This window comes from Crassostrea angulata, chromosome 1 (assembly GCF_025612915.1).
Source record: "Crassostrea angulata isolate pt1a10 chromosome 1, ASM2561291v2, whole genome shotgun sequence".
In the NCBI taxonomy this organism is placed as follows: Eukaryota; Metazoa; Mollusca; class Bivalvia; order Ostreida; family Ostreidae; genus Magallana; species Magallana angulata.
Genome location: NC_069111.1, coordinates 34,807,176 through 34,879,264, shown reverse-complemented (window position 1 = coordinate 34,879,264; position 72,089 = coordinate 34,807,176). Strand labels below are relative to the sequence as shown.

At 31.8% G+C, this 72,089-nt stretch overlaps 6 protein-coding genes and 2 pseudogenes across 7 annotated transcripts in view; 4 read left to right on the top strand and 4 right to left on the bottom strand.

Annotated features, from left to right (window-relative positions):
• Positions 1-8,615, top strand: part of LOC128166626 (atrial natriuretic peptide receptor 1-like) — a 22,786-nt gene extending 14,171 nt beyond the window's left edge. Inside the window, exons 20-25 of one of the 2 annotated variants that reach the window (XM_052831926.1) lie at positions 420-488; positions 593-767; positions 3,077-3,175; positions 7,183-7,191; positions 7,369-7,537; positions 8,430-8,615. In XM_052831926.1, the coding sequence (XP_052687886.1) occupies positions 420-488; positions 593-767; positions 3,077-3,175; positions 7,183-7,191; positions 7,369-7,537; positions 8,430-8,580 (672 nt within the window). In that variant the 3' untranslated portion in view covers positions 8,581-8,615. Of the gene's footprint in view, positions 1-419; positions 489-592; positions 768-3,076; positions 3,176-3,576; positions 3,669-3,778; positions 3,889-7,182; positions 7,192-7,368; positions 7,538-8,429 lie in introns of those variants that run through there. The other variant, XM_052831917.1, reaches the window with a different exon arrangement.
• An 11,094-nt stretch (positions 8,616-19,709) lies between these two features.
• On the top strand, positions 19,710-24,659 carry LOC128166173 (uncharacterized). The gene is made up of 3 exons (XM_052831175.1): positions 19,710-19,858; positions 20,996-21,164; positions 24,488-24,659. Exons 1-3 carry the CDS (start codon positions 19,795-19,797, stop codon positions 24,639-24,641), a joined length of 387 nt encoding a protein of 128 aa, XP_052687135.1. The 5' UTR covers positions 19,710-19,794; the 3' UTR covers positions 24,642-24,659.
• Positions 24,660-26,685: 2,026 nt separating this feature from the next.
• On the bottom strand, positions 26,686-31,362 carry LOC128192238 (uncharacterized; annotated as a pseudogene).
• Positions 31,363-36,264: 4,902 nt separating this feature from the next.
• LOC128166183 (solute carrier organic anion transporter family member 5A1-like) lies at positions 36,265-37,526 on the top strand. The gene is made up of 3 exons (XM_052831186.1): positions 36,265-36,416; positions 36,788-36,968; positions 37,309-37,526. The coding sequence occupies exons 1-3, from the start codon at positions 36,265-36,267 to the stop codon at positions 37,498-37,500; spliced, it is 525 nt and encodes a 174-aa protein (XP_052687146.1). The 3' UTR covers positions 37,501-37,526.
• Positions 37,527-37,717: 191 nt separating this feature from the next.
• LOC128192231 (C1q-related factor-like) lies at positions 37,718-39,993 on the bottom strand (annotated as a pseudogene).
• Positions 39,994-42,058: 2,065 nt separating this feature from the next.
• LOC128192224 (uncharacterized) lies at positions 42,059-44,562 on the top strand. The gene is made up of 4 exons (XM_052864771.1): positions 42,059-42,100; positions 43,202-43,301; positions 43,483-43,651; positions 44,387-44,562. The coding sequence occupies exons 1-4, from the start codon at positions 42,059-42,061 to the stop codon at positions 44,538-44,540; spliced, it is 465 nt and encodes a 154-aa protein (XP_052720731.1). The 3' UTR covers positions 44,541-44,562.
• Positions 44,563-52,277: 7,715 nt separating this feature from the next.
• LOC128157871 (uncharacterized) lies at positions 52,278-53,615 on the bottom strand. Its single transcript, XM_052820534.1, has 2 exons — positions 53,183-53,615; positions 52,278-52,789 (listed from the first exon to the last, which is right to left on the bottom strand). The coding sequence occupies exons 1-2, from the start codon at positions 53,526-53,528 to the stop codon at positions 52,332-52,334; spliced, it is 804 nt and encodes a 267-aa protein (XP_052676494.1). The 5' UTR covers positions 53,529-53,615; the 3' UTR covers positions 52,278-52,331.
• A 7,414-nt stretch (positions 53,616-61,029) lies between these two features.
• Positions 61,030-65,500, bottom strand: LOC128164660 (protein PFC0760c-like). Its single transcript, XM_052828621.1, has 5 exons — positions 64,875-65,500; positions 64,314-64,355; positions 62,758-62,787; positions 62,602-62,634; positions 61,030-62,282 (listed from the first exon to the last, which is right to left on the bottom strand). The coding sequence occupies exons 1-5, from the start codon at positions 65,473-65,475 to the stop codon at positions 61,861-61,863; spliced, it is 1,128 nt and encodes a 375-aa protein (XP_052684581.1). The 5' UTR covers positions 65,476-65,500; the 3' UTR covers positions 61,030-61,860.
• Positions 65,501-72,089: the final 6,589 nt, after the last annotated feature.

Here is a 72,089-nt window from a genome sequence, read left to right as displayed (position 1 = left end):
TTAGTTTACTATGAATAAAGCTTTTGTGACAATGTTTACGATTGTACGAGTTATCGTATGCTATTTTTACAGGTAGTAATAATTGGTAATATTAAACGTGCTTTAGCGAAACACTATCTATACGTTAGAATTTTGAAGAAAAAAAACATTGTAGTGTGACATGTTTACCGGGATACTGTTAAATCACACATCAAACACACTTGAGTCCAATCAAATCATTTAATTCAAAATAAAAATGCTTGTGAAAATTCTGACTATAACACAAAATGAGAGAAGAAAATTTGGGGGAAAAGTCTTGGTCGAAGCATTAGTTTTTTATGAAAACGTATTGTCCACGATAATTGTTATTTACACATTTTCTTGAAAATATCCAAATAAGTAAGTAAGAAAAATATTTCCGAATTTTCTCTATGTTTAAGATTGTGGATTTGCTGAATGACCTTTACACCTGCTTTGACAAGATTATAGAAAACTTTGATGTTTATAAGGTATGTTTAATATATTTTATTTTAAAGTACACCATTTTTTAAGAAGATGTAAATTTTTATGTTCTATCGAATTAAGTGTGGTTTTCATATTTTAAAATCTTCAGGTCGAGACGATAGGGGATGCGTACATGGTCGTATCGGGACTACCTGTGCGTAATGGCAACAAACATGTGGAGGAAATAGCCAAAATGTCGACGATAATTTTAGATAACGTCAAAATTTTTAAAATCCGTCATAAACCGAACGTACAACTACGTGCTCGCATCGGTTTACATTCAGGTATTTATCAAACTTGAATTAACTCTTTCAAAAAAAAAATTATTATATACATCGATTATAAATTTTCCGACTACCGTTAATGATCACTTTTTGTCCGTCATTGTGTCTTTCTGTCTGTCAAGGCCCTCTTTCAAGGGGAGATCATTAGAATTCATTGAAAATTTGTTGGTATTTTTTCAAAAATCCTCTTCTCAGAAATCATTTAGCAAGAAAAGCTGAAACTTGTGTGTATGTAGTGTGTAGGTAGTGTATATTCAAGTTTGTTCAAATTTTGATCTCCGGTGGTAGGGTGGGGCTACAATAGGGGAGTTGAATTTTTACATTGGAATATTTAGAGAAACATCTTAAAAATCTTCTCGAAAACCGATCAGCCAGGAAAGGTGTAACTTGTGTGGAACCTTCCTAAGGTAGTGTATCCCAGGGTTAGGGTGGGGAAACAATGGGGAAGCTGGGTTGAATTTTTACGTAGGAAAATATAGAGAGATATCTTTAAAAATATTCTGCTCAGAAACCGATCACCTAGAAAAGCTGAAACGTGTATGAATGCATCCAAGGTTTGGGTAGATTCAAGTTTGATAAAAACTATCCAACAAAGGTAGGATAAGGCCACAGTGGTGGTTTTAATTTTCACATCGGAAAATAAATAAAGAATCTTTAAAATCTTCTCAGCAACCAATCGCCAAGAAAAGCTGACACTTGGAAGGGAAGATTAAAGTTTATTCAAATCATGATCCCCAAGGGTAGGGTTAGGTCATAATTTGGGGGGGGGGTCAAATTTTTAACATATGAATATAGAGTAAATCTTTAAAAATCATTTTCTAAAACACAATTTGCCTAGAAAAGCTGTGACTTTACTTTAGTCAGTTCAGATAATGTACATTAAAATTTGTCACGATCATAATCTTCAGAAGTAGGGTTGTGCCACATGGGGGGGGGGGGGGGGGGGGCAGTTTTACGAAAGAAAACATTTAAATTTTTGACACAAACTCAAATGTTATTCTGTATGGTTTTACTTATATGCAAGAATTTTGACATATTGTTGATTCTTTAAAATTGTTTCGACTCTGGTCTTTTGGACAATTCTTGGGCCTCATAAGGGATTCAAATTTTGATGTAGGTTTATAATCCACATATAAATGGTAGTTTAGGATCTCGAGAGATGCAAAGCTCAATATGTGATATGACTGTTAAATCACATTGTTACGAAGGTTTAACATAAGAATATGCAGGGGATTTTTTTTATACAGGATCTATTATATGACATTGTTTAGATATTTTGTATATGACTCCATGAAGCTGATTTTATTATGTCTTGTTTCTCGGTTGAGCGATGTGGCTTATGGGCCTCTTGTTTTCTAAAAGTTTTGTATATAATTTGTTTAAACAATTTTATAATGGCATTTTATGCTTGATTTTAATTGTCAAAGATGCAATGTTTAAAGTAAAAGTTTACAGCTTTTAAAGGGAAGGATGGTCAACAAAGTAACCATCATATATACCTACAATTTTGTTTGTTTTTTTTAACTTCAAACAATTATTCAGAAAAGAAAAATCCATATATTTTACCTATAAGGTACTTTTCTTCACATATTTAAGTAGAGCTCTTCTTCCATCAATTAAGTCTAAAAATGGCAACAACCATCGGCCTTTTATTTTGGTAATATTTATTTTTAAAATCATGTATTTATGATTTGTTTTCAAAAGGATGTCAAGCTGGGTCGATTTTTTTAGACTGCATTTTGCATCAGTGCATACATCTTTGTGTAAGTTAAAGGGACTTAGACACGAGTTGAGATCAAAAATAAGATTTTTATTTTTCATGCATAAAATGGTTTACTGGTTTTAAATGATTGACCAAAATATTGAATATTAAAGTCAAGTTATAAGCGAGATACAGAGGTAAGAGTTGATTGTTATGTAAACAAAGCTCGAGTCTTATAGTTGTTTACAAAAAATGTATTGTAGAGAATTACCATTTTTTAGACAAAATGACATTTAAAAAACAATTTAAACTTATTCAATATCTTTATAAATACTATTATCAATAAAAGAAAGTTAAATTTGATTGAAACTTACACCAATACAACACATATGTATAAAATGACAATATTCAAGCTATGTTTACAAAACAAAGAATTATGAACTCTGTATCTTGCTTATCACTTGATATTTGACTTCTAAATTTTGACATAGCATTATAAACATCTATATCTATCATTATAAACATTGAAAATGGAAAAATAAAATTTGAAAATTTAAGTCAAATCGTGTCTAAGTCCCTTTAATGTCCAACTTTTTGTTGATTTTAGGTCCTGTGTGTGCTGGAGTTGTTGGGCGAAAAATGCCTAGATACTGTCTTTTTGGGGACACGGTAAACACTGCTTCACGAATGGAATCTACTGGAGAAGGTTAATATTATTTTATAGAAAGCACTGCAATGCTTATTCTTTATTTTCCGATTCAGAGAATTTGTTGAAAACCAAGTTGCAAAATGACAATTTTCTTTTCATCAGACGAAAGAAGACAGCAAAGAGCAATTTTAAAAATCCTAAGATCAATAATCATAGAATGTTGAAATAGAAAATGCATAATCATTTAATTACTTTTTCTGCCTTATATAAAATTGCGGTTTATCTGACCAAATTATGTTAATTACGGGCTAATGACTAGTTTAAAAGTTAAGAACTGTAAGTTCAAGTAAGTCCAGATCTCCATTTTGTTTTAATTTGTCAGAAACATAGGTTTAAATGTTTCACCATTTTACATCTATGTATGCGGGGAAAATAATGATGTCTTATCTCATTTTAAGCCCTGAAAATCCATGTAAGCGAGTCGACCAGAAATCTTCTCTCTGAAAACCAAGATTTCAAATTGGAAATAAGAGGAGAAATTCCAGTAAAGGTATTTTTTAAAGACTGTTTTGCTGATCTGTAGAAACAAGATTTACACAACAACAAAAATCATGGAAAATATTGGTTTTTTTAACAATTTATGATGAATTTCATTTATAGGGTAAAGGCTTCATGAACACTTATTGGTTGACACGGAATGAAGCAGTGAACTAAATCATTTGAAGACCTTGAACCGAGTTGTGTACATTTTGGAAAAACTTATTCTGGAAAAAAATCTTAAATATATATATATAAATATATATATATATATATATATATATATATATATATATATATATATATATATATTGATATCATAAATTTTGATACATAAAAAATGGAAACTAGTTGATGTTTTGTTTTTAAAACTGAGAGGATTAGTATGTCCAGCCGCTTTTGCAGGTATATTCTGCAGACCCTTTTACTGTGCAATGCAATATACCGGTATAATACATCATATTGCAAATAATTGACAAGCGTAATTAAATTCGATTCCCAGCTAAAGGAACTAGGGCTATAATACATCATGTATTAAATATGTTTATGGTTTTTCGTTCGTGGCAATGACCCATTTAATTATAATTTTATTGAATTACACAAGTACAAAACTTTTTTTCAATTTTTTTCCCACATTTTTTCATTCTTTTCAAACTGCAAACGTAATGAAACTTTCCATTTTTTCTGGTTAATTTTTATCATAACAATTGTAATTATAAATTTGCATTGTCAAATCTTAAATCAATATAAAAGCTTAAACATGAGCATAAAATTTATCACTTTACAATATTGTATACAGGGAAATACTATAAACATAGAAATATTCACCCCGTTTTATTTTCGCCCTTTCGCTCTCGTTGTTAGCTGGCCAATTGAAAACTGGGCGAGTTCATATATCCCAATTTTTCTTTAATAAAAAAACAACTGTGTCTTGATGAATTCAAGCAGGGCAAAACTGTTTCAAAGTGGAGAAGGGCAAAAACTACATGAGGCGAAAATTTCCATGTAAACAGTAATCGCAGCCTTTTCATTCTCGCCCCTAAGGTTTTCGTGTAAGACGTTGCTTAAAACTCTTGTTTAAAGTTATACAATCCAATAAATAAATTAAATGTTCTATTTTTTGAGATCCTTTTTAACTCAATTTGAATTTCTTGATTCGGCGCATTACCATAATGCGTGATATTGATGTGCAAGTTTTCTTCTTAACTTTTCCCTTTCATTTATCATTATAGAAAGACTGAAGTAAAACAATTGCTTTAGTTCCCCGTTCAAATATTTTGAAATTAGTATCCTTTGCATAGTACAAAAAAAATACAGCTAATGGTAAGTTTGTCCGGTCATTATTTAAGACAACTTATGAGCTCCTGTAGGTTATATATAATAAGTATGCTTGTGTTTATGAACAATGGATATTCATTGTACAATAAGAAAATATCTTGAATGTGTGTCTTTTGCATTTCTCATTAAACCATCGAAATAGATAAAATCATGATAAATAACAAGTGAGTGCCACAATTTTGTTGTTAATACATGTGTAATAGCTAGTACATGTATAACGGTAATGTTTTACAGTTAATAATTCTACAAATCAAAATCATCATAGTTCATAACATCACTACAAAGTCTTTAACAGGTTCATTAACTTTAGGTATTACATTTAACTAATCTTCTAATTAATACAGTTGTTTTCTGTTTAGCATGGTCACTTTATATGTCAGAATCAATAGTTGAAAGACAACTTTGAAATTTAAAATCATTATTTTTACGTCTGGTTGATAGGTTTTTTTTTTAACTTCTCTGAACCCAAGGTTCAAGTGAGCTCTTCTGATCACCAGTTGTTCATCGTCCGTTTGTCCGTCTGTAAACATTTTCCTCATTTTTGATTTCTTTTTTAAAACCACTGAGTCTAAATCAACAAAACTTGGTACAAAGCATAGTAATGGAGAGATATTTCTAAATTTTAAAAATAAAAAGGGCCAACCCTTTTTAAAGGGGAGATAATTGCAAAACAGTGAAAAGGGTGCATGTTTTTAAGAATATTCTTCTCAAGAACCACTGCATCAGAAATGCCAATATTTACACAAAATCTTGTATATATAGTGAATATTTCAAATTGTTAAAATCGTGACCGCCGTATAAAAACCCCGAGAGGGGTTCAAAGTTAAACATTGAAATATATAGTGAAGAATTTTAAACATCTTCTCAAAAACTGCAATGCTTCAATTTGTGAGATAACTATGAAAGCGTCCCAATGTAATGTATATTCTAAATTGTTAGAATAGTGACCCCCAGACTCACATTGATCACAAAGAAGAGTTCAAATCTTATCAGAGAAATATATTGGGAACATGTTTAAAAATCTTCTCAAGAACTGCAAGCCACAATTTGTGAGATTACTACGCATGCATCCTCGTAAAATGTTGATTCATAATTGTTCAAATCGTGACCCCTGCACTAATTCTGGGGCCCCAAGAGGTACTGGGAAAAAATAGATACAATGTTTAAAAATATTATCAAGAACAACTATGCTACAATTTTAAAGATTACAATGCATCATCGTTAAATAATGTGGATTCTAATAGTTGAAATTATAAGACCCTGATTAATCCTTAGGGTCCCAAGAGGGGTTAAAAGTTTTATAGAAAAATAAAGTAAAAATGTTTTAAAATCTTATTCTAAAAAATTACAATGCTATAATTACTATGCAAGCATTCTTAGAAAGGGTAGATTCTAAATTGTTTGAATTGTAATCCAAGAAAAATACTAGGGCTTTTAGAGCGGTTCAATGTCTAACTTTGAAATACATTGGGGAAAATATTTAAAAGCTAATATAAAATGATATAATGAACTGTTGCTCACTTGAGCGATGTGGCCAATGTGCCTCTTTTTTCTTTCATTGATTACAATGAAGGGTTTATCAAAAACCAAACTTTAACAAAAAATTGGAATCGGCCAACTAACAAAATAGTACTAAACTTGGAATGTTTTACCTTAAAGAGGTCCTTGGGTAAATAACAGTGGTTAATTTGTTAAATAAAGCCATCGACAGTCAGAGACCGTTCTTCTTGTGAACATACCATATATAACGCCTTGGTTTCAAAAAGAACCATAATGAATACTGATTTACAATCACTGTATTCGATAAAGGAAAGTTGATGACCGTTATAATTATACATGGTCACTAAAATGGAAAAGGAAATTCGTCGTTTCTCGTTTGATATTGCTTTAGTCAACAGACCCTATTTTCTATGATTAATAATTGATGTCACTTGTTCCAATTATCGGTGATTGTGATATAAAAACATCAGGCTTAATTTATTAGTGTATTTTTCATGTTTCTGACATAATCATTATTTTGCAAACAGGTTTATGTGACAACGAATGGAAAACAAATTTTATCTTTCGCTATAAAAGGAAGCAGTTTAATTATATTGCATTACAGTGAATTGCTTTATACATTATAGCAATAAACATGAAACCAGCCTTTATGTCCAGACTTATCATTTTAAGTTTGGTATTTGCTGTAGGAGCACACGGTATGTATGACTGAATCATCTTCTGTGTTTTGTTATAGTTGCCTTTGATGAACGAAATCAATATCATATTTTCTTGGTAAGTCGTACCTTTTATGATTAAAGATTATTAATATCTATCTTTTTTTTAAGAATGACTCTTTAAAGCAGTCTTTTAAGTAAAAGTATTTTTTTAAAAAGCGTTTGACGCAGATGCTATTGCACAAGCAGCCTGTGCAGCTAGTTCCCCTGGTGGGTTTGTATCTGCCATTCGGAGGACATGCAGCGGGACACAGGCTTCGTGTAATACGATTTGTAGCAATGCCATCAGTGGTATGAGAGCAATCTATGGAAATCAGGGATCTACTACGTATGTATCAATTAACTTATTTGCAATAAACAGAGAGGTATTATATTTTATAGAATATTTTGACATATCATAAACTAATACTGAAGTGGGGGAATGGTCAATATAGGTCAAAGTGACAATCTGTAAAAATATTCCTAAAACATATTTAAAATAAACCAAAGTAATATTAAAGTGTCCTCTTACCCTGTTCGTTCGTTTTTAAATTTATCTCGCATATGTAATTCCGCAATATTTTAACAGATACCAGTTTTGTTTTTAAATCACAATAATAACTTTTTAAGAAAAAAAATACATTTTTCCGATTTTTTTTTTATCCAAAACTGTTCCGATTAGTTTTTATCAACTGTAGACGCTTTGTTGTGATAGAAACATTTTCAGTACCTAATTTTTTTCCATTATGCATGTTTAGTTTATATGCATTATACTAGTATTTAATTTTGGTAGTCGAAAAAAATGAAATTGACAACAAAACGTACACGGTCGTTAGTCAGCCTTATATATGATATTGACTTAATCATATATATATTTAATTTGCATTGTTTAAGCGTGAAGCGTTTGCTGTATTTTAGAACCCAATCTTGCACGAAACCTACATTTTATATTCTGTTCACATAAAGTTATGAAGACGTACATATTAATAGAACAAAAAAAAAATAAAAATTAGGAAACGAAAATATGCTTTTAAAATATGCTTTCAAGTGTAAAAGGCTAGAAATACGAAGCAGAATTTATTATAAGAAACAGAAGACATAAACACTAATAAATATTCCGTATTTATTCTACCTTTAACGTTTTTTTTGGGTTAAGTCAATAGCTAGCTTGAATATATTTGTGATTGGAAATCAAATAGAGCTCTAGATGATTATTTCCAAGATATGTTGTCTCTATACAGGGGAACTTGTTTCCAAGCATTCCATTTCTACTACAAGCATGCTACTTTGAAACCGGAAGAGAAGGGGAAGGCATTGCTTGCCATGCATAGATACCGAGATGGCTGTAACTCCACTAGCTGTGGCCCAAACTTCTGCTGTTGTAAAGCGTGATCTGATAACTAAGTAAAACGAGACTATCACATCTGTTTCTTTTGTATATTTATTTTTCTTTCTTATTTTATTGGAGATGACTGGGTTTAAAAAATGAATGAAAATGAAACACAATGTGATAAGCGGTCTACTTGTACATGCAAATACCTCAAGGAAATTTATTATGTGGTTTTAATGGCATAAAAACATGGAATTGAAAGGTTTCTATATAGGTATTGAGATTTTTTGTGAAAAAAGTATTTTAAGAATATTATTGGACTTGCAACTTTAAACAGTATGCAAAACGGTTATAAATAATTATCACTGCTGCCAATGGAAAGTTTTGAATTATCTTAGATTATGAGAAACATTTATATTTTTTCGTCCTTGTATATTTATTTACATCTTTACTGGCATAAATACCGGTAGTTTTTTTATAAGTTGAGTGCTTAGCGATAATAGTTCATTAAATCGTTTGAAAGAACGCGTATGGGCTTTGACAATCGAAAGAGTGGTTATGCAGAATCATAATATTTCACTTTCTGGGCCTTGATTCCTATAGCATACCTCTATTTGAAGGAAAGTGTTATCGTAACGGCCTTCAGAATTTCCCTGCATTAATAGAAGCGACAATCTCTATACAGCACGTAGTGTATATGATATACGGTAGTACGCAACATATGCATAGCACAGATATACAAATAACCAATGCCTACTAAGCATATGTCGTTAAGTTAGTTGTATGTACTGATATACAGTCAAGCACAATGCGAAGTGTCAGTGTCTTCAGTCATATGTCAATTCACTGAAAATAAACTGTATAATGGAAAAAATATGTTAATTATGACTCAATTCCTTTCATGAACATTTTTATTATTCTTTGATCGTACGCTCATTAACGATACATAACAATGCCTGAGGCAGATATGCGTCTTTTTGGGGTATATTGTGTCGTGTCTTCTTAAGGTGGCTCTATACACCACTTTTTGATGACGCAGTACGCAAAAAAGTAAATCTGGAAACATGCATTTCCGGTACTGGCTGATTTAAACTGAGGTGAATTGTATGGGAACCGCTATTTTGAAAAATTTGTTAAATGGATAGATTTAATTTGATAATTGGAAAATTCATTACTTACAAGTAATGTGGTATGTGACACCTTCACGTTGTGTGGTATTATTTTTCGAAACAAACAATAAAATCAATTATAAATTTTTAAAGAGTTTCTTTAGCATCATCGGTATGTTACACCGTAGCGCAGTGGGTTAGTGGGTGCACTACAAACCAGTGGGTCATGAGTTCGATTCCCGTTGAGAACAATACATTTTTTAACTTTCCAAAAATTTCTAAAACGTATTTTTTGGTTGAATACCGTGAAAGAAAATTCTAAACAGGTGAACATATTTCAATTATACTTTAATGCACATTAATATCGACACCTTACGGGGATGAGAGGGTTGCTTTGAATTTCTCTCAGGTTGGGATACATAAATCCTATTAGCCTAGTCAATGTTCCCCTTTATTTATTTGACTTAGTTTTGCATTAAAGCGAATATATTCACTTATACAGGGCAAAGTATATAATGAAATATGTATGTATTTATCATTCCAACATTATATTCAGGAAATTTTCTTCAACTCAGAAATGAAAAGTCCCCAAGGTGTTTGGGCCTTGGGACTTAGGAACGATAACCCTTACATGAGGAACTTTCATACCAAATAAAATTTAAGATCTTTTTTGTGTTTATTTGCAATGGTTTTCATTCAATTTTTTTTATGTCAAATTCATTAAAATACATTTTCTTATAACATCAAGCAACTTTTTCAGATGATTTGTCAACAGAGTAAGAAAATATGAAAAAATATGTTTTGGGGAAATACAAAAAAATTTGCAATAATAACATTTCTGAATGTCAAGAATTGTTATATTTTTTTTATGTGTCCGAAGGAGATATCCATCATATGACAAAATAATTTCTCTCAATTTGTTAATAGCTGTCTTTTTAAAAAATATTTTACAAAAACACGAAAAAACATTAAAAAATTCTTTAAAAATACCTATAGTATCTCTATCGTCATTTTAATATTTGATAAGTATATGTTTTGTGGTCCTCTATTGAAAATTGGAATAAACTGTGGGTGTATAGAGCCACCTTAAACATCCGTAATGCGGATACATTTTTAGTAGTGTTTCTAGTAAATGACGACTTTTGTAACTTGAATAATGCTTTTCATAATTCTAATTCTCGGGCAAAACTGTCTGATATTGACTTTTTTTTCAAAAAGGTCATAAACAGTTATTGATGATCATCAGGAATAATGGGAGACAGGGCGTTGATCACCTGGCGTTTGTTGATCACATGACAGTATTATAGAATATATTATAGTAATAGGTCATAGGATTGCGGGAGTTAAGTTATTTAATCGTTTCAGTTAATTTATTGATTAGATTAAGACGATATCTCTAATTTGATGTGTGCCCACAAAAACCAATTTTTTAGTTCATTTTAAACGCGCTAAGCATAGCACAGCGCTTCATTGTCGTTAAACTTCTACTTTCGGTGCAAGGAATAACTGTCCCCTATGAGCAGAAATAATACATCATTCAAATTGGTTAGGGAACCAGTTTAAGGGGTTTACGCACATAATTGCACGGAGTTTTCTGAATGTAATGTGCAGGGCTTATACGTACATCAGTGCAGGAGCTGTTACGCAGTGATGAGGAAATATAATGTGTACACAGAAGCTGAAATGTAGAAAATTCAAATCGGTTCTCTGCAAAAAAATGTCAAAAACTATGATAATTTTTTATTCACCTACCGTCGGTGATTTTTATTACATATGTTTTTAAGAACTGTTTTATTTTAACAAAATAGTCTTGTTAAAAGTTTATCTATGTTAAGTAGCCATTTAGCGATGCTGCACAATTACCAGTGCAAGAAGTTGCATAATTAAACCAAAAAGATCTAGAGTAGTTCAAATTTAGGTAAATAACACAACTGAAAAAAGTCACTCAAATTGGCAGTAAACTATTTGAATGTGAAAGATACCATGATAAATATGTCGTATGCCAAATAAGCAAAAACAAAATTGCCAATTGGGAATAAAAAACTAATATCCAAGTACGTAACAACAAACGCCCCAAAGGGATTCGAACTCGGGATGAATGAATCATAAGCCCGACACTCTAACCATTCGGCTTTGGAGTTAATTGCATGTTATTGTCGAATGTTTACATGTTCCATTGTCTTTGTCTGTGATAACACTACAAATCGATTTTGTACTATACAGTCCAAAAAATTCAAATTATGTATAGTTGGGGCTCCAGCGGGGTTTGCATACTTCATATTTTGATTTTTAATCGTACAATTGCTGAAAATTATATAAATATAAGTAATAAGGAATCAATCTTTGAATATCATGAGATGATAATTTCGGTCGGGGCATGATCAAGTCTATCATAAAGCCATTCGGGCTTTTTTGGATTTGATCTCGCCCCGACCAAAAGTATTACTCCATGATACTCAAAGATTGATTCCTTATTCCTTAATAAACTCCGTTTTTAAAAAAAACGAAATGGCGTTACGATCAGAGGTCAACAATTTTGTGATGATGTGTTATTCCACCTTAAAGTGCTGAAGACGACTTGTAAATAGCCATAGTTCTTGATGCTCGCCGCTCTCCCCACAGCACGTTTATGTATATAAAGCCCCTTTCACAATTGGCGCACCATCAGCAGCGACAAAATATTCGTGCAATCGAAAAATTTAGATATGAATCGTAAACTGTTGCCAAAATAATCGCATTTGAAAAAGTATTCGTACGAAATTCGCACGATCTAAGCGAGCGTTGCGCGATGTAAACGCATTAAATCTTGCGATATATCTTGCGTCTATATGCGACTGTAGTACAATTAAAGCGACTGTTGAAAAGAAAATGCGATAGGATCGCGCGAGAGACTAGGTGATCGGACGATTGAACGTGCGCCGATGCGATTGGACGTACGTTCATGCGTTCCATGGTACGAATGATCGTGCGAGTTAGAGGGGGTAAATACCGCCCATTTCCGACGCTCTTCATTAGACATAGTTGAAAGCGAGAAACCAAATTAACTATCTATGATTCGAAATTATGAAAGAAAAGTGAGACAGTAACATAGGAAATCAAACAATCAAGAAGTTATTGCTATTGAAAAGTCAGACAATTTTTATAAAACAACGTATTTTGTTTAAACATACATGTATGTTGTTCGATTTAATAAAACGTTCATTGCATTATGGCGAAGCCCTCGGTAAATATGATTTTTCTTGTAGAAATAAATCTTCATATTTCCCTCACCATCATGCTATAAATGTATATTGTCAATTGAAACGGAGATGCTTATATACTAGTGGCCTAATGAGGCTGGTCAGTCGTGCAATGATAGTAAAACGTTGCAAGATAACATGAGACATGTTGAGTAACAGTCTCATGGTCGCAAAACATACGCATCTACAGCAGCGATTCATCTTACGACCTTTAAAAATCGTGCATCACTCTTGCGAGTACCCAAAACGTTGTAAAACGTTCGTACTATTGTTCGTGCGTTGCACTGCGATGATTTGGATCGCATTCGGTCGCGTCTGAATAGTGTGCATGTCCACTATTTTCAGGAGACTTGATGCGAGCACTAAAACGCATGCAACGAATGCGAGACCTCGTGCAACGTAAGCGAGAGCTCGTGCAACGTAGGAGAAAGCTCGTGCGAATCTAAAAAATTCCGATCGCAAAGTGTTGTCAAGTGCTCGTGCGCCAATTGTGAAAGGGGCTTAAGGAACTTTACAAAACACTTAAGATTGCATTTTAGATCTCACCTGTGTGGACTTACATTTTACCTCGCTTACACTGTTATCTAGAAAAGCAATTTACCAGTTAAATGCAGTACATATGCACAAGAAAATTCAGAACATCAACTTTAATGGCCAATGCAATACATTTATAAAGAAAATGCATTAATAACAACAATATGAAAGAGCAAACATTAGACAAATAAATGTATTTAACACGTCGTACACAAGGTTCAGGTGTAAAATCAAGTATAACAACATCAAAGGCTTTTGTATACCATGTTTCAGGCAAGTGTTTATTTGTAAGTCGTGTTCAGCTTTAATTTACATTAACTTTATTGTATATGATAAATCATAATATATATTAAAAGAGGACGTATTTTCGACCAAATTTTCTTCACCAAAATCAAATTGAATGAGGATAGATATAAATGAGTACAACTTCAACGCCATTGTGATTCTTCTGGCATAGGATAGTTTCAATTAATATAAATTAAACATATGCCCAAATTTTTAATCAGTCTCATTTATTATTATGTTTTCACAAAGTACATTGTAAAGAACGTGGGGGAATAAGCCGAGGCATGGAACCACTGAAGTCCATTTCAAAAACCAACATTTTTTTCCCTTTTAAATATCACTTTTGTTACATTTATTAAACATAAGTAATTATTTGCATTCAGTTTTGCCAAAACATTGACTTCAAATTTAATTGATATTAAGACAATAAAATCTATGTATATGCTAGTTGAGCAACAAAATGCTAATGAAATCGGATGTTCAGACTTTAATTTTTTATTAAATGGGCCATCCTAACATTTTTTAAAGAACGTATACTGATAAAACATGTAAATATCTATCTTTTTCAATTTTCAAAATAATAGTATCAAAACCCACTTTATGATAAAAAGCAAGTTTTCTTCCTTCAATTTCAAGATGATCATCAAATGGCCAAGACCGATTATGTTAGCGCAATACTTAATTGAGTTCGTTATTTAAAAACAGAAGATTCCGTGGTGTAGGGGTTAGCGAGGAGTTCTTGGAACATAAGTATATTGATGTAGATGTTCGATTCTTATGAATCGTGTATTTAATATTTTATATCTTTGTTTAAGTTCAAAAAACTCATTTTACGTAAAGAAAATAAAAATTGTATTATTATTAATCAACACATGCACTTAATCATTTTATAGTTTTTAAGTTAACTGGTAAGTAGGTTATCTTTAGTATAATTTTTTTAAATAAACATATTGCTTTGTTGAGGGGTACAAATTAGGGACTTTAAGACAAAAGATTGGAATTCTGTATTCTATGTACGCGCAGATCATACATTCTCTGGAAATATGTAAGCAATAAATAAAAATATTTGAAGTTTATACACATATTAATACTAAATGATTGATTGTCATTTGAAACATACTAGTGATAGGGTTGTGGCCACGTGTGGGCATATACCTCGGTTTTCCCCCAGGTTCTTTCCTCTATAACCAATATATGTTAGTGGTTTCAGTACTTCCAGTACTTTGATTTACATAGGCTTTCATATTCTGATCTATTGTATTACTAGTATGTAAATAGACTATTTATGATATGGGCCTAGAATGGCCTCTTAAATGAACGTCATCATTTTACTATAATTCTTCGTTTTCTTCAAACAGAGAAATACGTGAAGTTTCACTTTTTTTTCATAATTTTAATTTTAATCCACCACACAATTGCCCACAATTTAGACATGTGACATCGTAAACATAACATTTTCCCTCCATTTTCATATTTTTTAGCATAAAACGGCTTGTTTTCAAGCAGTTTTTCTGTTAGAAAACATAGAGCGCATGCCTGAACAAACAAACTATTTTAATCAGAGATGTATCTTGCCAAGACTAATAAATGACAAAAAAAAATTCTTGTTCGAAGCGTCGCTTTGAGAAAAGAGAATCAAATTGACGTCTTCATTTTTTTATTCTTAGAATAAAACCATTCTTCTTTACTTGTGAGGCAGTTGCAGGAACTTCGTATATGTATCAATACGCTAATGTGAAGACTTTCATCATCAGGAAACTGTTACTTCATTTCATACCGAACACGCAGATTACAGCTGTATGGTTTATAAACAGTCAAACGAAGTCTTCAATTGCACAAGCTCTTGACGACATATATTTTTCTCATTATAAAAAATACGTATATACCCTTTAAATCATGATTGTTAGTAATTAATATGAGATACATGTAGATATTCAGAAGTTGTGGTACTATTCGCTGTTTACTTTTACAATAGCGTGCAGTATTCAAAAAATATATTTTTTATTTTAGAAAAATATACACAGTAACATCAGGTGCCTGTGTCTAAATGCTGTATTACTTCATAAAGAACAGGACCTTGATATATATATATATATATATATATATATATATATATATATATATATATATATATATATATATATATATATATATATATATATATATGAGGTTTTTTTTAAAAAAACATACTTGTTTATTACTATTAGAATCCGGGACATTAGAGGAAAAAAAGGAGACACGGATCTAATCTAATGCGATGAAATAAAGATAACATACCATCTGTTTCATATGAGTCATTTTGACATGAACGAACCACAATAATGAAATTCACAATATTCAGCCCACATACCACCACCCCCATACCACCACCCCCCCCCCCCCCCGATTATCATTACTACCCCCGAACCAGTTCATCAACTTAAGAAGACATACAGTAGCCTTTTTGCTAATCATAACTATATACAAAATATTCCTACTAGATGCCCAGTAGCAGAGAAGAAAATCTTAAAGAGATTTTAAAGAGTTCTTACATTTAATATTTTCTGCACTTATGTCCAATAGTTTACCCCCTAAAACAGACAACATGACCATTTGGCCATATTTTTTTTAATTTTAGTGAAGATTGGCTTGGTTACCCTAACCATGCACTAGTAAGTTTATTTTTAATATTACTTCATAACAATATTCATTTTTTTTGGACAGCCAAACTGACGGACAGACGGACAATATGATGGTCTTTTTAATTATTGCATTAAAACATGCATTAACATGACTGGCGTTTCAACCACCTTCATCAATTTTTATGTCAAAAGTAAATTAGTAATGTATTAAATTTCCAGAAGAATAAAACATTATTGGTGCATGTATTGTATGCACAGGAGTGTTTCAGTGTATTTAGATGCATACAGACATCCTTATCTTAAATAATCTATAACAACAAACAACATCGCACACTAATGCCAAAACCTTATGACTAGAAAAATATAATATATGCGGGCTGCCACCTGATCGTGTCTGCAGACGATATCCAATAAAGGTTCACTAAAAAGGACGATACGCACATTTGACAGAAACTGACCAGTTATTTGTTTGTTATAAAATATAAAACTTAAAATGCGCCTGAAAAGATTGGACTTTCAAGAAATTAAACAGTCCGTGTTAGAAAAATTCCAATACGTTAAAGCTGACATGAATTCATAAAAGCATTTGGTCGCCATATTAGTTTTGATCGCTCCTCTACTGTCACTGGGGTATATATAACGGTTGAGAAAGTTACGGTCGGTTGCTTTCTGATCGAGGCATTCAGGTTGCACCGACTTCTGAATGTATGAACTACACAATGTAGTAAAATGTTTGTAATAAAACAAAATATATTTATTCTTTGAAATAATTTCCAAGGTATCCGTAATATTTTGCACATAGAGTGCTACCTTACTTCGCATGCACATCGAACACGTGTGTCGTTAATACAAAATGCATAACGTCTGCATCATTTTTAAAACCCGGCGGCAGTACATCCAACACTGTAGCTAAATGATAGTCAATCCAAGGAAGTAACAACGTAACATCGTTTCCATTCGTTCCTACAAAAACGCTCCGTTTCTAAAAATCCATGCGATCATTGACATTGCTCGATCTGCCACAGTGTGTAGTTTGCGCATGTGCGATGTTATACATGTATTATACACAGGAAAACGATCTACACTTATCGAGGATTTTTGAAGTATCTGTGGCTGGATTTCAGTCTGCTTGTTTCATCATTCATTGGATATGCCTTGCCAGTGAAGTGGTTGTCATATTATTTTTGTTCCAAACGTGTTTCTACACGTCTTTTTGTCCAAGGTAACGTGTTCGGGTGAATGAAATACGTGAATGCGGTGAAGCATGAATAGTGCTCTCGGCCTTATATAGGGGGTGTGTAGCGATGAGCAGAACAATCGAAATCGACAACTAATATGGCGGTAGTCGGAGATAAAAGGGAAATAATGCGTATTTATGAATTCATGTCAGCTTTAATATGAAAATTGGTCACTTTATAAGGCAAACTGCACAGCGTCTCTCGCTGTGTAGCCATGATACGGAGCTTTGCTAGCCAAATAGAAGACGATATATTGGCAGTAAACATATCAATGCAAAGTTACAATTTAAGATACCATATTTCTATGCAGTAAATTATTTTTAGACAAAGATAATCGGCTTGAAATCATGCATTGTGTGTAAGCCGTTATATACTCAAACATTTCACATACGATGAACGGAATAAGTGTGTAAACTAAATGAGCACTGCCATACTCTTATTTTTATGGCCACTATTGTATTTCATAAGCTTTTTTCCTAAAATTTTATATTTTTTGACTGACTTTCTTAGCTTTATAAAAAGTTAACCTTGTTCAAATTTCTCTTAAACGGATTGACTAACTTAAAGTCCAATCTACTAGAGCGCATTTGAAGTGTCACCCAAAGTAAATAGTCAGCCCATTGACTGACTAAAAATCTGTTAACAAATAGATTAGCATGCTTATGTATTTGTCAAGCAATAAATTATCTTACAAAGACCAAACCCCTTAAGATTGCTTTGTGTTTGTGCCTAAGTGGCTCTAGTTTTTAGCTCATATTCTCCAGAACAACAGGGCCAATTTCAACCAAACTTGGCACAAAGCACCCTTAGGCAAAGGGGACTCAAAGTTGTGAAAAATAAGGACCATGCCTTTTTACAAGGGGGGATATTTAGGAATTATTGAATTTTTTAAAAGAAATTTTTAAAAATCATCCCTTGAACCATTTGACCAGGAAAGCTGACACTTGTGTGGAAGCATTCACAGGTTCTGTAGATTCAAAGTTTTGAAAGTCATGTCCCTCAGGTGTAGGGTAGGGCCACAATGGGGCGGGGGGGGGGGGGTGGGGGTCGAATTTTTACATTGGAATATAGAAATTAAATTTTTAAATATCTTATGATGAAATACAATTTGATCAGGAAAGTTAAAACTTATGTAGCGGCATCCTCAGGCAGTTTAGAGGTTAAAGATGTGAAAAGCTTAACTCCGGAGGTAGGGCGGGGCCACAATTGGGGAAGGGGGTCATATTTTACAAAAGAATAAATAATATTAAACATTCAAAATCTTCTTATCAGAAACCAATCAGGGCAGTCAGGCAGGAAAGCTGAAATTTGGATGGAAGTATCCTCGGGTAGTGTAGATTCAGAGTTGTGAAAATCATGACCTTCAGGGTGTAGGGTAGGGCCATAATAGGGGGTTGAATTTTTACATAGGATAATATAGAATAAATCTTTAAAATCTTCTTAGAAACCACTCAGAATTATATATAGTAATCTTTAAAAATCTTCTACTTAGAAACTATTCACCCAGGATAGCTAAAACTTATGTGGAAGCATCGTCAGGAGGAGTAGATTTTAGTTTGTTCAAATCATGATCTTTGGGGGTAGGATGGGGTCATAACGGGGGGGGGGGGGGTACATAGGAATATATAGAATAAGTATTTACAAAAACTGAAATGTTATTATATCTGGTTTTACTTATACATTTATGCAATCATTTTGACATATAGCTGATTCTTTTAAATCGTTTAGACTTCAGCTCCTGGACGATTCTTGGGCCACACAAAGTGTTCAAAGTTTGATGCAGGTTTATATCTCGAATACAAACAGTTGTTTAGGATCTTTTTGAGAACTGCAATGTTCAACATGTGAATAAACTCTAAAATCTTCCTAATTTAAAAGGGACTTGATTTTAAACATAAGAATATCCAGGGATATAGTGGATTTTTATTTATACCGGATCATGTACTATACTACATTGTTCAGAAGTTTTTTAAAATGACTCCATTAAGCTGATTTTATTCATGCCTATTGTTGCTCAGGTGAGCGATGTGGCCCACTGGCCTCTTGTTTTAATTATGATCAAGTAGTCACATGTTTTCAGGTGATCAGTAAAATGATATATATCAATTCTGATAATTTTACATTTCAACAGTATTTTGCATACATCTGGCACATGGTCAATATTGCAACAGGTTTGCCTTTAGTGTGTAAAGTTTCTATAAAAGAAAGCAAAATCATACATATATGTATTCTGATTAATCTGATCAGACTATGGCGCCCGCAACCATCGTGTACAAACTGATCCTTTTCGGTGTGATGTTTGCTGCTACCACTGGTATGTATCTGGTGTGATAATTTTTACCTATCTTAAAACTTGCAAGAATAATAGTTTTTGAAATATTTTTATCATCGTTTATTTTGTGAAAAAAAAAAATTAAAGATTCAAAATTTAAAATATCACAGAATGGAATTTTAAAATGTTAACATTATTAATAACAAAGAACCTTTTAATAAGCAAGACTGGCATCGGCATAAGCAGCCTTTTGCATGGAAAAATAAGATTTATTTGAATATAAACAATTAATCTGACATTCCTACAATTTGGTCAATTCACATTTCCGAATGTTGTCTGACTTTTTTATAATTATTATTGGATTTGAAATTAGCAATTTGTTTCAACACAAGAAGCGACAAAGTGCAATAATTTGATCGTAAAAATTGTTTAAATTTCACATACGTATATACTTGAATATTTATATATTTTATTTTTAATTTGTTATAATAAGATCTTACAATGCTTTTTCCATGCTTTTTAGTCCAAAACGCATACATAAAATTTTGCTATTTGATAAATTTTGATGAGTTAATTTTTTTTTCTTATTAATTAATTCTTCTTTGTTGCTATTTTACTGATAATTCATATTATCAAATATATTCACCTGTTTTATGTAAAGTTACTTACAAAATCCTTATATACAATGTTAATACAAATATGCAATAACTCAATCTATAAGTTTATTCAATAAATTTTAAAAGACAATAGTCCAAGGTTTATGAGATGCCTGTTACAAATGTTAAGTAAGCATTAGCCAATATCAACCACTTGAAATAAAAAAAAAATGCAAAATCAATAATTTATGTTATACAGGTATTTTGGATAATTATTTTTTATTTCTGATTGGATTCAGACATTATTAAAAAATTTTAAAGTATTACATGTACAATCACTGTATTTTAAACATATCTCAAGTATTAACATGTATCTTCATAAATTTAAAACATAGGATATCTCTTTTTCTATCGATCCCAAATTGGTGTTATTGCGTGTAATCCAGCAGAATTGAGTTGATTTAAAACCAAAGACAAATTTGTATGAAAAAAAATACATAAAAAACTTTTTCCATTACTTCCGTCAAAAACTAACTATTATTGCAAAAGATAAACCTTGATAGCCTATTGGTTTTGTTAAAAGCGTTTGACGCAGATGCTATAGCACAAGCAGCCTGTTCAGCGAGTACATCCGATGGTATTGTGTCAGCAATTCGGAGAACATGTGGATCTGGTCAGGATTCATGTAATACAATTTGTAGCAATGCAATCAGCAGTATGAGAGCGATCTATGGAATTCAAGGATCTGCAACGTAAGTATCAAATCACTGGTCGTTTGCTTTTATAAATTACAGCTAGCTTCAAGTTTTGTTTTGACGATTGGAAATCAATATATGATCAACCTTTTTAATGATTCAAAACTCAACTGTTTCTTTAAAACGTAATTATTTTAACTCCAATTTTTACTTTAAGCAATTTGATACTCGATACCTACTGCATATGTGTTTTGTGTTTAAACAGTTTCCTTTTCCTTATACCTAGAAGAAACATGTCACACATAGACTATGTTAATGTATCTACATTGAGTTATGTATTTAAACTGAGAGATTTAAATTTTAAACTACACGAAACAAGTTGCCAAAAATACAAAGTTTTTTACACGTTCGTCCGTCAGTTAGTCTGTCAGTCTTCTTTTTTTTTTTTTTAGCGCAGCTCTATTTAAACCGCTGCAAAAAACACAATCAGGTATTATGAACAAAATGTGTAATGTGCATACTAACAGATTTCCGATTTCATTATTTTTCTGTGAAGTTTGGTCCTTCTGATCTCAAAATTTTATCTATTCATTGAATAAAGTAACAGTTTGTCGGGACAACTCCTTGTTGCACTTACTTTTATGCTTTGCAAGAATAAACTTTGCAAGAATTCAGAACTCCGTGATGTGCATAGGTTTAGGTAATTTCGATTCCTGTATTTCTTGGAAATTTTGGCCAGTTTGAACTTTATTGAAAATAGTAATAAACAGCATGTCAGCAAAACTGTTTGTAAACCAATGAACAAAATTGCAAGAATCGTGGTGTATTCTACGGACACATTTGTAAATGTGCATATGATCGAGAATTGTGATTTGGTGATGAAGTGATGTAATGTTCCATTTTTTAATTATTTTGTGAATTTGTTGCGTGCCTTGTCAATCGTTATGTGTAGCATATTTATATAATGTGGGAGAAAAATGTATATGAGCATGCTAACTTTTTCGTTTATTTTCTTGAGAAATATACAAACAGTGTATTCTTTCAATGCTTAACACTCTCCAAGACACTGAACAATTAAAATGGATGCAGTTATACCTAAAATATAATGTTTGACACTTTACCCTCAATATTTTAATTATAAAAACATTATTTTTATATCCATAAATCTACATTAGCAACAAAGACCATGCATAAGTGCGAAATAAATTTTTCATTTAAATTAAGAAATGAATCGCGATGTCCTGTACTATATATAAAAATAACTTTTTCCTTACTTGCTTTAAAATGCATAATTATGGCTATCTTTATCCCCTCCATTATAATGTGCGCAAATGTTACGACTTAATGAATGCCAAAATAGCACTTACGAAGTTAGAGTTTATGATCCTTATTGAACATAAATTTAGAGAAAAACAGGCGATAATTAGGAATTTGGTAAAAAAAAACATACAGTCTGTAAGCAAAATAAAGTGTTATTATCTTTCTCAATAATCATAATGCAGGTTTTAGTTTGTGACAGGTAATGTCTCTTTGGGGGAAAAAATGGATGAATTCGCATTGCAGCACAAAAAACATGTAAATATCTGGGCCACAATTTAAAAATCTGAGATATGGCATAAGCATATCTGAAATAATCTTAAGCCAAAATTGTAAATAATTTTGTCTTGACTTTTATTAAATATAAGTTTAATATGGCAAAATATGTCGATTGAAATATTTTAAAAAAATGTTCAAATATGATTTTTGGAACAACTTAAAGATATTGTAATGCACAAACTATCAGAAGTTTGGTCTGCACTGAAAATTAGGAAGCTGAAATAACAGTACACTAAACCTTTTTGTGTTATACAAATGTGTTCATTTAATTCTTGAAAATATTCCGCCAGAAAATATATCCCTTACTAAACACTGAAAGTATGTTAATCTTTTTTTAAACTCTTTTACTCATTAAAGTTTATTCAGCATTACATACATACATACGAGGGTCAATAAAAATACAAAGACAATGTAGCTGTCTATCATATATTTTTCAGTAAAGTCATAACTAACAGATAATTCATGCAACAACACTTATTCAATTGATATACGAAGTTTCATTCCATTGGATGAAAAGGTATTTTTGTTACCCGAAATTAAAATCAGCATGTAATATCACCACGGCGCACGGTAACGTTGAAAACATAACGTCAAGATGACGCACGCACAGCTTAAAGAAATATCCAATTTTTATATTACCCTGAGTCTTTTGTCCTTTTAACCATACGATTCCAATCGGCAATATTATACTTGACATCCAATTTGTTCATATTTGTTCGAAAATAATGTTAGTTCCTCGAAGGTTTCTTATTTTACCGTTTATCTCTTCGTCTACAGTAAGGAACTCCCTGAAATTAAGGTGACGTTGTTTATTTTTTTAATCAAATATGTTTTTACAGATATTCTACTCTCTTTCGTATTGTTTGATGTTAAAATACATTTACAAAAACCCCACAAAATGTGTTAAAGTTAAACAAAATGTGCAACTAAATTTTGACTTATTTTTTCCATCCTTGAGCATTTTCACAGTTTTATCGGTTTTAACCGAGTGAGATCCATACTGTTTATACTTTTCGTTGCGCCGTGACGTCTCGCGAGGTCAGTGCTTTTAGTCAATTTTAAAGAGGACTCTATGTCTTTAGTTAATAAAATCTTTGTATCCCGTCATTATTTGATTCATAGAATATCATGACAATTTTAGATTTTATGTTTTAATATCAGTTTGTTTTAAGCTCAATTTATGGATATATTACTTTCAACATAATATGATTTATTGTTGACACAAAACAAAGTTTGACCGTGCGCAGTGACCTCATTTTTGCAGGATTAGATTCTAAATAATAGAAAAATGAAAGAATACATGAACTTTTTTTATTTCAAATTGTTTGAAACCATTGCTTAATTATGTCTACTAAATTCACTAATAATATGATGTTAACTAACATAGCTATAACAAACGTCTTCGTATTTTTTTATTGACCCTCGTATACAAGTAGAATTAATATATGATGCAGAATATTCAGACTACAGGTGGCCCAAAATGGCAACCCGAAAACAGAAGAACGAACCTCTTTAAACTTATTTAATATATAGAATGCGAATTTAAATCACAGCAAAGATACCCCATTAAAGTTAATTTTTGATAATATGGTCTTGCAAAGAGTATTGCCTGTGAATGGTTTGAACAATTAGGCACATTATTGTTCAATTTCTTTGCTTACTTTTCACTACCATATACCCAAACCCTATTTAAAATCATTAAAATGTTTCCCCTTAAAGTGATTGTATCTTATAGTGTATTTCATATTAAAGAATAAAAATCTATGAAAACTTTATTTTTCCAGGGCAACCTGTTTCGCAGCATTTCACTTTTACTACAAACATACCACTTTGAAACCGGAAGAGAAGGGGAAAGCACTGATGGCCATGAAGAGATACGGTGATTGGGGGTGTCGGAACACTGGCTGCGGTCCAAACTTCTGTTGTTGTAAAGCATGAAATAAATAATCAAGGATATTTGTGTCTTTCAACAATTTATTTCGTGTTGGTTTATCAGTTTAGAGAACTGTGAGTCTTCACAGTTGCAGAATCGGTTTATCGCTAAATCATGAATATTCAAGATAAACAGAAATCATGTTTGGTGGGTTATACCAGTGATACACGTAAATAAGCCAAGTAAATGCAAAAAAACGAAATTATTTACTTGCGACTTTTTAATTACTTGGATTATTTACATCGAAGCTATGCATCGTTGACATATACAAACGTGAGAAAGGTTATATTATTCTAAGATTAAAATGCATTACTTTTTACAAAATTGCTTAGTAAATAGTATCGATTTCACAGATCTAGAGCGTGGACTAAAAATCATTTAAACGTATCTATCATGAATTCAAAAAAGCAATAAAAAGGTGTTTAAGTAAAAATATCAAACGAACAACTTGGCTATTTATTGAACGAGATATTGAGGATTCAGGAGGTCTAATATACAATATTACTAATACGACATCTTAAAGCGCATCGCTTAAAAACGAACTTCAGTTTAAAAACATTTTTAAAGCGTTTTCCTTGCCCAAAATCCCTGACAACCTAACCCTTTGATTCAAGATCATTGCACATCATTCATTGAACGCATACTGTTTGTTGTAGTATTGGCAGATATCACCAAGAGGAGGAAAAGGTATGGTACGGACAAGGAATTCAAGGTCTACCATGGTCTGAGTTTTGAAATAAATACTTGAATTAAAGTCAATGTATACCCTTTAACTATAGGTAGCTTCTGTTTCTAATATGTCTTTCATCTTTGACTTAGACAGGTAAATTATCGTATATCCTTTATCTAAAGGCCTTCTGGAGTGACTTGAGCCACATTGAGAAAAGACGACAGAAAATATGAATAGTTTATGAAGAGTTTATTCATAGTTCTGCTTTGGCCATAACCTCTGATCTCGATCATTGGTTCCAGGTCCCTTAACACCTTTTATATGTGCCAGATTTGGTAAAAAAGACGAGAAAGTAAACAGCGAACAAATGACAGGAACATACAAGGATTATGCATTTTCATCACACGACTAATCAGAAAACTCAGTCAGACAAGATCATGTATTTTTCTAGTCTTTTTCATACTAGGTAAAATTACAATTCTGCAAGTGAAGGTATTTTTCACTTAATAAGAAACCTTTATCTAAGTAAGGAATCATTATATTTTTACAAGCAAAATTAAATTATTGTAACATAAGTACCAATATGATAAACTCTGTATCATTTTTTTACCCGAAAAAATATAATAAAACTCTTTTAGTACGAATCCGGATATACTGAAATCTCGGATATAGCAAAAAAAATTTAAGCCCCCGGCAGACTTCTTTAACAAAACTCTTTGCAATTTTGTATGGTTATAACGAATTCGGATATAGTGAATCTACGGATGAAGCAAACTGATTTGTAGTCCCGTAAAGGTGGGGAAAATACGAAATTTTAAACTTTTAAAGCAACTTTTTTTAAGTATGAAAAGTTATCACTGTCATTTGACAATAGTTTGAAAGAATTTATTTACACATAATTTCTTCTTTTCACAATCCGATTATTATGGGATTCAAAAGAATGTATTTCCATTCTTAACCTCAGTTAGCAAATAATGTAGTCTGGTTGAAGAAATCTTGTATACAGCGAATTCGTTATACATATTATTACAAATTCGTTATACTGTTATAACGAAATACGGATATAACGAAGAAAATCCATTGGTCACTATGACTTCGCTATAACCGAGTTTTATTGTATTAGCCTTATGTATAAAATTTCTATGGCAGTGTGCATTGTTGGTTTCAATTGGTTGCTGTCTGCATACAAGTATATAAATTATTCATTCACACTTGTAGTATGCAGCCATTTTTTTTCTTTCAAGTGGTTTTAATTGTTGATCAGCGAGTGCTAAATGTATTATACATTACAAAATACCTGTTCTTTTAAGTGATAAACACTTTCATCAACGTTAAAATCGATTTACATTTGCATCTTTTTTAAAACATGGTTTCCTGATCTAACATGAAATACACCATCCAAAGAAGGTCCCTTTCATGTTATTGTCACTGACAAAGACTGAGCCAGTAACTCCATTAAAAGTTGTACTGGCATGCACGAAATTTTACCAGTCCGATGACTATTGACCGCGAGTTCAACTCGAATTGAAAATTCGAATGTGGGTCAACAAAGGTTGTCCAGGAAAACAAATACATGCCTGCTTGTGGAACTGTAAATGGTCCAGAGTGCTTGTTATGACCATTTCCAGAATTTGTTACGACATGATCATACAAAATACATGATGCAACCCTGTGTTTGTTTCTATATTTGTAAGGTCGATATAAAAGGCAACTACGTGCGCTGGAACAATTGTTGTTATTGTTTCTTGAGATGTTAATAATCTACTTTCTGGAATCAAAATGAATATGTTAGACTTTTTAAATATGTTTTTCATAAGGGTTTTTTGAACTGAACACAGCGAAAGGATGAATATTCAGAAGTTGACTCACAAGAGCCTTATGATTTCGTTGGTAAAAACAACATTGTTGAAAGAAACACCAATGTCGAATTGAAAGAACTAATTCCATAAAGTATCACTCACATTACCAAACGATATGCTACTGATGCGTTTTAGATGAAAATGGTGTGGATGCCGGCCAGACACCCATGGTAATCGGACGGTGACTGAGGTCATCGGGCACATCGATGGAGGTAATCAGAACAAATTGCAGTTAAAAATCATGGATTCTCATCGGCAATACATCATTTACACATTATCCAAGAATCGACCGATGTATGGCCGACTATTGTCCGGTGCCCCCTGCGTCTGAGGTTAGATGAGTTTAATAAACATCGGCCGATTATCGACCTAACATTTGCCAAAAGCCGGCCACCGAAGTAAGAACGTTTTTTTAAATACATCAGCCGATTACCGCTTGAATATTCGTATGTGTTTAGCAATGCATCGCTGGGCCTTAATTAAGGTTGTACGAGTTGATGCTACAACATGGCTTAATTAAGATGTCTCACTGCTGTTGTATTGTTGTATTGTTTATTGGCTAAATTCAAATGAATTATAAGCTGTTGAAACATATGTACATAATTATAAATATATAATGCTACACTCTATCCAATCAAAATCAAACAGTTCGCTATTGACGTTAAACAATATTCTAAAAAAATATTATTCATACATGTACATTCATAGGAGGAGAGACCCTATAAATCAATAAATCAAATGATTATAATAATGATAATAATGATAATAATAGTAATATTAATAATAATAGTGATAGTAATAATACATCAGTTGGATGTACTAGTTATCCGACATCCCGTTTTTTACCTGCCTCACGCAGAAACATTGCGAGATGGCACAATTGTTTGCGATTATGAATGGCAAGGAGTTGAACTAACTTAAACATTGAAGGACGAGACCAGTAATATTTTTTTAAATACAATACCCGTAGACTTTTATAAAATGGACAGATAAGTATGAAATGGAATTCATCCTCGACTTCACCTAAATTACAATATTTACAGATACGCATCGATCTGACAGTTCCATTATAACGGCCTTGCTCTACCAAAAGCATATGCGATGACAGTCTATATTTTGTTAAAAGGACAACAAGGTTTTCCGGAATATTTTTACTCAAATAAAATTGTAACGAAAAAGTGTCAGGCAGATACTTGTACAATAAACATTTAGAGGATGACTCGAAAAATGCGTCTCTTTCCTGAATAAAAAAATCAGACAACCTCTGCTTTACAATTTTTAAGAAAACATTAGTGTTAGCCACATTTTGTGAAAGCCAGACTTCATGCATACCCAGAGATACTAATAATTCTCTGACATTAAAACACCATGTATTTGGTATCAACTGTGAGACCATTTCCTCATATACATTGCGTAATATACAATTTTCTGTTTTAATCAATTTCAACCAATACTTAATGATACGCAATTTACGTATAATACTCATAGGTAGACGACCTAACTCTGAATAAACCATAAAGTTTGACGTACATTTTTTAACTTTCAAAATTCTTTTACAAAAATTTGTGTGAACTCGTTCTATTTCATCACCAGAATGAAAACCCCATATCTCGGAGCCATAGTTAAGAACGCTAGATACATAGGTGTCAAAAATGCTTAATTTAGTCTCAATATTTAAATAAGTTTCATTACATAGTTTTAGAATACCAAACATACATTTCCTACCCTGCATTGCAATTGTTTTCTGTGTAACATTAAAATTCCCATTAAAATTCAAATTGATTCCTAAATAATTGAAACAATTAACAACCTCAACATGCTTTTGGTCATAGGTCCAAAAATCATTTTTACACATTCTACCCGCATGTCGAAAAACAACTATTTTAGTTTTATCTGTGTTCACACCAATATTCCAATCATTACTAAATTGATACAATTGATTCAACATACCCTGTAGACTCTCCCTTGAATTAGCTATTAACACAGTATCATCAGCATACATTAAAAGAAAAAGCGAAAGGTCTCTGAAGTCAACAGGTTCACAACAACTTCGAATAAGATCCATTTCAAAATCATTAATATATAATGAAAAAAGAAGAGGCGACAAAGCCTCTCCTTGCATAAGTCCAGTTGTTGACGAAAAATAATTTGACAGTTCAGACTTATATCTGACACATGATTTTAACTCACAATAAATATGCTTAATAATACTTAACAACTTTCCCGTGACTCCATTTGTAGCAAGTTTGTATAATAACTTGTTTCTATTCACACTATCAAACGCTTTTCTGTAATCAACAAAACAACAATATAATTTCTTTTTCTTTTTCAAATATAAAGATACTAAACTAGTAAGTGCAAAAATGGCATCTGTGGTACTATGACCTGGCTTAAACCCAAACTGCGCATCGCTTATGATACCATTGTCGTCAGACCAGCGAAGTAATCTATAGTTCAACACTGTGGTAAATATTTTTGCCAGATTACTAACAAGAGTTATTCCCCTGTAATTGTTAACATCATTGGTGTTACCTTTTTTAAGAAGTGGAATTATTACACCTATAGACCAGCTCCTTGGGAAAGTACCTGCATATCAAAATTTTTCCATGAGTTATATGCAAAATATATATCAAAATTCACTTCGTATTCTAATAAAATTGTAAATTTAAACAAATAAAAATACATACTTTTAACAGTTCTTTTTGCTGGTGGTTTTGATATCATTGAATCTTCTGTGAATGATTTCTGACCTTGAATGATTCACATGTATACTGTCATTTAAAATGGTTGTTGAATCTTCTGGACTCAAACTGGTTCATGCTTCGTTATACTTTGCCAACGAATTCATTAAATCCAGAATTGTTTTTCTCTGATGCTCTATTCTTACAACTTGCTTTTCATTTTTAAAGGCCAGTTTCTGAATATGGTTAAGAGCAATTGTCTTAAATTGATCAAACTCTTATCTGCTGATCAGTCAGTTGCATCCGTCTCTATTCCACACAATACAAAAACTAAAGCAACAGAGAATTGTATCCTTGTTCAATATGATCAGTTTGCACTGTTCCTATATAAGTAGTACTCTATGATTTTAAGTTTTGACCGTCTTTCATTCCCTCATTTGATCAGCATTTATGACCCCAAATAACGTGGACGTACCTTTATATATGTCCTAAGTTCTTTACTTTGATAGTCTAAGTACGATATGGCTTTTGGTTAATGAAGTAATGGTCAAAATCTGCTATGGCCTTTACCTTTAACCTGAAAACTTTGTTCTGTGTCACTGCTTACAATTCATTCAAAAGAACTATTGATGTAAATGATAAATGATATGACAGATCAAAGAGTGGAGATAAAACATGACCCTTAAAAGGCACGTCAACGATGAAGTACTGTGGAATCATTAGATTACGTGGTAGCTCAATTTTCGTGAAAAATGAAGGTACCTATCATCCACGATCGAATTAACATCCTCCACAAATTAATATATATTATGGTTATAAAGTTATATTCTCCTTTGTAGTTGTAGGACAATAAAAGAAATAACGTTTCCACGAACCTGTAAAATTCGAGCAATCCACAAATTTGGCCCTAACGAGTTTTATTGATTCTACAGTATGAACTAGATCAAAGCAATATGATCTTCAATTTTCGTGTTGAAACTTTTTTTTTACAAAAATCTTATTTTCGAATTAAATGACAAAAATATAATGGTTTCTAAATTTCTGTTAGCCATATTTTGCGGAAAAGTCGTTAAGAAGCCTAAATTGGACCAAAATTGAATTATTTTCGTCCTGTACAAAATTGGTCTGGTTTATATTCCTGAGAAGAAAAATCTTTCTTCAGACAAGAATTTATGATTTTTCAAATCTTATAATCATAAAAGTTTAATTAACATGCGACTTATCATACTAGCAGGTTTTTGCAGCAAAATAAAATTCTAAATAATACAGCTCATATTGCTTTAAATTAAGTAAAGGGGATATAATGCATGTTCTAGTTGAGGAATAAACATGCAAGGCTGTTCATAAAGTTCAAACATCAGCCAAGGCCTAAAAACGTGGATCTCTGAACTAACAATGAAATTTTTACCCAATTTTGCAAGGGGATATGTTAATTTTGGGTAAAAAGGCAAGCAATCTTCTTAATCAAATATCTTGTTTTCTACTACTAGGCGTGAGAAAAACAAACTTACATCATTATAATGCAGATAAAGTCTTCTCCAAAATTATTTATGTTAAACCCCTTCTTTACTTTTCAAGGCAACATTGACGCTTGTTTGTTTCCATTTGAATAAAAACAGTAACACCTTTTGATTGTTAAAATTTTGTCATTTATTTAAAAATGACGCAAAATTATAGAACATATAAACATAAACAAAAGCGGCTGGAAGATCCCCGAACATTTGACTAGAAAACAAATTGGAGAGTAAAAAACAATAGGGGAGTCCCAGCCGCAAAATTGCTAAAACTAGTTCACATGCTAAAAAACTACCATTAATGAAATACAATGGAAACAAAAGTGGTGCATAAAAAAGGCCAGTCATTTATTTAAAAATGACGCAAAATTATAGAACATATAAATGGTGCATAAAAAATGGTGGCTGGATGGGGAGGTTGGAGGTGTCTTGAACGATCAAAAATATCGGTGCAGCTTCCCCTAGCATAAACAAAGAATGTAAAAATAGCCCCAGAGTGTGCAGCTTTCTGATTGGCTGATCGGTCATAGAATTTGCATACGGTAATAGAAAATCTTTAAGACCGGATAAAAACGGTGATGTACAACCAAAAAACTACGCAAGTCCTCAAAAATGTTACACAAGTATAAATAACATGGTATGTCATTAAAAACAATAAGATATAACAATTAACAAATCAAGGATTAACATAAATTGCTTTATTTACAAAATAAACCCTATTTTATGTTAAACCCCTTCTTTACTTTTCAAGGCAACATTGACGCTTGTTTGTTTCCATTTGAATAAAAACAGTAACACCTCTTGATTGTTAAAATTTTGTCATTTATTTAAAAATGACGCAAAATTATAGAACATATAAACATAAACAAAAGCGGCTGGAAGATCCCCGAACATTTGACTAGAAAACAAATTGGAGAGTAAAAAACAATAGGGGAGTCCCAGCCGCAAAATTGCTAAAACTAGTTCACATGCTAAAAAACTACCATTAATGAAATACAATGGAAACAAAAGTGGTGCATAAAAAAGGCCATCAACCTGAAAGGTTGAAGCACCACTCAAAATGTTGCCTTGGTAAAATATTGAGTACCATTGTAAAAAGTTAATACAATACAGCACCAAAAAATATATAAGAGTAAACAAACTTACATCATTATAATGCAGATAAAGTCTTCTCCAAAATTATGAAATTTAAGGCTCTGTACTCAGTTTTTATTTAGTTTTTTTTATGAAAAGGTGAAAAATCTGTTTTTGTTGCAAGCAAGTCACTGTGAAATTATTAGCTGTAGAGTTTAGATTTGGTGTGAATAAATGCATGGTATTTGGGTAACAAATGTAAGGTAATTATTAAAAAAATAAATTGAAACAAAATGACAAAATTCTAGCTAAAAATCAATAATCACTGTACAAAGTCATCTAATATTTTGTTGTGAAAATGCAATTTTTTATTTAAATAACACTTTTTTTATATCATACCGTATTTTAAATAGAGTCATGTTCACATTTTTATTTTCTCACCCCTTTCTCTAATATTTGATCGAAGGTTTTTTATATAATCGTTAGTGTGAAAGAAAATTTTATTTGACATTCATATACCCTCCATAATCCAATTACAAATTCATTTTTATATATTAGAGTTAACTGTATATTCAGCTACTTTCAGCAGAACCTTCACTCTTATAGCAAATCTAACACCAGTGCGCTCGCTGCGACCGATAAAATGATGAGTGGGATGGCGAGTTGCAGTTTTATAAACAAGCATTTTCAATAGCTGTTTGGTACCCGCCCACTTTTACCGGACATGTACCGTTGTATTGATAATTTATGCACCAACTGCCAACTGTATCGTTTACTCTGTATCAGGACTGAACAAACTGCAATGATTGACTAAGAGTCCTCAAAATAATCGCTTTTGTTTTTTATGGTGTAAACAATTGTCAAAAATTTAAAACAAATTTCCCGTTACATTTTTCAGCACAATGCTTTATCGATGAATTCAATCACTTTAACGCATCAATTTAAGATGAGACAGTGTAAATGTTGATGTAGCTTATTCAAAAAATTCACAACAGATACTGACAATAAATTTTACAAAAATATTGCATTTTATTAACTTCAACCGATCAATGACACACTTCTACAAGTATGCATGTGTTTTCAAACATGTACACTAAACTTGAAATTTACAACACAAACGTGTTCAATGTTCGACTGATCTGTGATTAACTTTATTTAGTAACTCACTCAGTCTTTAGAAACATTAATTTCAATTCATCAGACAATATTTACTACTGATGTTGACGTTTAACTGCCGCTGACTTTCTCTCAAACACGCTAGGTCTAATCGACCTCGGATTGTAAAATTCACGCGCAGGACGAGTTGCCATTTTACAGTTTTATATTTAAAAACAAACCACACCTTTTCATTGGATGACGATGTTTCAAAGATTTTCAGTACAGATTTATTATAGGCAAATAAGTGAAGGCGTATGCTGTAGAACGTCTAATGGATTTCACGGCGTGTCAACCCTTTTCGCGTGGATCTACATTTTGCAGCAAGCTTTTTGTGAGAAAAAACAGTCTCTTTAACTCATGCGATTTTCCATAAATGATACACTGTGAACGGTAACGTAAAATATATTTGTTCACCAAACAGTTTCTGACGAATTTCTTCACAATAAGCTGAATAACTTATGTTATTCGATGAGTGAAGTCCAATCTGTGACTTTAATCTATACATGTATGTGCCTATCCCTGCTTTTAAAGAACTTTTTTTCTTAGTTTTGTTTTCACTAACATTATTTAATCATATACGTTTGTCCTCAAATAACTCTGTCTGTAATTTTTTACTTGCAAGTATAGCTGTTCTTTTTCCGACATTTGTTTCCCCGTTCTCTCCATGCATCTGATAAATGCGCGGATCAATATAAATGTGCCAATCAGAATCTGTGTTCCGAATCGCAATTGAAATTTACACCGATTAAACAGTGTCATTACTCACTGCAATACAACATCGGCCGTAGCGTGTACATTCATGTTGGATTTGCGATGACGAGTTCTCCCCTTTGATATCCACTGAAAAACAAAAAGAAAGAGAATGTATAGAATATTTAATGCATTGCATAAGTTGTGCTATTTAATTTTTTTCCGCAATAATCAATCCTTTAAAGCCCATTCGACACACCACAAGAATGTAATTAACTGTCACGTGGGTTATCAAATTTACTTCTAGATGTAAATTAGATCCGATTCGCCCATTACTAGTATCCCAGTATTTAAGTGAGTGAAAGTAATCATCTTTGTTGTCGATCAACACGTTACAGAGAAGGAACAAGAATTTCTTCTTTCTATTGCTAACGTTACAATGGCTACTATAAATACATATAGGTCTGAGTTGAATTTTTTTTTATTCTTAGATCGTACGTTTATTAACATTACATACCAGTGTCTGAAGCAGATATGTGTCTTTTTAGGTCACATGAGTCACTCAAAAATCTTCTTCTCCACCCCCCACACATGTGAGGAAAAAACTGAATGCATGGTTATGATGTCCATGAAGCCTTTTATTAAAATTGTGAAATTCATGACCAATTGTTACATGAAGGAGTACGTGATAGAATCATGAGACCTTTTGTTTCAACCCGAGACGTTTTTTTTTAGCTTAGCTGGATATCATGAACACATCCGATTTGGTTGAGTTTGGATTTATTATTTTTGATGGAAATGACGCCGCACTTAAAGCATTGAAAAATAATGTAACTAATCCTGAAACATAAAATTTTCTTTAGAAAGGCAGTAATTGCAGTGAATAACGCATTTATTTGTGTGGTTAAGTTTTGTAATAGATATTTAAATGTCAAAACCTTTTCTCTAAAAATATTCAAGTTATTGTTAGAATTTAAAGGGGCAAGGTCACGATTTGGGTCAAATTCTATTTTTATTGTTAACACTGCTTTAGTATTTTTGATTAATCAGAATTTGAGAGTCAGTCGAGGAGTAATAAGCAAGATGCAAAGCTTACAGTTCTTTGTTATGTAAACAAGGTCCATGCTCTGTTTTTGGTTAGTTCGTTAGTTCAATACACCGGTAAAATATCTTCTTCAAGCTAATTTTTTAACCTACTAATTCGTTTTGAACATACATGTATATAAACAGTTCCTGGCGTTTGTCATATTTCATTTTAGTTCTTAACCTGGAATTATTTTATCAGCATTCAAATTGTTAACGAAAACGTTGTTTACAAAACAAATCAAAGTACTGAAGTATTGACGGGAGTTGATTTTATCGATTATTATTTATCTTAAAATCAACAATATGTTATTTTGCTTGGCAAGTAGTTTATAATCTCTATTTAAATTACGCACATTTTTATAATATGGATTCTCGGACTTTTCCGACAAGAATTTCGAGAAAACCTCTTATGAATCATGTTGTGTAATAGATAGATAACCTTGTTTATACTACACATGGCCAACTAAATTAGTCTAGAAAGTTTATAATAAAATCAGCAAGTTAAAAAAAAAGTCATTGTAACCATGTTCTACGCATTTTTGGAAATGTTATTATATTTTTATCACATACTGGAGACCAAAAAAATCTCTCAGTTGATCAATTTGGCTAACAGAATGAACACAGTTGTTCTCCTCTAAAGTCACAAATTGTTGGCACATTTATTTGATGAGAGATTGCAAATGGAGGATCCAAGTTTACAAAGAAGTATTCATTTAAGGAAAATAGTATAGATCTATAGTCTGAAACAATTTCTTTGCAAAAAATCTGATTTTAAAGATGCTTATATATGTTATATTAAAAGAAATTTTAATTAAACCTTTGTTCCTTACATAATTTGTTTAAAATATTCTTGACAGAGTACCTTGAATATTTCTTGTTTCATTAGATATTAGCAAATGCTTCTGTTGATTACAGGCGCCATCAAGCTGACCTTGTTGTTGGACTCCCTGGCCCTGTTGGGGTTCTTGTCCTTCCTGGTACTGGGATGTGACAATCCAAAAATAGCAGGCGCTACCTTCCCATATCATGCTTCTGTTAACCTAAACAGGTAAGATGTGGCTCATCTTATAATCTTAACATATTTGGGAGAATGAAACTTAGTTTTTAAGGACAGAAGTATATATTGAACAGCATGTGTGTAATAATACTAGGCAGATAGCAAGATTACATGTACGCAGTCAAAATGGGTGTTGTAGCTAATATCACAGCTGGGGAATGTAACAAGAACTGAATTCTAGCTGGTTTTCATGATCGAAGATTATTCTCTGTACTTTGACATAAAATGATACTGAGGGCAATTTCGCATTCTAGACTGCTATTCTCTCATCTATTCATGAAAAAGATTCCATATTTCAGAGACATGTCCATTGTAGATGCTACGTGTTTATAATGGATGTGACATTCACTATATGATTTCAGCTCCGAATTGGAAGAGTTTGAAATAGAAGCGAATCTGACTTTGACCTGTAACATTGGTTGCTCGTGTTCCAACAACCACCTGGAACCGATCTGTGGCATTAACGGCATTACCTACTTCTCCCCCTGCCATGCGGGCTGTACCCAGTTCTTCAGCCGCATCACCACAGAGGAGAAAATGGTGGTAAGTGTTTGTATTGTCTGTAAAGTAAAACACGACAAAAGGAAGTGTTGAGAAAAAGCGATATTGGTTTGTTTTAACCCTAATTCATTCAATCTAATAAGTTTATATAAATCCATGTACAATTTTAAGATTAGAGCAATGAAACTGACTTTGCTGTGATTTGTTCTAACAGTGTTCGCTGTGACCATGTTGTATTGTTGTACTGTCTTCTCATGCTACTTATGTGTTAACGCTGTAGGATAGTACAGATGCATTGACTACGTAGATGGTTGAATTTCTAGTTTTTGTATCAATGAGTAGTGTTTTCTTGGTGATCATTGTGTGACTTTTTGTTTTGTAGAATTTTAGCGGTTGTTCTTGCATCATGGAAAACTCAAGTATTTCCCCCGAAGTTATCATGTCTCCAGTAGCAACCAGTGGACCGTGTAAATCCACCTGTCAGAACCTTCTCCCATTCCTTATTCTACTCGTGATCCTAACTTTCACTGTGGCTGGCACACAGATGCCCCTCCTTATGATTACACTCAGGTAAGTAGATGATTGAATCTCTCATAGGATTAAAAGTTTGACATTTGTTTCCTAAATTATGACATTTTTACATTTAATTATAAATTATCGATTATTTTTTTAAAAAAGAGAATAATTGCTATTTTCTAGGTCTGTCCATTAGTATATATAAATCCTTTTAAGCTTATGAATAGACAGACGACAAGACTCAATCCTGTGTATTTTCGCACTTCTCTTAAATTTTAACACAAAATACACCACCCAGAAAATGACGTTTTCATGTTGTTGTCACTGAAAATGTTTCCACGAGGATTATATCCAGGTTTTGATCTTACCGTGACTACATCGCCCTGCGGAACCTGAATTACAGCTAGGCCAGTTACTCCATTAGGGGTATCATCGGCTTGCACATAAATTATACCAGCTCTGGCGTTGTTGTGTGTCAATTCTATTGGAATATAAGTTTGTGGGTCTGCAAAGGTTGTCAAGGAAAACACGTACATGCCTTGTCTTGGGGCTGTAAATGCCCCGGTGAACTTGCTATAGCCATTTCCAGAATTCGCCATAAGATGGTCATACACGATTATATGATGGGCTCCTGGATTTATTTCAGCATTTGTAAGGTAGGCATAAAATGCAATTACACCTTCTGGGACAGTCCTCATTTTTCTTTCTTGTATAGAAATTGAACTAAAAATTAGATCACAAAAATGGGATAAGCGTTGGATCAAGGATTTATACTTGTAAAGAATGGAGGAGTTTCGAACCAAAATATTTTTTCCCGGATTCCTCACGCCCTTTTTGCTGTTTTATGTTTAAGGAAGGTACCCACCATTAGACATTAAAATGTATATGCTTAAGGACAATGCATTACAGTAACGAATCAACGTATGATAGACAAAAAATATATTTACATCAACCAAGTATGATTCCCGCTATTATATACGGAAACTTATTGTTAATTCAGAACTCTGTAGAAATTGACAGGATTAAAATCTACACACCCCGTTCATCCACTGGTCAAAACTACTGCGATCTTAGGAAAACCCCGAACCGCGAGTCAATGTCCCATGGAAGCCGATATGGCTGTTTCTTATAGCTAACGCTCTGGTGTACATTAATAGAAATTTAGTGAATTTTACTTACTTTTTACAATTAATATATCAAAAGAAAGATGTTAATATAAAAAATAAAATGCTTTTTTGTTATTCATTAGGTTTATAAGGTAGCAATCATTTCAGAAAAATTCTGACACGCTAACGCGGGTTATTTACTTTTTCTGCAGTGTCGTTAACTTAGTATTCCGCAAAGAAATCACCAAAGAAAGCATTTTATTGTTTAATAAAAAGAAACAAAATGTAACAGTAGAAAGAATTAGTCCTTGTATAAGGACTTTAAAAATCAAAATCAATACATTTGATACACTATAAGAGTTTGGAAGTTCTATGTAAAAAGATATTAAAAACAAATTCTCCGTATCTTCTATGCTATAATACTAGTATATTTTATTTAACTATGCAAACATTCTAGCTGATTAGTAAAAAGTAAAAAGAAGTACAATGTAGAGTATACTGTGGTTTCATCAATATTCGTTTAAAACCAATTTTCGTGGATTTCGTTGTTAAGTTAATCCATGAAATTAAGTGTTCATTGAAATGCAATTTCTACTAATAATTTGTATTGAAAGGATCATTGGCCACGTATTTAAGTATCCTTGAAACCATGATTTTCACTTTATCCACGAAAATTGATACCCTTGAATATTAATGAAACCACAGTAGTTTAGAATTTGGTTTATACCATGACCCCATTACCCTCCTAACTTACGTTAGGTTTCATTAAGGTTTCAAAATCATTATTAATATCAGTGTGGGGGTTTAAATCTTTTAAAACTTTTCTTATATAGTATTGCAAATTGCTATCATTTGAAGCATTTAAATACGTACCAAATCATCCCGATTCTTAATTGTTACAACAACCACTGATGAAACATTGCCTTAGATATTCGTTTTTTACTTGTAAAATAAAGCTGCTTCGCATAAAGCTAGCTGCTTTGATTAGAGGTATGGCCTATGTTACTCAGGTGAGCGAATTACTGTTAATTAGATAAGTCGGAGAATTACGCTTTCTATAGTGATATTATGAACTTTAAAACTAATTAGAATATACATACTCTTAACTGCTCTTTTTTCTTGTGGTCGTGGCAATACAGGGATTAATTTGAATGATCTTGTTCGTTCCTGTGGTAAACTCCGGTTTAAGATCATTGCTGAATCTTCCGGGTTTAAAACTGGTAAAGCCTCGTCATTCTCTGCCAACAATCTCTTCAAATCCAGAATGGCTTTCTTCTTAACTGAATCTGTTTAGCTTGCTTGTCATTTTCCAAGGTAAGATTTTGAATATGGTTAAGAACATTTTCCTTGAATTCCGCAAATTTTTTTCTACTGATGCAGTAAGTTGCATCTGCCTGTATTACACACAATACAATAGCCAAAGCAACGAAAATATTTGTTTGCATTCTTAGTAGTTTCAAAATAATTGTTTAAGAGGCATGTAAGTTGAAACCATTATATCCTCGTGATTGATAAGAATTTTACTATGTAATCAGATATGAAACCACGTGTTCGTTTGTTTGCTTTTTATAAAAAAAAATTACAACGCCCAGGTCTAGATCGAGAATGCCATATCTTTGTTCTTGGTAGATATCGATATCTTTGATGAACTGACATATAGTTTGCCTTACAAGTCTTCATTGCATGTTTTGTTTTCCTATTGAAAATCTTTTATTTTTACAATTTCTTTGTATATACAAAAATGTATTTTAATATTTTGTGTATTTAGTTTATTTGGGTGTATGTAATTTATTAAGTTTAAAATTATTCTTCTATAGTTGTGTCTACGTCAGTGTTTATTGTAAACGATCGGGTTAGGTATATAAATTATAATTCCCTATGGCTAGATATCATTTATACAGAGTATATAATATTTTACGAGATTTGATCTTTGTAAGAAATATACAAAGAAAGTCCAAAGACTATTTATAAATGTGCTTGTGAAAGGTTTATGCATTGTAAGCAAAGTTATATCAATACTACAAACCAAGCTTTCGGCAGCAGAAAATTTTTGGGTGATTGTAAGCTTGCTCTGAGATGACAGGCCTAGAGTTTTGTCATATCATGTTGTGATATCGTAGAGGATCACCATTACAAAACTAGTTTAATTAGATAGGTGTGAGAATTGTAAAAATTGAAGAAGGTTATTTTTATATAACTGTCACTTTGGAACTGTCATAATTATCCGGCACATTGTTTTAAATATATGAATAATGTGTATTATACAACAAGAAAATATTTTGTGTCTTTTGCAATTAAAAAAATAATAAATAACGAAAGAGTTTTAACAGTTCATGGTAAATACCAGTTGTAGCTCTTGTAAATACAATATGAGATTATTTTGTGGTTAATATAATAGCTATCATATATAAAGTTCATGTTTCAAATGTTAACCAATTAACAAATTACAATGCTAATCGTTATCTTTTATAACATCACTACAAAGTTAAAGCAAGTTCGTGAAATAGTGTCACATTTAGCCCATCTTTTGTCAAATGCGCTTGTTTCTTTAACATAATCACCTAAAATGTCAGAATCAATATTAAAGGGGCAATGAAAAAATGACAATAAAAAGCCGTGAACCATCTAAAAAATCCATAAAAAGAAATACAAATTCAAAGCAAAGCAACTCAGACCTCCAAATAAATAGAGGTAGGATCAGGTGCCAAGGAGGAGTGAGCATCCTCTGATGACCGGTCACACCCTCCGTGTGCTCTTTGTCATAATAGGAAAAAAATGGAAAAGTCCGTAGACAATTAGGTGATTAATTATGGTCTAACAATTAGTATGAAAAACGTCAGTCAGTATGCGACCTTGTGGAAGATTGTATTTGCTGACAAGGTCGTTGTATCGACCATAGAATTTACGAAAAAAGGCTTCAAACGAGACTGTTGATAGTCCTGTTTTATCAACTTGTTTGCCAGTAGCTTGCTTACCTTAGAAACTGTTCATACAAAGAGCATGCCCTTGCGTATCGAATCAACTGAGAGACAAAAACACCATATGCAGGTGACGAAGGTATATTGCTACGTAAGTAAGGAAAGTTGACAATAGAAAAATTGAAGTAATCGCGATTATCGTAAAGTTTTGCTGGTAGGTTACCATCACGTCCATTTCCAGTAAAATATCCAAATATGAAACAGCTGACGCAGACTCTGAGGTATCTTTTATTTCAAGTTTACTGGGATATACTGAGTCGACGTAAGTATAAAATAACAATTGTTAATTGATAATACGTCGTCGATATACCTGAATGTTGAGCTGAAGGCCACATCAAGTGAGTCACTATTTTTGAATAAATTCTGCTTCATAAGAAAACAAAAATAGATCTGCTAATAATGGGGCACAACTTTACCCATGGGAATTCCATTGTTGGAAGACTTGATTTCCAAAAACTACATAGATGTTGTCTATCAGAAACTCAACCGTCTTATTAAAATAAACTTTAGAGTACTTGTGTGTGCAATCTAAATGGTTTTTAACAAAATAACTTTTAAGATTTCCAACGACAAGGTAAGCATTTTACGACTTCTACTTTTATTGAATAAACGATAATTTGTCATGGGAAATGGTTATATAAAGCGTTGAAAAATCGTTCGTTTTGATGCTGTTGATTTTGGTAATATTTTGTGACATCAAAGTCTCTAATAATTCTTTAGAGTTTTTTAATTTCCAAATCTGATTCACATCAGTTCTGGAGTATATATTTGTACAGTACTCGTGAAGTTTCTCCTTCACTGCTGTAAGAATATTAGTAAGGAGTAAAGAGAGAGGTTTGATAGAACATTTACTGGAACCTGCTATATATCTCTGTTTGTATGAACTTTTGTGAGGCTTTGGAATCCAGTGCAAATAAGGCAAATCAAATTCATTTTGTGTATTGGGGATATTATAGATATCCATAACCGATTTGTAAATAATTTTCAATCTAAAAACATATCCATACTAAACAAACGAGTACAGGATCAGACATATAAGTTTTTGTTGCTAAAACATTTATCACAATAAAAAAATAGTTTGGAATAGGGGTTTTTTTGTATTAAAAAATCTCAGTGTTAGTAAACCATGAGAGCAAATTTTATTCCCCACTGATTACGAAAAAAGGTTTATGAGAAACAAAAACTTGAAATTCCTTTAGTTGAGCCAATTAGCAAATATAACTATAATAGGGATGTTTTTCCTTTGAAGAGGTTTCTAGGGAAATAACCATCGACAGTCCGTGACTCTCGTGATTGTGAAGCAAGTTTAAAGTTTATCTTACCATATCAGTAGTGGGTTCTGATTTGTATTGCATTTAATACAGGAAAATTGGTCACGGTTCTAACTATACATGGTTTCTCAGATGGTCAAAGTTATACATGACTCCTTGTGTTTCCTCCAGTCAATAGTCCTTAAGTGGGAATTTGTTTTTAATGCTCTGTAATTTATTATATTCGGTTATAAAATTGACGACTGTGATCGAAAACACATAGATAAGATAAATTATCGATGCTTTTGGTTTCTGGATATTAGAATATGTCATGTTTCTGACATATTGATAATCATCATTTTGCAACAGGTTTTTATGACAAATCAGTTTAAATTTTGCTATAAAATGGATCAGTGTCATTATAGTGCATTGCTCTGAATTATTTTATACATAATAACGATAAAATAAAATCTGCCTTTGTATCAAGACTTATCATTTTAAGTGTGGTTTTTGCTGAAACATATGGTATGTATGAGCGAATTCTTCTTTTATATAACGTTACATTTACCTTTGTTGAACGTTTTCAATTTCATTTCTCCTCTAAAAGTGTACCTTTCATGATAATAAAATCATCAATACATGTATTTACCTTTTTCACGTACAACTCTTCAAACTGTATTTTAATTCAACATTTTTTTTGGAAAAGCGTATGACGCAGATGCCATTGTACAAGCAGCATATGCAGCCAGTTCCACTGGTGGGTTTGTATCTGCCATCAGAAGGACATGCGGTGGGACACAGGCTACATGTGATGCAATTTGTGGCAGTGCCATCAGCGGCATGAGAGATATCTATGGAAATCAAGGATCTACTACGTATGTCTCAATCAACTTATTTGTATTCAACAGAAAAAGAGATTTAATATTTTTTATTTTGACATTTCATTGCCAAATATTGAGCTAGGAGAAAAATTTAAGTGCAGTGCATGAAGTAATTTATTACAAGTCTATAATTACTACTGAAGTGATTTACAAACAGTTCCATAAATTCTCTCGAAGTTGTATAATTTCATTTGTTCGGTTTTAGCATGAATATAAAGATAAGTTTTTTAGCCTCTAATCGATCTTTAAAAAATGTATATTCAAGGTAAAATAGAGGTCAAAGTCACAAATCTATCAAAAATATTCTAAACAAAATATTTGAATTAAACCAAAACTCTGTTTTTAATTTTTTTTTCTGCACGATTTTAAACAGATATTAAATTTGTTCTGTATCTAATTGTTTTTGGAAAAAATGCTGGAATCAGACTTTTTTAATTTCGATTCGTGTCGAAGGCCCGAATAAGTTACAATTAGTTTTCTTTATACTGTAGACGCTACGGTGTGGCAGATTTTTGTTTGACACACCTTTCCATTTTATATATTGAAACATGTAGACTTTCAATTATCAGCCTGATATAGATAAGTCATGTATTTCACATTATATGAAAGCCTTTGCCGTATTCCTATAATGTTACTGCATGAGAATTCAATTTAAATCAAACATACTCTAATTTTGATGGACATATGATCCTAGATGAACATTTCAGAAAATATTTTGTCTCTATACAGGGGGACTTGTTTCGAAGCATTCCACTTCTACTACAAACATGCTACTTTAACACCGGAAGAAAAGGGGAAGGCACTCATGGCCATGCATAGATACGGTGTAAGTGGATGTCAGTCTACCGGCTGCGGCCCAAACTTCTGCTGTTGTAAAGCGTGAATTGATCACAAAATAAAACGATACTGCCAAATCTGTTTCTTTAGTAAATATTTAGTTTTTATTTTTTTTTTCATTGGAGATGAAGTCTTTTTTAAAATTTTAAATGAAACAAAATTTGAAATTGTGTAAGGCGATAAGGAGGTCTACATAAACATGCAAATACCTTAAGGAAATGTAAAATCTGGCTTGTAAACATGGAAGCAAAAAGTGTCCATCATATTGAGCTTTTTATGTGAGCAAGTATTTTCAAGTCAAACCATCAGAGGCAAATGAATGTTCCAGAATATGTTCTATGAAGGTATGAAGTCAACATTGCAGGATACTACAGGCTACATCTTTGAGAAAATAAGAGACGTTGATGAACCCAGAAAAGCTGTAAGAAGAAAAGAAGAAGAAATGAACAAGAAGAAAACATTCACATCTGGACAAGTAAAACAAGTAAAAACAACAGAGTCTCAATCTAACATAAATCAACTTAAAGAAATTGTTCAGAAACTACTAGTATCACTAGATGTGACAGACATGAAAAAGATATAAATGAAGGGAAACAAAATACACAGGACAGTTATACTAAAATACAACAGATAGACGAGCTGCCTTATATTGTGCAATATGCAAACATGATTATTAAGATAACTTATTTCTTATTCCAACGGAAAGTTTTAAATTATCACAGGGCGAAAAACAATCTTTAAGCAAGTCCTTAAAGGTGGCTTAAAGGTGGCGTAAAGGTAGCTTAAAGGATATACAATCTTTAAGCCACCTTTAAGTCACCTTTAAGCTGAGCTTATAGGTCCTTAATGTCCAAACTTCTTTAAGTCACCTTTAAGCCATCTTTAAGCTACCTTTAAGCATCTTTAAGTGATATTTACGCTCCCTTTAAGTTGTCTTGAGCTGCATGATTTAATTTAATAATCGGTTGAAGGTATGTATTTTTTTTTCAATTTTAATTATTTCTAGGTCTAATTCTAGATCTGCTAGATACATGTTAAAAATGAAGACTCTCAACTGCCTTTGTTATATCGGCCAGGATATTACTGCTTTGTTTGTTTAGACATAGTTTTGTTCGTTTGTGTATATCTAATTCGAGTCTATTGTTTGTCCAATTTAAGAAAACCCCTGGAACTAACAAAGAATATACAAGATATACACAACAGTTGTGTCGTGTGCCCAGGTGCACGTTTGTGTATATCTAATTAGAGTCTATTGTTTGTCCAACTTAAGAAAACTCCTGGAACTAACACAGAATATACAAGATCTACACAACAGGTGGGTCGTGTGCCCAGGTGCAAGTCAGGATTTCTAAAGGCGTTGAAATCTTAGTATGTACGTGTATACGATAAGTCTAGTGAATAAAAGTTTATTTACATTTGTAATTCATTTTTAAAGTATTATTTCCTAACTCTGGGTTCTAAAATGTTACGTCTACAAATTAAAGATACATGTATGTAAGAGTAAAATCTAGAGGCTAATTAATTCCTGTACCGGTGATCATAAATAGGGGTTAATTGTTTAAGTATATGTATAAGAGTAAATATGTCACATACCCGGCCTGGTACATCATACAATTGTATGTACAAGTATACATGTATGTATACATCATTTGCAATTGCCACATGCAGTAAATACGTCACCCGTAATTGGTAATATTGTTTGTTATAGAATTGATAGTCTAAAAATCATGTATACAATTAAATGTTTAAACATAATGGAACGGCGCCGTGATAATGAAAACCGGGAAAATTGCGTAGAACTTTCAATGCTTTTAATAAAAGAAATGATTCCATCTTCTTCCTTGCATTTTATTTAGCTATGAATTAGGTGAACGTTTATCTACTCGGTTTAAATTTATTTACTAAGTAAGCCTAACGGTTTCCATTAAGGTACATGTATAATATATTTTTTTTCACTGAAGACCAAGTTCCGTATTTCATTCTAAATATATGCATGCATGTAATTTATAAATTAGATATGATTGATTGTTGGAAGTCAAAATCTTATCAAGTAAAAAATACACATTGAATACATTGATTCAATATCCACTGATATATAGGATATAAAAACCTCAATAAATATGTAAGTTGCCCTGGCGCAGAGGAAGTGAGGTGATGCTGATAAACGAAAGGTCTCGGGTTCAATCCTCATCTCGTGCGTTTTGATTATTTTTTTTTCATTTAATTTTCTAGAACAAAAGCCGTTTTTGATACCTTTTCTATCATTATCATGTAGTTAATATATTTTGTTGGTAAATTAATCACAATATTGAATTGAAAGATTTTTAATGGCTTAAAATGGCTTAAAGGTAGCTAAAGGTAGCTTAAAGGTGGCTTAAAGAAGTTTGGACATTAAGGACCTATAAGGTGTCCTTAAAGGTGGCTTAAAGATAGTCTTTAAGCTGCCTTTAAGCCATCGTTACGCTTTCTTTAAGTCATCTTTAAGCAACACATATAGCTTAAAGGTGGCTTAAAGATCGTCTTTAAGCTACCTTTAAGCATCTTTAAGCTATCTTTAAGGAGAACTTAAAGATGATCATTCATCCTGTGTATATTCAAAATATAAAATATGAACAATATTTTACATTTATTCGGCTTTATAAGTTCCGTATCAAATTTAACCTTTTATATTTACTACTATGTATAGTATCCATCCTTTTTTCTTAATTTAGAGCGTAATTGACTGTAAAAGCTAAATCGAACAGAAGGACGTGGGCTTTTAAATCTGAAGAGTGGTTATGCTTAATAAGAAATTATAATATGGGCCTTGATTGCTAAATTTCACGCAGGTATTAAAAAATGGATCATACCGGCCTTTTCAGTTTTGAAGTTAAAATTCTTTTTACTGATAATCTTGAATGCAGCGCTAACACATTTACTTTTGATATGGAACTGGAATATTCTGTTCTACGAAAAGTGTGCATAACTCTTCTAAAACAATTAGCAATATGCAAAATGGACCAATCAATTAGTCATATGTATTTTTATAAAAGAATTATACCTTTTGGTATGAATTGATTCAAAGATCGTTAAATATCTCTTTTATCTCAGGTAGCTTGTTAAAAACACAGTTTGTACCCTCGATATCTCAGAAACTATAAGTGATCAAAGCACGAAACTTTCATGGATGATAGACACTTGGTTGAAGATATGGTTAACCGGTATCATTTTATCTTCCGTTACTTCCAGTCCACACAGGAAAAGTTCAAACAAGTCGAGCTGTTTATTAGTTTAACTTTTTTTTAATATTTGTAGTTAGCTTGATGAACCATAATGTACAAACGGCAAGTATACAAGAAATATATAATACAGTTTACATTAAGTTGACGTATGATTAATACAAAAATGAATTGTACCATATGACATGCCTCAAAAAAAGAAGAAAGTGTGTTCAAATTTCAACCATCTGCGATGAATAGTTGCTGAAAAGATGCGACAGAAAAAGGTTAAATTTTTACGCGATCTATAGTCCTGACTTATTTGATATTTCCTTGTTAAAATATTTTTGAATAATTTTACTTGATAACAAAAAATAATATTTTACGTGGGTCAATAAAAGATATGAAGACAATATGACTGTATATCACATATATTTCTTTATGAAAGTCATGAGCAGCAAATTAACTATCCACCAATGCTTTTTATTAATGTGTGAAGTTTCAGTTCATTTCATGAAAAGGTACTGCTGTTGAGTGATTTTAAAATCAACATGTTTTTCACTACGGAGCACGATAACGTTCAAAAATAAAGTCAAGACGATCCACACACAGTTAAATATTGTCAAATTATAGAAAGGCACCTAATTTAAATCACGCTTAGTTTTTTGTGCCTTTCATCTTTCAGTGTATTCGAGAATCATAACTTAGTTCTTCAAAGTTTTGCTATTTATACCCATGTGATTCTTAGTTTACAACAGGAAAAGCCTGAACGTCAGATGAACTAACTTATTCTTTTGACCAAATATTAAGAGAGATCTAGTTTTTTCGGTCTGTTTGATGACTTTCTGTCTTTAAGAACTGATTTCTATTCAGCAAAGCAATATAACCCGTCATGTTTTAATACAAAGACTATCATGACAATACTGAATTTGAGGTTTTAATATAATATGGATTTAAATCCAAAAATATATTATAAATTCGCATTAAACTTAGTTTATTTATATATTATTTCTGTTGACATTTTATGTTTTATTGTTGACTTTACACAAATCTAAACCGTGTGTGATGACCTTATTTTTGCAGGATTGGAGTCTAAATAATTCTTGTAAATAAAAGAAAATATAATTTTTTCCCTTTTTTTTTATATTGTTTAAAAATATCGCTTAATCATGTCTATCAAGTTTAGTAGTACATGTAACTTGACGTTAAACAAATACATGTGGCTATAGTAAAATTCTTATTACTTCTAATTGGCCCTCGTTGAAGGATGTTTTGGCATTAAAATTCAATATCCTAACTATAGAACAAAAGGATATTTTGGTGCATATATTGTTTGCACAGCAATAGTTTAGCGTTATACAAATGAAATGATACACACCGACTTATACAAAACATTAAATCTACAACAATCATTATCCTTTTGTGACTTTGCCTAAATTACATGTACTATATGAACCACATGGCCTCTCATAGCAAAGCAATGCTAATTTACGTTACCAGTCTAGTTGGGAGAGAGGATATACGTAGCCCTAAATCTGTCATGAACGATACCGAATATAGAAGAAACACCACCGTTGCACACATTGACATAGTTTGACCCGTCACTGACCAGTTCTCATAAGTTGTATTTTCTTTTACCCGTATTGTCTGAACCTTTTCCAAGTTCCAATTTACCTAAGCGCACCCAAAGTTTCTCCCCAACAAAGATTGTCAGTCCAAGGGCTGATAAAAAAAAATCTACTAGCATTTGAGCAATGTTCATTTATTTATCAAGCAATAAATTATCATTAAAATTACGTTATATAACTGTTTGTTTCTGTGCCTAAGTAGTAAATTAATGTTATTATAGCCAAGCTATAACATATGACCGTAACAGTTCTTCATGTGATCTGTAAATAAATTTAAAGATAATCAGGCACCACTGGTCAATAAAACAACAGGTTTGTTTATCAGATTAAACAATGGCTGTTGCAACTTTTGTGTACAAACTGGTCATTTTTGGGGTTTTTTTCTTTTGCTACCAATAGTACGTATCTTGTATTGTTGTTTTGTTATCTAACAACTCGCAAAATTCAAATAATACTTGTTTTGATTTTTTTAAATTCTTTATATGTCCATATTTTACATATGAAGCACTAACATTGATACATACTGAATCGCTATTGACAAAGAAACGTGTTTGAAAGCAAAACAGACAAACTTACTACTAAGGAAATCTCAATGACGTTCTTTTAAACTATGTCAGACAGTTATAAAAAGTAACGTAAAACATTAGAATCGATTAAACAACCAAAACTACATGAAAGCCTGTAAAAGACCAATCAACAATATTTTGAGGATTTTTTTAAACAATGTTTTTTTATCCATTTAATGGATTTAATCTGTCTTCTTAATTTTTTTTTAATTTACTAAATACAAAATGTTTTCGGTAATAGTGTTCAATATTAAACCATAGTATCTATAATATTTCCAATTCAATGCAAATAATGAAATTTAACTAGTTTAACGTCATAAAACTGTTTGGCTAAATTTAATATCAGATTTTGTGTACGCTTCAAAACGATGGTTATGCTACGAATGTGTATTATAATAGACATTGGAGTAATTTTCCAGCTCAGTTAAGCTATATTTCAATGAAAAAAATTATGTAAAACATTTGTAACAAAACAAACGGCATTAAAAGGGCATTGAGTTATTGCCCCTGATGATTATATCACCCTTTTGACTTTGCTTTTAATAGAATCTAAATATAATTAGTGTACTGACAAATCAAAAATAAACCTGTGTACATTTTATTATCTATTACATGTATTTCTGAAGTTTGTGATGTTTACAATGGTTGCATTACATCCGGGTTTGATAAACCCAAACATTCGGGGGACGAAACCAAACGGTTCTCTTTACTAAATAAACTGTATTATATTTAGCGTAGACTTCTTTATCCATTAATTTGCTTCTTTGATCTTTTCATCGATATTAACAAGAAATCAGTAAGTGTTCAGGTAAGCATAATAGCCAAACAAGTTGACATATTTGATTTAAAGAATGATTCGTTATTTAAAACGAGAAGGCACACCATTCCCTATTACCAACAAGATGTCATACCAGTGTATAGTAATCGTCTCAAAGAGCTGAGTGGTTAACAATTTAACCATTCTGACCGTCACAAATTCCTTTGATTTTGGTTGTCGCGAGAAATTCATTATCATACTACACTGGTGCCTCATTGGCGGTGCCAAAAAAACGACCAATTTTTAAGAAAACATCTTTCCTACTTACATGTTGGAAAAATGCACGAATATGATGTCCATTACGCCTTCTACCAAAATTGTTAAATTTATGGCTCTTGTTCAAGAGTTCAGGTCCTATGGTAGATCCAATATGGACATATATAGTATATTCAATTATGGAAAATATTCTACTCCAATCCCATACAAATTTGAGAAAAACTAAATGCATGGTTATGATTGCCATGAAACCATAGAGAGCATTTTTTCTTCATTCACATGAAGGAGATATACTAAATGCATAATTCTGTTCATATATACCTCTACCGAAATTAAAGAATTTATTGCCATAGCTGTGTCAAGTTGTTAAGGCCAAAGTGTGGAACTAATACGACTATGTAGTGAAACTGTTTTAAATCTTAAAAATTCTTTTTCTTTTTGTCCACCTCAGAAAGAAATAAACTAAATGCATGCTTATGTGATTCATTAAACCCTCTACTTAATTGTGAACTTAATGACCTTTTGGCAAGAGGTTAAGGTCCATTTGGTAGAACCAATATGCCCTCATCGTAAAAAAATATATTGAATGTATCATATTATTTTATATATGGCAGGAAATTACAGGTATTTTTATCATAAACGTTTTCAAATACTGTAGAATCATTAAAATTCGTGGGGTCCAATTTTCGTGGATTGCTTAAATTTACAGGTTCGTGGGGACGTAATTTCGTGTATTCTCGTATCCCTACATTAGGTAATATGACGTTATTGTCTTAATTCGTGGAGGATGTTAATTCGTGGGTAAGAGGTACCCAGGAATTCCACGAAAATTGAGCAACCACGAAATCTATTGATTCCACAGTAAAGCATCAGATTACATGTTTATTTATAATGGTTTTTTTTTCATACTTAATATTATCACAATTTTTTAAAAGTGCTGTTTTTACTTAAAAGGATTCACATATTAATTTATTTTATATTCACAAGCAAAAGTAAACTGTTTTACAAGTATCCGTAAGTTACATGTATCTTAAACTTTCAAAACATTTTATGTGTAACTTATATTTGTTTATGTGCGCATTGCTGTTTAGTACTGTGGGTTCTTTAATATTCAAGGGTATCAATTTTCATGGATAAAGTGAAAATCACAGTTTCAAGGATACGTAAATTCGTGGCCAATGACCCTTTCAATACAAAATGTTAATAGAAATTGGGTTTCAATGAACATTTAATTTCGTGGATCAACTTAACAACGAAATCCACGAAAATCGGTATTCAACGAATATTGATGAAACCACAGTAGTATACAGCGACTTTTTTTTTATAAATATGTAATAAAAATGCTAAATGCAAAAACACTTTCATCAACGAGAAATCGATTTATTTATGAATTCTCATTTCAAAACATAGTTTTTAACTCGAACATGAAATACACCATCCAGAGAATGTCGTTTTCATTTTGTTGTCACTGTAAATGTTTCCACTGGGGTTATATCCGGGTTCTGACCTTACCATAACCACGTCATCCTGCTGAAGCTGAATAACGACTGAGCCAGTAACTCCATTAAAAGTTGTACTGGCATGCACGAAAACTATACCAGCCCGATGACTGTTGACCGCGAGTTCAATTGGAAAATACGAATTTGGGTCAACAAATGTTGTCCAGGAAAACACATACATGCCTGCTTTTGGGACTGTAAATGCTCCAGAGTGCTTGTTATATCCATTTCCAGAATTCGTCACGACATGGTCATATACGATTACATGATGCGGCCCTGGGTTTGTTTCTGTATTTGTAAGGTAGGCATAAAAGGCAACTACGTCTGCCATGACAGTTGTCATTGATCCTTGAGATGTTAATAATCTAGTTTCTGGAATGAAAATGAAAATTAATATGTTAAACTATAGTAGAATGAACTTCTTAAATATGTTCTTTATAAGAGTTTTTTTAACTGAACACAGCTGAAAGAGCGAGAGGAGTGAAATTCAGAAGTAAAAGCACAAGTGTCTTATGATTCTGTCAGACGAATGCTCAGTTGCAAATCCACTGCTGAAAATATTTTGTCTTTCTCATCTCAAAGAAAAGGTTCTGTTTAAATCAGGGTTACAGACAGTCAACATAAGATTTCAAATGCTCCCATATCCCAGATATTATTGCAAAAATATCCTTTGAAGACTTTTGACATGAGTATTATGTAAAATACACATGAAATTGATTTCGTAATCTAGTAAAATTGTCATCATATACGAATAAAAATACAAACTTTTAACTGTTCCTTTTACTGGCGATTTTGATATCAACGAATCTTTTCTGAATAACCTTGAATGTTTCAAAGGTATACTGTCGTTAGAAATGTTTGTTGAATCTTCTGGACTTAAATTAGTTGATGCTTCTTCATACTTTGCCAACGAATTCATTAAATCCAGAATTTTTTTCCTCTGATGCTCTATTTGTACGGATTGCCTGTCATTTTCCAGGGTTAGTTTCTCAATTTGGTTAAAAACATTTGTCTTAAATTCGTCAAATTCTTGTCTGCTAATGCAGTCAGTTGCGTCTGTTTCTATTCCGCACAAAACGAAAACCAAAGCAACAGAAAACGTTGTTATCATTGTTCAATATGATCCGTATTCAATGTTCCGGTCCTTTACGTTTATCTTTGCTGAAGTAATCCCATATGATTGTCTAAGACCAACATTAACCGTCTCTCGGTCACTTAATTGATAAGCATTTTATTATGACCCTGAATAGCAAGAACTAAGCTTTGTATCGTGTCTGTCATAGTGTCATAGATTATGCAAACTTTTTTGACAAATATTATACCCCGGTAATTTTAAAAAAAGATATCTGCACTCAGATCTGAGGTCTGCTAGTTTTCACAATTTCACAGAAAATACACAATTTCCAGATCGGAAGTAATTATACAACGTACAAGGTCGGTACAGTATTATACACATATACCTAAGTAGAAATAAATGTAATAGATTGTACCACTGTACATGAATTGATATGTTTATATTTATACATATTAGTTATATTTGTATCAGCTTTATAGCTTCTGTTATTAACTAAGAATTGTTAGATATGTTTGGATATGATTTTATGAAAAAGAATGTTTTAACAGGCATATAGCATTGTTTTTATTGTAAGAGGGTTGCAATCTTATCTGAAAACTTGACATGCGACAATAAATTAAAACCTTATTGTGTTATCGTGGGAGGGGGGGGGGGAGGCGTAGTAGCGTTTTACTTAAAATTTATATTTCTGTTTTTTTGGTTTCTTTTTTATTTCAATACGATTTTCTTTGCCAAAAGAGTGGAGCAACTCTTTCAAAATTTGAAATTTGATATTTAAATCTGAGAAATATAATTGCTCATACAAAAAGAGGGGGGACAATTTCAATAGTCTAAGAGCGTTCGCTTATGTTTATTATGCACTTATTCGTTTAACGAAATTAATATGTAAAATGATACATAATATAAGACCAATAGACAATTATTAATTATTTAAGGTGCAAATGTAAGATATGCCCCTTGCGTCGATTTTTTGTTTTATCAAATTGTGCTAAGGTCACCTATGATTTTTCTTGACTATATTTACATGAAAGTCGTCTTTCTTATTATCAAAGTTCAAATTATTTGATCCGATTTGTATGGTATAAAAGGTCAATGTTTATAATATAAAATGTCATTTTTATGGAATGTAAACTATTTTCTAAAAATATCTTATAATGTATGTGAAAATTAAGTTTAAAGCTTTTTCATTCTAATTATGTTTGCAAATAATATCTCGATTTATTTAATGATTCGTTCTTTTTCATCTCTTAGAGATTTTTTAAGAAGGAAAAAATGCAACACATAATTATCAAAATCTGTACTACTCCATGTAAGCAATAACAACTAGTTAAGGCGCTTTCAAATCTATCCATATCATATTTTTGTTAAATTATTACTTCAATTTATAGTTTCTTATCAAAGCTGATTAAACCATACGTCATGTACTCCAGTTTTGTAAAAACAAAATAATATTGGTAAAATGCTTGTGTCCTGATAGTTTTCAACAGTAAACTATTAACCCTTGCTAAATAATTTCTTGAACCCTGTCAATACTTCAACTTCTAGTTACTGATGGTCGCAAGTTGACTGATGTTTTTCATGCTAACTGTAAGACCATAATTAAACACGCAATTGTCTACGGACTTTTCCGGGGTTTTTTCTGACTACGACAAAGAGCACACGGCGGGTGTGACCGGTCGGCAGGAGGATGCTAACTCCTCCTAGGCACCTGATCCTACCTCTATCTTTTTGGAGGTCCGTATTGCTCTGCTTTGAATTTGTATTTCGTTTTATGGATTTTTGAGTCGGTTGACGGTTTGTTATTCTCATTTTTTCATCTGAAATAAATACGAGTTTCTTGTGTTTTGTTACAATAAAACTCTGAGGTGTAAATCTCCTTTTACCGCATCTATACCTTAACACAAGAACAATGACAGGGATGATATATTTCAAAAGTTTGTGGAAAGCACTAATATCAAACATTTTACATGTACTAACTGCCTGTTAGTACATACATGCAGGTAATAAATTTGTTAATTTTTGTTTGTTCGTTGAATGACCATCCACAAACCTTCCCCAAACGCCAGTATCCTCTCTTGGTAATTATACATATCAAAAACCTACAAAAACATTTGATTCATTGTAACCATGAATGCTATTTGGCTGCTAATTTACCATGTCAAGTTTACTTTATATCAGATAAACCCTGCCTTAAAATATTGGGTTAAACGTTTTTATTTGAACCATTTTGCTCAATTTATAAACAAGAAATCATATTGACGCAAGCGTCAAATGGGCCGCAAAATATGATTGTTGTATGAATCAGGCTTTGGGTAATGCTAAATGTAATGGTAATGCCTCAAAATTAGCATTACAAGTAATGCTAATATAATGCATTACTTTCTAAAATCTAGTGTAATGCTGCCATTACATGGCATTACTTTGCATTACTATGCAGATTTATGCATGTTCACTTTAAAAAATGTGATGAATAAATGAATAGTTGAAATTGAATTTGATTAAATTTATTTTTATAGAAGAAAGAAATAATTCTAATTGAGAAAAAAAGTTTTAATTGTACATGTTTTATTAAAAAGGGTTTTTTAGAATTCATTTTTAAATTGTTTAAATTACTTAAGATAACAGCACAATTTCATAACATTTTTAAGAGTGTTGTTATTAAGAGTTTTTAATCTTTTAAACAATTAATTTACTCCAACTAGTTTGCACTTTAATAAGAAATGTGTCAACAACACACTATGCCCCCAGGATAATCTAAGCATCAAAACAATCTATTGTTATAAGAAGTGCTAAACACCCCAATCCCCTTCCCTTCGCTATGTCACAATAGAATAGGAGACAGACATGCACCTTTAAAAGCAAAATGAATGCACTGTCCATCCATGATGAAAATCAATATCAATTTCAATATTATAACCCATTTGAAAATAATCTTACTTATTTTCTCTCTGTCTCTCTTTCTTAAAATACGATTAAAATATATTAAAAAATATAACTGGGAAAAATCATCTGTTTATAAATTGATAAAAATTTAATAAGTGTCCAAAATTATAAAGATTTGTGTAATCTTGGGATATATCTATATTTAGCTTTTAAAAACCGCAATATTATTTCATAATTTTTTTTTTGTTACGCATGTTATCCTGTGTCTCTATTTCATATCTGATATTGTATCATGCCAAATGTCTATAAATATCATTTTACTTATGTAATATGTTGTTCATATTGCCACAATATGATTATTCATTGAGCAAATAAAGAATGACTCTTGTTTATTCATTGAATTTGAACCTGATACTGAGCATGAAGCTGTAGATATGTTAAAAGAGTGTTGTATATTTGAAACATTTGCAAAAACTCTTTATTAGCTTTACTTTAAAAAAAAAGTAATGGTTATGCATTACTTTACGCATGTAATGGTAATGTAATGCATTACTTCAAGAAAATCAAGTAATGGTAATGGTAATTTCATGCCCAAATTCATGAAGTAATGGTAATGTAATGCATTACTTTACAATGTAATTCGCCCCAAGCCTGGTATGAATCATCATCGGTTGTTTACATAAAAAAAAACACACCACAAAGAAGAAAATAACGAGTTGGTTGTACTAATTTTTATGGTAAATTTTAATTACTATATTTTTAGCAACACGTGTTGAATTTTAACATTTTAACTTTTATTATTAAGAATCGGGTTTGTTACTATAAGCATTTCCAACGGCAGTTGTATGATCATTGCCACAATATGAAGTAATAGAGAACACGCTGATTTGTACATTATTCTAGTACAAAGTTCAATTCACCATTATTTTCTTGGAGATTACGATTTCAAACCATCTTGATTTTTTTTGTTTATTTGTAAATTGTCTGATCATTTCGACCTTTATTTAAAGCGATGTCGAAGTCGTTATACAACCATACCCGGCTCATCGTCAAATTTAACATGAGGCGAAATAACGCGGTACCCTTTTATGTCGTTTGTTTTGTTAGCAAATTTTGTACGTATTTTTCTTCATTGAAATTTGGCTTGATTGACTGGAAAACTACTGCAATGTCTATCATCATACATATACTAAGCATAATCATCGTTTAAAAGCCTGCATAAAATTTGATATAAAATCGGACCAAGCAGCTTTAAATTTATAAGGAAAGAATTCATCTAGAAGTTATTTTTAGAAAAAGAACGCTGCTGTTAAATTTTTTCGCATTTTTTAAAAAAGAAATCTGTAAAAAAAAAAATACCTACTTATATCTACTCGTTTTCCGTGTGGTTTTGATATCAACGAGTCTTTTGAGGATAATATTGAGGGATCACTAGGTAAACTTTAGTTTGGAGTCACGGCTGTATCATTTTGATTCAAATTAATTGATGTTTCGTCATACTTTCTTAACATCCTTTTCAAATCAAGAATAGCTTTTTTTTATAGTCAATTTCTTTAGCCTGCTTGTCATTTTCCAAGGTCAGTTCCGGATAAGATTTAGAACATTTGACTTGAAAACATCAAATTCTTGTCTGCTGATGAAGTCAGTTGTAACTATCTCTATTTCTTTAATTAATTTTTCCCACAAGACGAAAACTAAAGCAACAAACAATCGTGTATTCATTTTGGAACTCAACATAATCGTAAAATGTTCCAGTGTGATTGTCGTCTGTATTTTAAACTCAAATTATTGTGTTAGACGCTTATATTTGAACTATTTATAGGTCACCTAACTGATAAGCATTTTAGTCTACTCTTATTGTCATGTCTCTCCTGATGTCGTTCACTCTGTCAAATCTTCTGAACTAAAGAAGGATATATCGACACGTTTGATATACTTGATTTTGCCGTACTACATACCTCTTTATTAACAATTATTTTTATACATACACATGTACATATCGATCGACATATACTTGAATTTAACCAATTTTAAACAATTTTTTCGCATATGAATGAACGTTTTTTTAAAAACCTTTTTAAAATGATTTTTAATTGCATTACATTATCATGTATTGATTGGTTTTTTTTCCTCCGGTATGGCTTTTTTGAAATAATGCAAAAGACGCATTGTTTACTAAAAATATACTCATTTTTTCAAATTGTTTTCATGCAGCACATTTATAAACGTACGTTTAATCATATTGTCCAACTTTTCAATTCTAACATTAAATACAACATCCAGAGAATGCCGTCTTCATGTTGTTGTCACTGTAAATATTTTCTGGTTATATCCGGGTTCTGGTCTTAACATGACAACTTCACCTTGATGAAGCTGAATACCACTTAACCAGTTACCCCGTTATAGGTAGTATCGCCACGCACGAACACTATGCCAGCCCAATAACTGTTGAGCGTGAGTTTGATTGGAATAGATACATATGAGTCAACGAATCATGCATGCCTGCTTTAGGGGCGGTAAAGGCTCCAGAGAAGTTACATCCATTTCGAGAATTCGTTATAGCATGATCAATTACGATTATATGACGCGGACCTGCGTTCGTTTAAGTTTTTGTCAGGTAGGTATAAAAGTCAACTACATCTGCTGGAACAGCCGTCGTCATTGTTGTTTGAGGCGATAATAATCGCATTTCTTGAAAATAAATGCATTTGAAAGAAATATAGGAAAGAAAATCCCAGAAAAATATAAAAATTTCCAAAAAAAAAAAAATTCTAATAGGTATAATAAATTATGTTAACATCGTTCATTGGTGTATTCTTTGGACTTACTTTATGATAGTTATATTGAGAGCACGAGCTCCTCGGACTTGAGATAAAAATCATTGCACGGACTAACTTCACTTTTCCGAATAGCTATATTTACTATGGTAACCTTCACATATTTGGAAAACTGGCCGTTCTCTTTCTGTAAAGTTTTTCGACACTAATAATAATTTCCTGACTTTGAAGTATTTAACGTCTGCTCAAAGCATGTACTACCGAATTACTTTTACCAGGTGTACTAACAATATGATTGTTCTAATTTTGTAGTTATAGAGCCCATCTTTCTTTAAATCTGTATATTTGTCTATATGTAGAAAAAGGTTTTGTGGTTAATTACACCGTCATATTGTCTTTGTACGGCATCTGTTCAATACATATCAGTTCTGTCAAAACAACAATAAACAAAATTCTATGAATCGCAAATAAAAACAAGAAAAAAACAACAACATGTTATTCCTTACATTTCTAACGCTCGTCTGAGATCAAAAGGTATATTTAGCCATTTTAAAGTTGTTAATCATGCTAACAAAATCACAAGTTATTAAGAGTAGTAATTTTCTGAGTCAGTATCAGACATTAGGTACAAGCACGTGTATAAGATAACCGCGAACGCTAGAGAGTTTGTTTCCTTTCAGAATATATGTTTGTTATATAATTAATTTTAACCCTTAAAATGATGGCCTTAACAATAAAACAACTATTCTTAATTAATAATATTCATCGCAGATCGCCAGCTTTTTATGAAAGACACCACAAAATCATTGTAAGGCTTGACCAGAAATTCAATACAACCGGAAGTGTTATCTTATTATGAAGGTCAAAACGTCATGTAAAGACGTATCCATCACTTCATTAGGGAAAGTCACTTTTCTCCAGCACCTGCAACTGCACGGCAAATTTTAGGCCACACCAATTGCCTTTGAGGACTGGACGTTAAAGATCCAAGGGTGAGGAAGTTCCTCAGCATCCGAATTTCGCAGAATCAGAATGAGAATGAGACGACATAAACATCCAAAAAGTTTTTTATTCAATTAAGGAATCCCTATGAGTTCTGTTATTAATGCAATCGGAAACGCACGAAGTAATAATGTTGTCTAGTTATATCGTAAGATACCTGTGCCTACTTGACTTTTTCATAAAGCCCATAGGTATTTTGATTGAGTTTCTAAAAAGATAATTATTGCTTTGTTATTTAGTATTCTTCATATTAAATCATTGTCATGGTCAAAATAATTAAAATTGGGGAAGAGTGTACTAAAAGAACTTGCCTGGGGTGCTTGATATTTTGAGTAGTATATTTCGCACAACGTTTCTTTTATATGTGATTACAAAAGTTTTCAAATTAAAAAGATACGGAGGAATTCATTAGCAAAATCTAGCAGGTTTTTTAAAACAATGATTTCGATTTATTTTTTTAGTGGTTTAATAAGGAAAATATGGAAAAAAATTGGGAGGAAAACGTCTAAAGAATATTTTTTAAAGATTTACAACATAATCACTTGCTATGGACTGTTTCGGATCCTTTGTCTAAAATGGGGTACACATTAAACATTTTAAAAGGGAAATAACTCGCAACAGGAAGTAGCAATTTCATATTTATGTGTAATGGAAACGTATTGTAATTTACAACATACCCTAAAAATTTGAATGCAATTTAATAATCAAAGTACTGAAGAACTGACGGGAGTTGATTTGTCGATGTTTATTTATTTATTTTAAAATATTTTTTTTATTTTCTATAACAAGTACATGTATTTTCTAATTTGAATTACGCACATTTTTATAATATGAATTTTTGGACTTTTTCGACAAGAATGTCGAGAAACCTCATATGAATAATGTTAAATAATATTTAAAGATAAAATTAATTCAATCAAACTATGTATCCGTGATAGAAATATTTCTCGAAAATTGTATGGATCCAAGAAATATTGAACTCTAGTCTCTTTCAACCAAACGCTGACACCGTAAATCTCCGACAAGGATTTACAGCCGAGCGTCGAGTTGAATGAGACTATATTGAACTCTGGCGTAGGAATACATACGACTATAAAAAATATTTAAATTGTTCGTACCATTTAAAATCTGACTATTTTCAAGGTATTTATAAATAAGTTTCCTTGAAAAACAATGCTTTAGCATACATTACATAGAATTCATCAATTATTTTCAAGAACTAAGTCTTGTCAGCAGCAATGATTTGTGCTGAGGTCCAAACACTGTTTCACTTTCGGTTTGTCTGAGTAACTGCATAGGAGAGTTGATTTAAATCAACTCCCAATAACTAAGCGAGATATCACAATCTGAAAAATGTCTAGAAGAATAATAACAATAATGAAAACATTCCATCAGAATCAGTCAAGGTCTTCCGTTGGAAGCGAAAGACCTTACAAATACATGTATGCTGTCTTGACTTTTTCTTGAAAACCCTTTAACTAAAAACCTTATAACATGGAGCATTAAAATTGATGTTTACAAAGCAAAGTTTACTTCGCAAAACCTCTTACATTTTGCCATAATTTCTAATATTGCTCATTTTATCTTCTAAAAACACATATTTATAGAGAAATAGAGGAAAGTATTGTTGGTACAATAAAGAATAAGCATTCTAACAGTTATGTTTATAAACAAATAGTCACTTGCAGCCATTCAAATTGAGTGTTTTAACTGTCGAAGCAATCATAGTTATAAGGAGTTTCATCAATATAATCAAAGTCATCAACTTCATTTTCATCTTCAGAATCATCAAATTTGTCTTCGATGTTCTTATCTCTATTGTCTTCATCATTGTAATAATAAGGGTAGTTACCATCGTCATTATTTATGAAGTCATTTGCATCGCCTTCATCACTCGTGTCTTCATAATTGTCATCCCCATTGACATCTCTATTATCGTCACCATAAACGTAATCGTCAACAAAACCTTTATATTCACCATCATCATCATCATCATCATCATCATCACAGTCGTCATCATCGTAGAATTCATAATTGTCATTCGCATTGCAATAATATCCATCATCGTCGACGTCTTCATGAAGGTCATCATTTCGGTCTTTCTCAGTACTTACATTTTGTAAGTTATCTAGTAAGTAACAACCAATAAAATTGATATATTGCTATAATGCAACATATGTTATCGTAAATGTACTTTGTTTTTAAATGAATTGTCTAGGGGTGGGAGAGGGGTTGTTTCAGGAAATTTCTATTCCGTTTTGTTTGATTTGGTTTCATCTTGCTTGATATGATATATGTACTTAAGGTAATTAAGGCATTAAGGTATTTAAGGGTAAAACTGAAAACATATATTAATATTTATCTTCTTTATAACATTAACTAGAATAGCGCATACTTACATGTATATAACCTTTTTTTTAAAACGTGTCTTATTTTAAAAAATATACCTTTTGGTTGAGTTTTGATCCTACTTTGTTCATCTACAAAAGTATGAGTTGTACAAAGTAAGTTGTCAATCTTCCAAAAATTATTTTCATTTTTTTAAAAAGGGGTGTTAATTTTGTTACTATTATTGATTGATTTAAATTTGTGAAGTAATTTACCTTCCAATTGTTTTGGTCGTTTTTCATTTCCTATAATAAAAACAAACAATTCACCTTTTTTATGTTGACATTTAATAATACAACTTAATCTTAATTCAATAAGCTAGCGCAAACACTGATGTAATGCATAGAATTAAGAATTGATAAAATAATATTCATATAGGATTAAATCCAGTAGATATATCGAAAACGTGACCAATGTGAAGCATATTGTTTTTATATCTACTTATTTTTATATGTTATACACTCATTAAATCCAAAACAAATCAGCTTAAATTCCTTAAATTATATAAACGTAATAGTTAATTACTTTTGCAATTCATAAAGATTTTTTTTTTTAAATAATCAGAATAAAACAAAGTAAAGATTGATCTTCATAAATTCCATTCTCATTTAATAAACAACCAGGTATGTTAATTCGGTAAATTTGGTCTCAAAGTCTTCCATACGTACTAGCAATTTATCAAGAATTGATTGCTTATTGTGTGATGATATGATCACAGATATAATTTATACACTTAATGTGAAAAAAATTTAATTATAAAAAAGATCTACACATATTCAAAAAATGATTGTTCCGTTGTTGCATTTGATTTTCCATATATGTTAGCTATCTAAAAAATACACAAGAATGTTGCGATTTTAAAAAAAAAAACATGCATGATTTTTTTTCATCGGATCTACTTCAAGTCTAATTGTGTCGAAAACTGTGCGTTCACCGTGTTGTACCATAAATAAGGTAAATACAGATTTCAGATAATTTGTTTACCTTCATTTTCTTCTCTGTTACATTCCTCAGGGTGTTTTCTCTTGTTTTCTAAAAAAAAAAGAAGAGCTACACGTTTGTACTTAATACACATTTTTCTGACTTCTCTCTGTTTACGTTGTCTGTTAGATTTGGAGGGAGGTTGTTGTTGTTAATTAAACCGATATTTTTTTGCATTAATTTTTATTTTGTTTTTAAATACACAGAATAAGGCAAACGTATAAGATTTCTAATTCCGATCACCTCATTTTATATTTTATAATATAGATATAGAACGTATTTTCGAATATATTTAAAATGTGATAACAAACAAAACATTATTTACTCTCGTTTTCATTTTATTGTTAACGTTTTAATGACAATATGTAATCAATATTTTGCCTGCTATTTAGAAATGAATGAAATCTTTAAATATAAAGAGAAATAAAAAAATAATATCTTTGATTCACACAGCCTAATGCAAAATAAATAAAAAAAAAACAAATGGATGAACAATATATGTGCATTGTAAACATAAGTAAAATGCAAGCAATTAAAAATACCGGATAGGTTAGGATATGCTAACCTTTGATAAAATGATAATTTTAACTTCACAATATAAGTTATAATATCTATAATAATATTTAATTTATTTACTCTACATGAGCTGATGTTAAAGCTATTATACATATACATCGTAAAACATAACAATTACGTATGATGGTAAAATGAGCTAATGACGGGAATTGTATCATAAACAGCATATTTAAAGGATAACTGCAAATAAAACTTAAAATACAAAAAATCTAACCCCGCTCTCCTCTGAATGTTCTTTCCCATTCGTCCATTCTCTCTAAAGAAAATGATTGCACAATTTATAAATAATGTAGGTAAATGTAAAAGCAAAATTTTGGGTAAAATTCCGTGATCTCTAAATTTACATTACATCAATATAAATTCCGGTATTTCTCGTATATTACTTTTAGTTTATGGTTTATTGGATGATCTAACACAACTTATTAAATTTATTCTTGTTATTAAAGAGAATTCAATAAAATAAATCAAAAGCAATATATTAAATATAGCTTTTAAGATAGTATAGTTTTATCATTTTTCTTGAATGTCTTGGATATTATTTTTAGGTCAAACTACAAAAGTAAATGTTCAAAATAGTAAAATATGTTTTTACAAAAAGTATAACATGATTATTGGTCGCAGAATTATGAACCCTTTAAATTTACAACGGATTATTCTGTGGATTTTGTTTACAAAATTTATTACTATGATATCAAATAACATATATTTATAAAATCATTTTATGTATCAATCTAAAAACAGTATTTTATGCAGGGTGTCCCTGATGTGTACTTACCATGTAATCTTTTTAATTCATCTTGGATCAAATCTGTTCTAAAAGCGGCAAGATCGCATGTAAGCAAACTTTTAACTGTCCGCTCATAGGATTCTCCGCCAATTAATTGTTTCTCAACTTCAAGTACTGCGTCGCTCAATTTATTCCAATGGTTTTGAAAGGTTGTATCATCCACTTCACCGTTTGTTGAATGGGCCGAAATCAAATTTCTTTGGAATCTAATCCGTTCTATACAAGCTGAAATGCTGTTGTCGCCTTTTATTGGCTTTTTTCCCCACCCGTTCTTATGTTCAGGTATTTTGCAAATATTCCGTAAAATTATATAGAGTAAAGAAATATCCAAGTCTTTTGGAGAAATTGGTATTTTACCTGCGACCGGATAGATCAGTTCATTTTGCTGACGATTTATGACTTTCTTAAGTTTACTTTTATTTTTATCCAGCTCTGACCTGAGCTCAGCAGGTTTAATATAGCGACTTAAAATGTCCCGAAATAAATCACTGCAAACTTTCATTATTAATTGACACAGACGGGCAAAATTTTCTGTTGATTTTTGTGGTCTGAAGTATAGAGATGTTGACGCTGCAGGACTATCACCCATCTTCTTTTTGCTGTTAAAAGTGTTTGAAAAAAGATTAATGATCTTATGTAGAAAATGTTTAAAGGAACACTTTCATATAACAAAAAAAAGACTTTACCTATAGGGCCGGAATGGAGTTTTGTCTTTACAAAAAGAATATCAATTTCCGTTCCACTTCTTGATTTTAGGTCATACACAGTAAACTCTAAATCTTAGGATCTAGTTACCATAATTTATTTTTTTTAAAGTTTCACAGTCGTTGTCCGAGCATTATGGGTTATGAACCTTTTTTTTTTTGATTTTTGTCTGCAGTTAACATTCTTGAATACGATACATGTTATTTATATGCGTTAATTTATAACCAAGGCCATACTGGCAACTATCGAAAGTCTCGCATGACACAATTTCAAACGTCGCAAACCATTTGATTATTTGCGACAAATAATGCACGTCGCCTTAGTTTTTCCAACAAAATAACAAGAAGAGTAATTTTTGTAGATGATGAAGGATTTTCACGAGGCGTTCTAACATTCACTGTACATTCAACTGAACTCTTTTCCGTATTAACAGCTGCATCCTTTGTGTTATGCCCCAGTCACACATTCACGGATCAACTCCACGGTTCTACTACGGAATATTTTCCACGGTTGACACCGGAAAATCAAATAATCGTGAATGCCCCAGTCACACATTCACAGATCAACTCCTAGGTTCTACTACGGAATATTTTCCACGGTTGACACCGGAAAATCTAATGATACGGAGTTAGTACGGATGCACTACGGAATGGATACAAATTGATACATACGAATTACTACGGATTTATACGGAGTTAAAACGGACTTCTACGTTCTAAAACGGTTTAGTAAGTTTTTCTAAGGAAATACTACGGTGATTTCATCCGTAGTGGAATTTTGAACATGTTCAAAAATTGTCACAGCTATACAAGTATTGCTACGTTTGGATACGATAACAGACGGAAAAGCCACGGGTCAATACATATCGCCACGAATGATTCCGGATTGCTTCCGTAGCTAATCCAGCATTTAATCCGTGAATGTATGACTGGGGCATAAGGAACGTACATTTATACCTGAAGCCGGAATGGCAAGGAGTCGAAGACTCTAATTGATCCAACCCCTCCATTTTTTCTAATATAGAACCTTCTTCCTTCATTTTTGGCTTAAAATGCATCAGTGCACACGTTCTTTTCAAAGAACGAACTGCATCTACTTTGCAGGACTTCTCTCCCCCCCCCCCCCCATTGTACAATTGATGTTCTGGAAAGGCAAACGTAACAGTTTTTGCTCGTCATGATTTTTTTCCGTTGCACCTGTTTCAAGTAACACAGAGTGAATGATTCTTGTCATCAAACAATGCGTGCTAGCACTATGATATAGTTATAATTGCTTTTACATGTAGTGAAGTATACAAACTTTTTCCACCGATATTTTTAATTCAAAGATAAAATGTGCATTTAATTAAGGTAGAGGATCAAAGATGAATATACAAAATGCTGCATTTTTTTAAAAAATGTGTTAATAAATGCCGGTAATGTTAAAAAAGAAAAAGTATGCCCACAGATGGATTCTTACCAGGGCACAAAAACAACAATATTGGTTTAGCAAGCGCTTAAACCTACTGAGCTATCCAAGACCTACACTTTTAGATGTAAATATACTAAGACAGTTGTGATAGAAATTAGTTACCGAATTTTTTTTTTCAAAATTCGACTCCAGGGCCGTGGTGCCTTTTCAAAAATTCTATCTTTATTTTTTCTTTCTTTATATTTTCCTTTCAACAAAACCTATCAAAATATAGGTTTGTCTAGGGACAGATCGGTGATATCTAGGCCAAAAACCATGCAGAAATAAACAATTTTACTAAGAAAATGCTGTTTATACTTATATAAACTTTTAAGATTAATAATAAAATTGCAAGAACAATAGTTTTTTGATACAGTTTCATAACGTTGAGAGAGATCTATGTCTATGAGGGCAAACCACGTTTATTGTTCCCAGAGACAGCAACTATTGTTTACGGGACATGTAGTCAGTAAAAAGGTATGTTTTTGTTGACCGACATAAGAAACATCATGCAGGTTTCAATTAAGCTAGGCAAAGATCACCCGTGGGTAAAGATATGCAAACGTTTTTCTTATAAATTTTTTTTCTTTCTTAACAAAAGGAAATAATTAAGACAGAATAATAAAAAGGTTTGATTGTTTCAAAGATCTTTTCAATAAAAAGCCAACTACCATATATTATATTTACAACATCTATTTGATATTTGGTATTTTATAGGTTAATCACATCAAAACTCGAAGAGTGTCATTTACATTCAATTCACTTTTGTAGACATTATTTAATCGGCTTTTAAGTTCTAAAATTTATTATTTCACATGAGACAGTGTAATAAAACATTCGGTTGATATATATATATATATATATATATATATATATATATATATATATATATATATATATATATATATATATATATATATATTTCTTCATTACAGGGTTTGAGTCTTTATTAATGTATTTAATTTAACTTTAATTTAAAACCTACCCGATCGTTTATTTTTAGAATTAGGTCATGGGCAGGTTTTGGAAGTGTAACAATGATCTCTTTTTAATGCATGGGATTTCCAGCGACGATCTCACGCATCTGTCTTGTAAAAACGTGAAAATGAAAGTAGTTTTGTTTGCATATTAATTCAGATCATAGCATATATATATATATATATATATATATATATATATATATATATATATATATATATATATATATATATATATATATATATATATATATATATCGTATTCATAGGATATCATTTTGACAAAACATGTATATATAAAGTAATTAAGGATACATTGTATTGATATTTTTTGTTTGTACTCATATATGATTAAACAACTTCTATTGAAAGATATTCTAGTTAGATTATGAAATTTACAACAACAAAAAACAAGAGAAACATACCGTTTAGACGATCGGGTTCTTACTTTTTTGCGTGGACCCTGAGGTCCACGCAGAAAATATATAAGCGAGGTTAAACGCAGAAGGATAAAACGTACGCTCAACTAGGACCTTGGGTCACCCGAAAATAGTTCTCCAAAATGAGTGTATTAATGAGCACTTATGGAACTTTTTTACAAGTGAAGATAAGAATGTAAATCTGCTTTCTTTTATTCTATATCCATAAGGAGACCACAGGTCACCTTACGTCCTAAAACAATGTCGTAATCATTTTGTTAATCAATACGGAAACAAAAGTCACCTAACCAGAGGCGTGTTCAACAGAGCGAGCGCTCGCGATCGCTCGCCAAAATTTGTGTTGCGGGTATAGGGAATTTTGGCGAGCGCTCGCGAGCTCTTGCTCTGTTGAACACGCCTCTGGTCTCCCTACAGTGGATCACTTCTGATGAATCTCCATATCGTAAAATGACACTATGCAGCTGTTAGGTGACTTTTGTTTCCGTATTGATTAACAAAATGATTACGACATTATTAGGTCCTAATTAATGACAAAAGAAAAAATAATTTTGGTAATTAATAGAGCAGGTGTCACTTTAAGTGAAATATTCATAATATGCCCAGAGGTCATCTTGGGTTCTATGAATTTTATAAATCTATAGGGAGGTTAGAGATCACCTTAATAGACTTTTAAGGATACAGATTCACAAGAAGCCATTCACTGCAGAGAAACAAGGGATCATTACAAATACGATATCAATAGAGGTCACCTTAGGTCCTGAATCAAGTGTAGTTATCATTTTGGTAATATATTGGAAGACCAAAGATCACCTTATGCCATTTTTTAAGATGGATCATCGCTAAAAATTAGCCACTGTAGGAGACTACCTTAATCTTAAGTGGAACTTCAATAAGGAAACCCAAGGTCACCTTTAGTCCTAAATCAATGAAATAAATATCTTATTTATTTATATAGGGAGACCATTGATCACCTTAAGAGAAATTTCCAAAAGGCGACCAGAGGTCTGACCTTTATGCATTTTTGAAGATAGAGATTAATTCACCAGAGGCAACTGTAGGGTGACTAGTGGTCACCTTACTTCGAACACCAATACGGAGAACAGAGGTTACCGTAGGTAACCAATAAAATAATTTTGTTAATCTAAAGTGAACTATTTATAATGACACCAGAGTTCAACTTTGGACCTAGATCACTAAAGTAATAATCTTTTGTTAATCTATAGGGAGACCGGAGGTCACATATTAAGAATGTTTGATGATGTTGACCATTTTTATACTATATTGATCTCCATTATAATAAAATTCTACAAAAGTATATAGAAAAATATTCACCTTTTTAGGGTTAAAATATATATATATATATATATATATATATATATATATATATATATATATATATATATATATATATATATATATATATATATATATATATATATGGAGTTTTCTTGACCAAATAAAATGTTATAGCGTAAAACATAATTTCTAAAATTTAAGATGGATCTGTTGCTTATTACGTTGACCACCCATCTCAATCTTTAAATAAACTATGCTAAGGAGGCTGCACCAGAAGGCATCCACTGTAGAGAATTTAGGGGTCACTCTAAATAGATTATCCAAACCAGACCAGAGGTCACCATAGGTCCCTAATCAATGTAATTATAATTTCATTAAGCTATAGAAAGACCAGGGATCATATTTTGTCATTTTTGAAGATGGAGGGACACCAGAAGTCAGCTACTGTAAGGAGACTAGAGGTCACCTTAGGTAGTAAATCAATGAAATAAAAATGCTGTTCACCTATAGGGAGATCTGAGGTCATCGTATGTCATTTTACAAGATTTTACAAGGTGGAAAGCTTCAACACAATTCAGCCACTGTAGGAAGACCAGGGGTCCTCTAAAGCGGAATATCCATTAGGAGACCAGAGGTAACCTTAGATCTTTAACCAATAAAACAATTTTGTTAGTCTAGAGAGTATGAGTCACTTAAAGTAAACTATTCAACATTACACCAGAGGCCATCTTAGGTCCTAGATCAATGACGTAATAATTTGTGAATCTATAGAGAGACCAAAGGTTGCAGTTTTGAAGATGGATATTCACCAAAAGTCAATCACTGTAAGAAGACTAAATATCACCTTACATTCATAAAGAGACTAGAGGTCACCTGATGTCATTTTACAAGATGGGGCAATTCACCAGAATTTAACTGTTGTAGGGAGACCGTAACCTTAGGCCCTACACCAGTAGAATAACTTTCTAAATTTAAAGAGCACTGGTCACTTTAAGTTAACTTTTCAAAATAACACTATTGGTTATCTTAGACCCTACATGCATGTACATCACTTAAGTACTGGAATAAGTTTGTAAATCTATAGGAAGACAAGAGGTCATTTTTATGCAGTTTTGTAGATGGATTTTCATCAGAATCTGTAAGAAGACTAAATATCACCTTTCCTTCATAAGGAGACTTGAGGTCACCTTAGGTCCAAAATCAATAAAGGAATTATTTTGTTATCTATAGGGAGACCAGAGGTCACCTTATGACATTTTACAAGATTGGGCAATTCACCAGAATTCAGCCGCTGTTGGGAGATCAGGGGAAACCTTAAGTGAAAAATCCATTAGGAGACCAGAGGTCACCTCAGGCCAAAAGCAATAAAATATTTTTTTAATCTAGATAGCATGGGTCACTTAAAGTGAACTATTCACAATAACACTATAGGCCATCTTAGGTCCTATATCAATGAAATACTGAAAGTTTGTAAATCTATGGAAGAGGTCATCTTAATGCAGTTTTGTAGATGTATATTCATCAGAATCTCAATCACTGTATGAAGACTAAATATTAACTTACATTTATAAGGAGACTTGAGGTTACCTTAGGTCCGGAATCAATAAAGTTATAATTTTGTTATCTATTGTGAGACTTAAGGTCACCTTATGTTAAGATTTTACAAGGTTAATCGAGAGTTTCAACAGAATTCAGTTACTGTAGGGAGATCAAGGGTCACCTTAATTGGAATAGCAATAAGGAGACCAGAATTCACCTCAGGTTCTTAAACAATGGAATTATAATTCTGTTAATCTATATAAACCAGTGGTCACCCCTAGTAAAATATTTATTATTAGATCAAAGGTCACTTTATGACCTAAATCAAAGTAATAATATTTCTTTTCATCTAAAGGTAGACCAGAGGTCACCTCAACGCAATTTTGAAGACAGAAATTCACCAGAAACATCAACTGTAGGAAGAGTAGGGGTCACCTTAAATAGAATATAAAACCAACGATCACATTAGGTCTTAAATCAATGTAGGTGTAATTTTGGTAATATATTCTATAGGAAGTCCATGGATCATCTTCTGACATTTTTGAAGATGGAGATTTACCAGCCACTGTAGGGATACCAGTGGTTATCTTAGGTAGAATATCATTAAGGAGAACACAGGGCACCTTAGGTCCCAAATCAATGAAAAATTATTTTGTTCATCTATAAGGATATCAGTGGTCAACATATGTCATTTTTTAAGAAAGAGATTGACCAGAAGTCATTCAAATATCCATAATGAGACAAGAGGTTACCTTAGGTCCTAATTCAATGTAGTAACTATTCCGCTAAACTATAGA

What these genes read in the sequence shown, in the direction of transcription:
- LOC128166173 (XM_052831175.1), top strand. Translation starts at nt 19,795, where the DNA reads ATGGCGCCCGCAACCATCGTGTACAAACTGATCCTTTTCGGTGTGATG. An exon ending in GATGTTTGCTGCTACCACTG is followed by an intron (nt 19,859 to 20,995) that starts GTATGTATCTGG and finishes TTTTGTTAAAAG; the next exon opens with CGTTTGACGCAGATGCTATA. An exon ending in GGAATTCAAGGATCTGCAAC is followed by an intron (nt 21,165 to 24,487) that starts GTAAGTATCAAA and finishes TTATTTTTCCAG; the next exon opens with GGCAACCTGTTTCGCAGCAT.
- LOC128166183 (XM_052831186.1), top strand. Translation starts at nt 36,265, where the DNA reads ATGCTTCTGTTGATTACAGGCGCCATCAAGCTGACCTTGTTGTTGGAC. An exon ending in GCTTCTGTTAACCTAAACAG is followed by an intron (nt 36,417 to 36,787) that starts GTAAGATGTGGC and finishes ATATGATTTCAG; the next exon opens with CTCCGAATTGGAAGAGTTTG. An exon ending in CCACAGAGGAGAAAATGGTG is followed by an intron (nt 36,969 to 37,308) that starts GTAAGTGTTTGT and finishes TTTGTTTTGTAG; the next exon opens with AATTTTAGCGGTTGTTCTTG.
- LOC128192224 (XM_052864771.1), top strand. Translation starts at nt 42,059, where the DNA reads ATGGTTTTTAACAAAATAACTTTTAAGATTTCCAACGACAAG. An exon ending in TTAAGATTTCCAACGACAAG is followed by an intron (nt 42,101 to 43,201) that starts GTAAGCATTTTA and finishes GTGTCATTATAG; the next exon opens with TGCATTGCTCTGAATTATTT. An exon ending in GGTTTTTGCTGAAACATATG is followed by an intron (nt 43,302 to 43,482) that starts GTATGTATGAGC and finishes TTTTTGGAAAAG; the next exon opens with CGTATGACGCAGATGCCATT.
- LOC128157871 (XM_052820534.1), bottom strand. Translation starts at nt 53,528, where the DNA reads ATGATAACAACGTTTTCTGTTGCTTTGGTTTTCGTTTTGTGCGGAATA. An exon ending in AGTAAAAGGAACAGTTAAAA is followed by an intron (nt 52,790 to 53,182) that starts GTTTGTATTTTT and finishes TTTTCATTCCAG; the next exon opens with AAACTAGATTATTAACATCT.
- LOC128164660 (XM_052828621.1), bottom strand. Translation starts at nt 65,475, where the DNA reads ATGGGTGATAGTCCTGCAGCGTCAACATCTCTATACTTCAGACCACAA. An exon ending in TGAATTAAAAAGATTACATG is followed by an intron (nt 64,356 to 64,874) that starts GTAAGTACACAT and finishes CATTTTCTTTAG; the next exon opens with AGAGAATGGACGAATGGGAA. An exon ending in ACGACCAAAACAATTGGAAG is followed by an intron (nt 62,635 to 62,757) that starts GTAAATTACTTC and finishes ATACTTTTGTAG; the next exon opens with ATGAACAAAGTAGGATCAAA.